Source organism: Zophobas morio, unplaced genomic scaffold (genome assembly GCF_036711695.1).
Source record: "Zophobas morio isolate AGI-343-1 ecotype UQ-CSIRO unplaced genomic scaffold, CSIRO_AGI_Zmor_V1 ptg000002l, whole genome shotgun sequence".
Classification (NCBI taxonomy): domain Eukaryota; kingdom Metazoa; phylum Arthropoda; class Insecta; order Coleoptera; family Tenebrionidae; genus Zophobas; species Zophobas morio.
Window position 1 is genome coordinate 24,847,234 of NW_026972107.1, and position 72,089 is coordinate 24,919,322.

At 33.3% G+C, this 72,089-nt stretch overlaps 7 protein-coding genes across 7 annotated transcripts; 4 read left to right on the forward strand and 3 right to left on the reverse strand.

Moving 5' to 3' along the window:
- Positions 1 to 3,458: 3,458 nt before the first annotated feature.
- On the reverse strand, positions 3,459 to 4,485 carry LOC135131344 (uncharacterized). Its single transcript, XM_064059024.1, has 2 exons — positions 4,396 to 4,485; positions 3,459 to 4,299 (listed from the first exon to the last, which is right to left on the reverse strand). Exons 1-2 carry the CDS (start codon positions 4,405 to 4,407, stop codon positions 3,550 to 3,552), a joined length of 762 nt encoding a protein of 253 aa, XP_063915094.1. The 5' UTR covers positions 4,408 to 4,485; the 3' UTR covers positions 3,459 to 3,549.
- Positions 4,486 to 30,745: 26,260 nt separating this feature from the next.
- LOC135131328 (uncharacterized) lies at positions 30,746 to 32,323 on the forward strand. Its single transcript, XM_064059005.1, has 2 exons — positions 30,746 to 30,851; positions 30,904 to 32,323. The coding sequence occupies exons 1-2, from the start codon at positions 30,837 to 30,839 to the stop codon at positions 32,167 to 32,169; spliced, it is 1,281 nt and encodes a 426-aa protein (XP_063915075.1). The 5' UTR covers positions 30,746 to 30,836; the 3' UTR covers positions 32,170 to 32,323.
- Positions 32,324 to 38,410: 6,087 nt separating this feature from the next.
- On the forward strand, positions 38,411 to 39,446 carry LOC135131335 (uncharacterized). Its single transcript, XM_064059013.1, has 2 exons — positions 38,411 to 38,460; positions 38,523 to 39,446. The coding sequence occupies exons 1-2, from the start codon at positions 38,446 to 38,448 to the stop codon at positions 39,378 to 39,380; spliced, it is 873 nt and encodes a 290-aa protein (XP_063915083.1). The 5' UTR covers positions 38,411 to 38,445; the 3' UTR covers positions 39,381 to 39,446.
- Positions 39,447 to 48,873: 9,427 nt separating this feature from the next.
- On the forward strand, positions 48,874 to 50,836 carry LOC135131320 (uncharacterized). Its single transcript, XM_064058992.1, has 2 exons — positions 48,874 to 48,923; positions 48,983 to 50,836. The coding sequence occupies exons 1-2, from the start codon at positions 48,909 to 48,911 to the stop codon at positions 50,690 to 50,692; spliced, it is 1,725 nt and encodes a 574-aa protein (XP_063915062.1). The 5' UTR covers positions 48,874 to 48,908; the 3' UTR covers positions 50,693 to 50,836.
- Positions 50,837 to 51,254: 418 nt separating this feature from the next.
- Positions 51,255 to 57,700, reverse strand: LOC135122767 (neprilysin-2-like). Its single transcript, XM_064047189.1, has 14 exons — positions 57,509 to 57,700; positions 57,345 to 57,408; positions 54,917 to 55,011; positions 54,062 to 54,370; positions 53,753 to 54,011; positions 53,129 to 53,701; positions 52,977 to 53,073; positions 52,754 to 52,930; positions 52,541 to 52,700; positions 52,440 to 52,488; positions 52,060 to 52,127; positions 51,864 to 51,994; positions 51,644 to 51,808; positions 51,255 to 51,596 (listed from the first exon to the last, which is right to left on the reverse strand). The coding sequence occupies exons 1-14, from the start codon at positions 57,561 to 57,563 to the stop codon at positions 51,417 to 51,419; spliced, it is 2,382 nt and encodes a 793-aa protein (XP_063903259.1). The 5' UTR covers positions 57,564 to 57,700; the 3' UTR covers positions 51,255 to 51,416.
- Positions 57,701 to 63,833: 6,133 nt separating this feature from the next.
- LOC135122776 (uncharacterized) lies at positions 63,834 to 66,949 on the forward strand. Its single transcript, XM_064047200.1, has 2 exons — positions 63,834 to 63,900; positions 64,026 to 66,949. Exon 2 carries the CDS (start codon positions 64,026 to 64,028, stop codon positions 66,804 to 66,806), a length of 2,781 nt encoding a protein of 926 aa, XP_063903270.1. The 5' UTR covers positions 63,834 to 63,900; the 3' UTR covers positions 66,807 to 66,949.
- Positions 66,950 to 70,358: 3,409 nt separating this feature from the next.
- LOC135122783 (uncharacterized) lies at positions 70,359 to 71,363 on the reverse strand. Its single transcript, XM_064047213.1, has 3 exons — positions 71,197 to 71,363; positions 70,902 to 71,150; positions 70,359 to 70,527 (listed from the first exon to the last, which is right to left on the reverse strand). Exons 1-3 carry the CDS (start codon positions 71,206 to 71,208, stop codon positions 70,453 to 70,455), a joined length of 336 nt encoding a protein of 111 aa, XP_063903283.1. The 5' UTR covers positions 71,209 to 71,363; the 3' UTR covers positions 70,359 to 70,452.
- Positions 71,364 to 72,089: the final 726 nt, after the last annotated feature.

Consider the following 72,089-nt stretch of genomic DNA (forward strand, 5'->3'; position numbering starts at 1 on the left):
ATTTTTCAAACACGCCGTATAACTAAATCTAAAAAATATTATGGCAGTGATAAATCACAAGTATAGACTCATCATTCTTTACACATTTAAGATAGCATCTTTTCAGCAAAATTTTGCGGCGGCGTCATCAAATTTTTAGGGGGATGAGCAAATACATTTTGATCAAAATTTTACCATGCTTATAAATTTAAAACGTCTCCAAGACTTCAAAGCATTCGGTTTTGCGGATCCTGATTAAGTCAATAAAATAAATTCACGCATTCATTAATTTTTTTGAGTCACCCTGTATCTGCAAATCCAGAAAATATGAATGGAATGATGAACCACAAGTACAAACTCATCATATTTTGTACATTTTAGACAGGATTTATTCGCTAACTTTTGAGCTGACGTCATCACTTTTTTGGAGGGGATAAGTAAATATATTTTGATTACAAATTTATCATGCTTATCATAACTATAAACTATCTGCTTCAAAGCGTTCGGTTTTGCAGATTGAAAATTAAATTGCAAAACTTGAATTGACGTTTTATTACTTCCCGAGCGTAAGCAAAGGAAGTATTGTAATCGAGTCCGTCAAGGAAATCTCCACAACACGTAGGATTCAAAAATCGATTCCAAGAAAAGTTTTTGACAGAATCTTTAGCAATTGTCAACGTAAGCATGTGCCTACTTGAGAAAAAAAATTCAAGGTGATTCATTTTTTATGACTGAGGCCGAGAATTTCTCAGACCATCCTCGTATATTAGGAATATCATGTAGATGGTAAAACGCTAACCAAAATTAGTGTAATAACTAATATGATGACGTCACTTCAAAATTGTACATAGTAATTGGGTTGTAAATTGTATCAAATTACATAGTCTTACACATGTAGTTTATGACTCCGAGTTAAGATTTTACCCTAAACGTCCAGATTTTTGGGAAAAAAATCAAAATTAGGAAACAACATTTTGACATTTAATTTAGAATCTACAAAACCGAATGCTTTGAAATCTTGCAGATGGTTTATAGTTATGATAAGCATGGTAAAATTTTAATCACAATATATTTAGTTATCCCCTCCAAAAAATTGATGACGTCACCCCAAAATTTTGCTGAATAAATCCTATCTTAAATGTGCTGAGTCTACACTTGCGATTTATGACTGCATTCATATTTTTTCGATTTACTTATGCAAAAAAAAAATAATGACTCAATTGCAAAACTGAATACTTTGAAATCTTGACGTTTTGAAGTTATTGTGAGCTGGGTAAATTTTTAATCAAAATGTCTGTGTTTATCAACCCCATAAAATTAATTACGTCATCTCAAAATTTTGCCGAATAAATTCTTTCGAAAATGTGTTAAATATGATCAGACTATACTTGTAACTTGTCACTGCATTCATATTTTTTAGATTTGCTTATACAGGGTGATTCAACAAAATTAATGAATCAGTCAATTTATTATTGATCAGATTAAGAACGAGCCACCACATTTTCTCGAAAATGTGAGATTACGCTGGTCTTTATATATAACAATAAAAGAATGATATGATAAGAATTATAATAATATAATTCCGAATATTTTGCTCAATTGAGGCTTATGAATAATTTTATTCATCTGTTTGAAGGCGATAAACTCATTCCAATCAAACAAATGTCTACGTGACATTCTTCCAATGTATAAACGTTAACATTTTTAATACTACGCATATTACTCAGTTTTACTCCCGTTGATAATGCGCTGTAAATATATGTTTTGCACTCACGACCTTTTTTGATGACTTTCGTACATTCACTAGGTGCTTTTTGTTTTTTGTTGTCATGGTAACCTTAAAATTGACGGAAACGTCAAATTGCTAAGTGTTTACGGGGCTGTCAACGTCGTTGTTTATATATAATATAATACGTTATTATTAGTAGGTATTACTACACCAACCGAAGTTGAAATGCGTGTTCTTGCAAAAATGATGATTAACCTCATCAGAAAATTTTGTAACGTAAAAACCTATTTGAAACATATGCATAGCATGCTGCTTTACATTTAATTTAGGATTACAGATTTGTATATGTTTATTTCAACTTTTAGGGGTTCTCATAAAATATAAAATTTGCAAAATCAAATTTTATAATTTTTAGAAAATGTAAATAAGCTATGCGTGTATTTCAAATAAGTTACTTTTACAAAATTATGCGATGATGTCATAACATTTTTACAAAGACATGTACATCAATTTGGATGGGTACAGCGTAATACTAATAATAACGGTGTTGTATTCCCAAATTATTGGGAAAATGGAGTGAGTCAATCCTGATTTAATCAATAAAATAAATTTACTCATTTTTTGAGAGACCGTATAAGCAATTCTAAAAATTATGATAATTCATAATATGATTGATAATTATCATATTTTGCACATTCTAGGTAGGATTTATTCAGTAAAATTTTGAGATGACGTCATCAATTTTTTTGAGGGGGATAAACAGATATATTTTGAAAAAGAATTTACTGTGCTTACGATAACTTTAAAACGTGTGCAACATTTCAAAACATTCAGTTTTCCAGTTCCTGATTTAAATTAAAGGAGCTAAGCTAGCAGTAATAGAATACTTTAACGACGGAAAGTGAAATATTAAATCAATAAAAAGATCAGAAACTGCTCATTCCTGGAAAATAACAAAGTACACATTAATAGCATACTACTACATAAAATGAAAATTTGCAGACGAGATAACGTCATCAATTTGTGGGTGTGGATGATCGGACCAATTTCGGTTCTCATTTTACCATCTACAATTCTGCTTACTAATACCCCTAGAATACTTTTAAAATCTCACAACAATATCAGTGGTTTCAGAGATTATTCGTCGAATAAAATCGCCAACGCAGGACAGATAGAAAGAGGCGACCTACTTTTTTATACTCTAAAACATACGAAAAGTGGAAAAACATGAAATTAGTTTTTTGCAAAATGGACCGATCCTACAGTACTTTCCAAAGATAATAATTTATAAAAAGGAAAGGTTCTCCTGTCGTCAGAACTGTTTATTAAAGTGGGCTAACCTTTTTGTTATATTAATTTGGAATCTAAGGTTCCTGTAATAGTACGACACATATCAACTTACTGTTATTAATGTTTAACATATCTGCGTGTTCTATATAAATTTTTAGTTTCAATATAATGTATGCATATGTAAATGACATTTTACCATTTTTAAAACGGTATGTTTTTGCAATCAACCGATCACTGACATTAACATCTAATTACTGATTTTCCCAATAATAAAAATTAAAATTTGTAATTTAGATTAAACGCTTCTAGCGTCTTTCAGATCAATATCCTAAGACCTGAAGTAATTGTCCACTTTCACGCAATGTCATTGATAACCTACTATTTCGATAAAAAATAAGACAAAAAACAAGAAATGCCTTTCTACTTTTCTCTCACTTAGCGAAGTTTCAGACTCCAATAATTATTATAAAAAAATTTATTAACAAAACTCAACAAACACAACACAACAAACAACAAAAAAAAACAAAAAATTTTTGGTTTATCACGACACCCTATTGTTGATGTTCTTCAATCTGCTGCGCTTCCCCAGCATCATGTATCATTTGAACAGGAACCCATCCATATTGCTCAGGTTGTACGTGCGATCCATAGGATTGAGATTGATCGGCGGAGGCGTAACTACCTCCATTGTCACCCCCTTCAAACCCTCCTCCATAACCACCGTCGGAACCACCGTCGGAACCACCTTCGTAACCACCTCCGTAACCGCCATCGTAACCGCCGCTATAGCCGCCTCCGTCTTGGCTTTCTTCATGAACTTCAGCGGCTTGCTGATGTCCGAACTGGTCGTGTCCAGAGAAACTGCCCCCGTACGAAGATACGGGCGCTTGTAAATGGGGTGCTTTGAACTCTTCGCTGGGTACGGGGAAGGGTTTGGGTACTTCGAAGGGTACTGGGATTTTCTTGATCACTTCGACTGGTACTGGGTGTGGCACTTTTATGATTTTCGTTTCGACGACGGGATATGGTTTAGCGACTTCAACTGGGTGAGGTACAGGAACTGGTACTTTGACGGGGTACGGTTTCGGTTCTTTAATGACGACCTTTTTGGTGATTTCTACAACTGCTGGTGGCAGGCTGCCCTTGATCTCACTACCCAATTCCAAGATATCATAGTGAGGGTAGGTCAATTTTCCGTAATGAGAGTCGTTGGGTACTCCTTCGAGCTGCGAGGTACCACCGTGACCATAAGTAGGTCGTGCTCGTGCACTTGCCAAACAGCAGATTGCAAAAATAACAGCCTGAAACAATGATAATTGATAATAGATAAGTCAGTAAATGATGTTTACATAACCGCTAGCTGCACGTTAAGCTTCAAAGCAAAAATTCCTACTTACAAAAGGATTCATAATAATACACCTGTCTTCAATGAATGTTATTAACTGGAAGAAACCGTCAAGTGTTACTATTTATATACGGAACAAAATTACGATATCCGGAGTCTCCTCAACTATTCTAAAATTCCTTCCATTTCACTTTCTTCGAAGTTCACGATCAGCGAATTAGTAAAAACGTCGAATTTGCTGTCTCATTTCAATTAACGGCCGCTGCGGTTTACAGAGTGAATGCGAAATTTTGTTACTCATTGAAAATTATACATTCGGCCTTTCTTTTTGCATGCTTAATACAACAAAGATTTACCTTCTCTACTGAAACACGTTCTGCTATCCTTGTTAAATGAACTTGAACCCAAGATGGCAGATAATGATGGAAACATGAACGTGAAAGTAATTATACACGGACAGTTACAGTACAATCTCTTAATAATCACTCAGTCTCTTGAACTTGCTTCACATTTCAGTCACGGGTTTGTAACAAAGAATTAGAAGGTCGTTGGATTTCTTGGGTGCAGGATATTATTTTATCAAAATAACGTGAAGGAAGATTATTTCGAAACGTTTTTTTGGTATCTTTTTACTTTCAAAGTGACTTTCACACAGTTTTATTGCAGGTATTGATTTTGGTGAGTGACAGTGCAATAGATGACGAAATTTGAGCATGTGCATCATTTTTAAACGTCGTTGGCCCCACTCAGAAACCAAAATCTAACGACTGTTTTATTATCGCCAAGTCTGGGGTCTAAAATTTTTGATCATTTATCTAGATATTTTTAAATTTTTGTTTAAGTTTTTATTCGTACAAAATTAAACAACATTTTTATTTATCATACACATTATTAATAACTGTTTAATTATTATTATTAAATTTATTACAGCGTTCTACTCACCAACACAAAAATATTCAGTATTTGTAACATTTTCGTTTGTTGTAACTTTGCAAAATCTTATTAATCGTCACAGTAAGCAAAACGTGTTTAAGCCACGTTTCCCTTAAAAATATAAGTATCATCCTGAAAGTGGTATTTTTTTTAATATTTCTCTCTGCTATACACTTGCAGCTCATGATCTGAAATAGTAGTACTGTAATAACAGGAACGCGTATGTTATATATACTTAGTTATGTTCTCTACAAGATGTACTTTTTATCAGAAGAAATTCCACGCATAGTTTTTGTGGTAAACTTTATTGCGTGATATCCGCGTTTATTTATGCACCAGTTTCACAAAGTTGCAGCTAAAAAATTAACAACCGTGACAAAACAAAAACGCGACTTCAGGATTCTAATGAGCCTTCATTATCAACAAACTTGCTACAGAGTGGTCATTATGTATAAATATTGACCAATATTTAGTTCTAGAAACAGTGATATTATTCTTTCCAAAAATTTAAACTTCCAAATTACGACATATTTTTGAATGTATTTTACGTGTACAAACAACATTTTTTCCTCTTTATGATATAAAAGTTTAGTTAAAAGTATGGCATATGGTACATAGACTAGAAAAATAAACAGTACTAACGACGCCAACTCCTTTTCATGCACACCCTTACATGGCTGTTTTCAAAGTAATAACTAGGAGAAATATTGTAATAATATAATTTCACCATTGCTTAATTTCATGTTTTTTTAGCGGCTCAAAATTCATGGAATATAAAAACTAGTCTAAAGTTATTTAGAGGCAACTTCCCTCACATTTGTGGCACAAATAAACAAGTCCACTGTTTTCGATAAATTATGAAAGCTGATTTTGCCATTTTTTTTTGTGATAACACCCAAACATGAAATAAATAATTTGGATGGATTAATTGTAACACATGTATAAATACATATTGTATAACTGCTGTAAACACAGGAATTACATTAGCAAATTTCAAGGTGATCAAAATTTTGGTTGAAGTGGCTAGACAAATTTTGGTTAAGTTAACCTTAAACATTAAAGCCTCTCAAAAATTTCAGAACACCTGGTTTTGCATTTTATAAAATATCATTTTGTTTTTTTTTTCCAAAAATCGAAATAACTCCTTGATTAAAAAAGAAAATGATGATAGGTTATTATCATTCACCCCTGAAGCACAAACAAATCCAGTATTTTCTAAAAAAAAAATTATATCAATCACAGTGTAAGAAAAAATAAAGTGCCTCATGTGAGGATAGAAGCCGCAGTTTGGTTGGACCCGTAACTATTGCTTCCCTCTTATATGTATGCATTAGTATGAAAATTTGTTATATATTAAAATTTTGACTTTTATTGTGAAAATCTGAAAGCCCAAGTTAAAAAGTCAATTCATAAAGCACAAATGCAAGGGTATGTTATTAATTAAATTAATTAAATGTTAAAATTTAAAGAAAATTTACTGTGTAAAATTTTGAAGTAACGCCATCAAATTTTTGGTGAGGATGATCACGCAAATTTTGGTTAGCGTTTTACTTTCATCAGTGCTATTGTCCAGAGATTTATTTTTTCATACTCTAGGAGGAATGAAAGATTGAGAAAACATGAGAATAGCCTATGGACGGATCTTATAATTGTGGCTTGGATAAAAAAAGTCAGATAAGCAAGACGCGGGGTGTACAAAATTTTTACCATATTATATTACTCAGAGATAGCAAATCAACAAAGATAAGAAAATCATTTTTTACACTGAATGGATTGGGAAATCAAAAGTTTCACCTATTATGATAATTAATATATTAAAATTACCAATCAGCTATGTTTTCTATTTAATTCAATGTATTAAAAAACCGACTTCAGCACCTACCTATCTTTCTTTACTTTCTTCGCGTTTGTAAGGAGTTTTAATTTTTTTTATTACAAAACAATACTCGTATTATGCGGGTTTTCATTGAAACCCATGCACATTTTAAAATAAAATGTTGATCTAAATAAGACCAGATTTAATTTAATTTGACGCTAAAGGAACTTCCCACTCAGAAATGTTTAGATAAAATGCATAGATATCAAAAATAGAATAACGTTTTTATAATTTTTTTTTTTTTATTGATTAACGTTACCCAACAGGCCGGAGGCCCAATTACAGGGTAACGGGGGACATACACAAGACCCAGAACAGGGCGGGAATCGAACCCACGACCCAAGGTGTGGCAGGCAGGCGCGATGCTACCTAACCCACCCGGGTCCTCTAATTTAAATATATTGCATAATATCAAGAAGTTTATCGTAAACAGCCAGAGGTGTCCATAATAAATAGCTTCATCCACTTAAACTAATGCAGCAGCGACTATAAAATAATCGTTTTATTCTTAGGTATTAAGTAAAATTGATTTCCCCACGTAACGCTTCCAATTTTTAGCAATTTAGTAAGAATTTTTGGTAAACTATAAAACAATTGATAAGAACATAACACCCTTCTTTCCTACTTACTTACAAAGTGAGAATTTTTCTTTTCTTAAATTTTATATAATAATGTTTTGATGATACTGAAAGTCAAACTTTGTATAAAAGTTTCAAAAATGTTCATCATTATAAACAGTTTAAAAATACATTATGATTTCCCCACAAAGCAACAGTTGACATCCGTTTCATTACTATATAAAACAGAATCTGTTCGTTAAAATTCTTGATTATCTGCAACAAATCTCGATAAATTCCAATCATTCTAATTTATCCAAAAAAATTAGTTTAATCGGTCACGTTGTGCAATAGAGGACCTCACAATCGACTTTGAACGGGACCGCAACAGTAGTTGATTGTCACATAAGGTATATTCTTCCTCGCTTGGTGCAAATTACACAAAGAGCGGTCCAGTCACTCAGTGAAGGGAATCAGAAACACTTTCGCTGTCTGATCTAAATAAAATAAATGTAAAATAAAATAAAAAAACTAATGTAGCTTGGTTTTAGTCTATTTCGCGATTTTACATGCGTTGCATGGTTAATTGATCTTGATAACATGATGCAGGAATTACTTCATGATTATAAAACCGTATGGAGAAGAAAATCTTCCTCTGGTGAAAATGAGAGAAAAAGCGACTACAGTACCGCATTCCGAACCTGGATAGTATTCTTATTTATAGGTTGAGATGATGTTCATTAAGTTTAATTGATTTGTTAATGACAGGCTATTGATATCAGGTGAGAGGAACTGGGCAGTGCAGTGGCAGTGGCGTAGCAACAACTTCATGTTTTAATTCTCGATGTGTTGGACAAGTACGCTTTTTTTAGCGAAAAGTCTGAAGTTGTAAACAAAAATTTCGCTGAAAGCTATATCTTTAAGGAAACTAGTTTTTTTTTTGCACTGCTAACCTTCAAATAAATTAGCGGTGACAAATATTAAAAAGTTGAGTTGAACTATTCTGTAAAAGTTATTTCAAAACTACCACAGTACAAAAAATATATTTTTTTGTAGAACATCATAAATTTAACGTAGTGTTTCATTTCTCTGAAATTAAAGATACTAATTTTCACTTTTTAAATCGTTCAGACCTCTATTTACTATTAAAAAAATATATTAATTACGTCATGCTACTGGAAAACATTTTCGTAAATTGCGGTTAGACAATTCTGAGAAATTTAATGTCATATTCATTTTTATTGTCGCTGAAAGATGTGTTAGTGAAGTTGACTAGACAAATTTTAGTTAGCGTTTTACCATCTGCACGATATTCCCATAATACATACAGGATCGACTCCGACGACAAGATAGACGGCAGACAACAAACGACAGACAGACGGAAACGAGTCATAAATCGTGGAGAAAACATGAAAGCAACCGTTCACCAAATAAACCTTATTACAAATACCTACTTCCTTAGCCTATGCTCTGGAAGGAAAATAAAATAATTGCCGCCTCAAATATAAGATAAAAAATCCGAGACGCTAGATAGACGGACAGACAGACGGACAGACAGACGGACAGACAGACGGACAGACAGACGGACAGACAGACGGACAGACAGACAGACAGACGGACAGAGAGGCGGAAACAGGAGACCTATTTCTTCGTACTCTAGGGGTCACTAAAGGTCGAGAAAACGTAAAAGTAGAGAACAACCGACGGACTCCATTACAATATTCCTTTGCTTACGCTCAGGAAGTAAAAATATTTCACATTTTCTGGCAAAATCAAAGTTGACAATTCTAAATATAAAAACTGGATTTTTAAAACAAACCTGTTGTAAATCTATGAACCTATTCATTACGTACACGCTTACAACTACAAACCAAGTAGTTATTATTTTTAAAGAAAAAATTGGTCTAAAGAGTTTAGACAGTACTTCCCTCGCTGTCGGAAACTTGACGACTCCATGGCTATTGTGTTTTTTTCTCATTACATTTTTGTAGTGGGAATTTAAAAAAAATTGCGATGACGTCATCAACATTTTTGCAAGGACACGTATATCAGTTGGGATAGATGTAGTGTAATACTAAGAATAAAATTATTGTATTCCCAATTTTTCGGAAAAATGAATTGGGTCGTTTTGAATATTGATTTTTTATAATCCATAAAATAACGAAACAATTTACTCACGTATACGGCAACTGAAAATCGTTTATGTATAAAGATTCTTAATTTAAGATGACAGGCGTAACGGCATACGTGAGAGTCAAACAGAGAAACTGTAAACAAAACGACCATCGGTTTTATTGCTTCGACTTCCGCTTATTATATAAAACATTGGGTTTTATTTTAATTCTTGACGGTGAAATTCACAATTGGTTGATTATAAACATGTCTATTTCACATTCGCGGAACCAAGTGAGCGCATAAAACACATGCAGGTCTGTAATGTTAAAGTCGATGTAAATAAGCGTGCTACCCTTATGTTTCAACCGAGTTTTTCCTTTAACAAATTTTGTGTCCACCAAATTGGGTTGGTTGGGGTGTAATACTAATAATAAGTGTTGCCTTTAATTTAATCAATAAAATAAATTGACTTCATTAATTTTTTTGAACCACCTCTTAAGAAAATCTAAAAGATATGAATGGAATGATAAATCACAAGTACAAACTCATCATATTTTTTGCATTTTAGATAGGATTTATTCAGCAAAATTTAAGGGTGACGTCATAAATTTTTTTAGGAGGGATGAACAAATACATTTTGAACAAAAGTTTACCATGCTTATAATAGCTTTAAAATATTCCCAAGATTTCAAAGCATTCGGTTTTGTAATTCCTGATTAAATCGATAAAATAAATTCACGCCTTCATTAATTTTTTTGAGTCACCCTGTATATGCAAATCGAAAAAATTTGAATGGAATGATAAATCACAAGAAGAGACTCACCATATTTTGTACATTTTAGATAGGATTTATTCAGCAAAATTTTGTGGTGACGTCATAAATTTTTTAGGGGGGACGACCAAATACATTTTGATCAAAAATTTACCATGCTTATGATAATTTTAAAATATCTTCAAGATTTCGAAGCATTCGGTATTTTAGTTCCTGAGTAAATCAGTAAAATAAATTTACGCTTTCATTTATTTTCTTGAATCACCCTGTATATGCAAATCCAAAAAATATGAATGGAGTGATAGATCACAAGTACAGACTGATCATATTTTGTACATTTTAGATATGATTTATTCGGCAAATTTTCGAGCTGACGTCATCAAGCTTTTGGAGGGGATAAGCAAATATATTTTGACTAAACATTTATTATGCTCTTTATAACCTTAAAACATCTGCAAGATGTCAGAGCATTCCGTTTTGTAGTTCCTGATTAAATCAATAAAATATATTTACGCATTCATTAATTTTTTTGAGTCACTCTGTATATGCAAATCCAAAAAATATGAATGGAGTGATAAATGACAAGTACAGACTCATCATATTTTGTACATTTTAGATATGATTTATTCGGGAAACTTTCGAGCTGACGTCATCAAGTTTTTGGAGGGGATAAGCAAATATATTTTGACTAAACATTTATTATGCTCTTTATGACCTTAAAACATCTGCAAGATTTCAGAGCATTCGGTTTTGTAGTTCCTGATTAAATCAATAAAATATATTTACGCATTCATTAATCTTTTTGAGTCACCCTGTATATGCAAATCCAAAAAATATGAATGGAGTGATAAATTACAAGTACAGACTCATCATATTTTGTACATTTTAGATATGATTTATTCCACAAACTTTTGAGCTGACGTCATCAAGTTTTTGGAGGGGATAAGCAAATATTTTTTGACTAAAGATTTATGATGCTCTATATAGACTTAAAACATCTGCAACATTTCAAAGCATTCTGGTTAGCAGATTAAAAATTAAATTTCAAAATGTTGTTTTATAATTTTGATTTTTTTTCCAAAAATCTGGACGTTTCGGGTGAAAAGTCGATTCAGAGTTGTAAACTACATGTGTAGGACTATGTTATTTTATACAATTGAAAACCCATTTACTATGTACAATTTTGAAGTGACGTCATCGCATTAGTGGTGGGGATGATTAGACAAATTTTGGTTAGCGTTTTACCATCTACATGATATTCTTAATATAAGTACAAAATTTCACAACAATCGGTCGAGTACTTTCGGAGATTATCTGTCTAATAAAAATCCGGGACGGCAGACGGACGGACAGACGGACGGACAGACGGACAGACGGACAGACGGACAGACGGACAGACGGACAGACGGACAGACAGACGGAAATGGGAGACCCATTTCTTCGTCTTCTAGGGGTCATGAAAGATCGAGAAAACGTAAAAGTAGAGAGTCGGCCGACGGACTCGATTACAATACTTCCTTTGCTTACGCTCGGGAAGTAATAAATATAATATTTTAACAGTACAGTTGTTTTATCTCAACTGATGTGCTTCTTCTGCCTCTGTCTAGACTAATTAAATTTAAAACACCGGTATTTAATCATAATTCTTTTTTTTTCGAAATAATGACAACTTTTTGGTATTAAAAAATATATAATGTTTTGAATATATGCAGTTTATTTCAGGTCATATACCAGAAAAATGAGTAAAGAGAATTTGAAATTCATTTTTAGGTGCCAAAATAATCACGCGCTAACTATATTTCTAAATAACAATAATTATTATTTTAGTTGTAGGTGCCGCACTATGGAATCAACATTATTTCCAAAATAATAATAATAATAATAAATTAGCTCCGTTGAAATACCGAAAGTTAAATAATTTTCCTAATACCAAAACTGCTACGGCTGGCTTAAGAAAAAACGGGACATTTGTCAGAAAAATTTCTGTCAGATTTTATTAAATTTTCATACTTTGAAACGGATTTTTAAAATTTAGGTTAAAAAACTGTTAGGAATGCAAATTACTTTTAACAAGTACTATTTTCAAATATACAAGAATTGACAAAAATTGACAAATTAAATTTTCAATTCACATTAGGTCAAATTTTTTCCTGTGATGACGTCACTTCAAAATTCTACATAGTAAATGGGTTTTAAATTGTATAAGATAACATAGTTCTACACATGTAGTTTATGACTCCGAAGTGAGTTTTTACCCGAAATGTCCAGATTTATTGAAAAAAAAATCAAAATTATAAAACAACATTTTGCAATTTAATTTGGAATCTCCAAAACCGAATGCTTCGAAATCTTGCAGATGAATTACAGTTATCATAAGCATGATAAATGTTTATTCAAAATATATTTACTTGTCCCCTCCAAAAAATTGATGACGTCACCTCAAAAGTCTGCCAAATAAATCCTATCTAAAACGTACAAAATATGATGAGTCTGTACTTGTAATTTATCATTTCATTCATATTTTTTGGATTTGCATATACAGGATGACTCAAAAAAATTATTGAACGGGTGAATTTATTTAATTGATTTAAACAGGCACTACAAAACCGAATGCGTTGAAATGTTGGAGATGTTTTACAGTTATCATAGACATGGTAAATTTTTAATCAAAATGTATTTACTCATCCCCTTAAAAATTAATCACACCCCAAAATTTTGCTGAATAGGTCCTATCTAAAATGTACAAAATATGATGAGTCCGTACTTATGATTTATCATTCCATTCAAATTTTTACTTCCCGAGCGTAAGCAAAGGAAGTATTGTAATCGAGTCCGTCGGCCGACTCTCTACTTTTACGTCTTCTCGATCTTTCATGACCCCTAGAAGACGAAGAAATAGGTCTCCCTTTTCCGTCTGTCTGTCCGTCCGTCCGTCTGTCCGTCTGTCCGTCAGTCCGTCTGTCTGCCGTCCCGGATTTTTATTAGACAGATAATCTCCGAAAGTACTGTACCGATTGTTGTGAAATTTTGTACTTATATTAGGAATATCATCTAGATGGTAAAACGCTAACCAAAATTTGTCTAATCATCCCCACCACTAATGCGATGACGTCACTTCAAAATTGTACATAGTAAATGGGTTTTAAATAGTATAAAATAACATAGTCCTACACTTGTAGTTTACGACTCCGAATTCAGTTTTTACCTGAAACGTCCAGATTTTTGGAAAAAAAATCAAAATTATAAAACAACATTTTGCAATTTAATTTTAAATCTGTTAACCCGAATGCTTTGAAATGTTGCAGATATTTTTAGGCTGTAAAGAGCATCATAAATCTTTAGTCAAAATATATTTGGTTATCCCCTCCAAAAACTTGATGACGTCAGCTCAAAAGTTTGCCGAATAAATCCTATCTAAAATGTACGAAATATGAAGAGTCTGTACTTGTAATTTATCACTCCATTCATATTTTTTGGATTTGCGTATACGGGGTGACTCGAAAAAATTAATAAATGCGTAAATTTATTTGATTGATTTACTCAGGAACTACAAAACCGAATGCTTTGAAATCTTGAAGATGTTTTAAAGTTACAATAAGCATGGTAAGTTTTTGATCAAAATGTATTTGCTCATCCCTCTAAAAAATTCATGACGTCACCACAAAATTTTGCTGAATAAATCCTATCTAAAATGTACAAAATATGATGAGTCTCTTCTTGTGATTTATCATTCCGTTCATAGTTTTTCGATTTACCTATACAGGGTGACCCAAAAAAAATAATGAATGCGTAAATGTATTTTATTGATTTAATCAGGAACTACAGAACCGAATGTTTTGAAATCTTGGAGATGTTTTAATGTTATAAAGAGCATAATAAATTTTTAGTCAAAATATATTCGATTATCTTCTCCAAAAAACTGATGACTTCAGCTCAAAAGTTTGCCGAATAAATCTTATCTAGAATGTACAAAATATTATGAGTCTACTTGTAATTTATCATCCCATTCATATTTTTTGAATTTGCATATACCGGGTGACTCAAAAAAATTAATGAATGCGTAAATTTATTTTATTGATTTACTCAGGAACTACAAAACCGAATACTTTGAAATCTTGAAGATGTTTTAAAGTTATCATAAGCATGGTAAGTTTTTGATCAAAAAGTATTTGCTCATCCCCCTAAAAAATTTATGACGTCACCACAAAATTTTGCTGAATAAATCCTATCTAAAATGTACAAAATATGATGACTCTGTACTTGTGATCTATTACTCCATTCATATTTTTTGGATTTGCATATACAGGTGACTCAAAAAAATTAATGAATGCGTAAATTTATTTTATTGATTTACTCAGGAACTACAAAACCGAATGCTTTGAAATCTACTGCGAAAAAAAAACATAATAGGTATGCAGTCGTCACGTTTCCGACAGCGAGAGAAGTACTGTCTAAACTCTTTAGACCCATTTTTTAGATTTGTTAACAGGTCGCTCAAAAAAATTAATGAATGAGTCAATTTATTTAACTGATTAAATCAGGAATAGTTCATTTCATTTTCCCGAAAATTTGGAGACACAACACTGTTATTATTAGTATTACATTGCACCAACCCAATTTGATAGACACAAAATTTTGTAGAGTAAAAACTCCTTTGAAACAGGCGTAGGACGCTTGTTTACATTTACTTCAACATTTTACAAACGTGTATGTGTTTTGTTGAGCTGACTAGGTTCCGTGAATGTGGTATAGACAAGTTATAATCAACCAATTGTGAATTACACCACCAAAAATTAAAATAAAATCCAAAGTTTTATATAATAAGCAATTAAAAACTCTGGGCGAACATCGGTAATGTTTGCAGTTTATCTGTTTGACTCTCACGTACACAATCTCAACAAGTGTTACCGCTTGTTGTCTTAAATTAAGAATGTTTATACATAAATGATTTTGAGTCGCCTGTGCTAATACACACGGCATAGGTGAGTAAACTGTTTCGTTACTTTATTGATTAATTATCAATCAATATTCAAGACAACCCAATTTATTTTCCCGAAAATTTGAAACAGTACTTTTATTTTTAGTATTACACTAAATCTATCCAAAATGATATACGTGTCCTTGCAAAAATGTTGATGACGTCATCCAAAATTATTTTAAATTGCCACGCTACAAAAATGTATTGAGAAAAAAACATAATAGGCATATAGTTGTCATGTTTCCGACAGCGAGGGAAGTACTGTCTAAACTGTTTAGACTATTTTTTTTTTGAAGCCAACAGTACTGCCCGTTTTAAGATGTTTCTAAATATTAAAAACGTTTTAAAATTTATTAAACTATTTACTAAAAAATTACCTTGTTTATTAACAGTCGCATACAAAAAGTGATTGATACATTTACTAAAAGTAATAATTGTTTAATAGAGAACTGATTTAATTAAAATGATAGAATAACAATTATTATTTTGCCACGATTGCTAGTGCGTTGCCATGGTTACTTACACGACCGGGAAATGAGCTTTCCCGGATGCTTTTGAATTATACAAACCGTCAAGATATTTCATTAGTCATTAGAGGAATCACTATAATACGTCAAATTGTCCATTGTAATTTGTGACTATTGATAGTGTCTCAGTAATTATGATAATCGATACGCTGCAGATGTAATGGTTAGATGTTTGCAGAAATGAGCACTCAAACTATATATTCACCTACTCCACTATAACCGCTACCACCATTACCAATTTCTTACATTAAAAAAATTTCTATCAGTGTCAGTTTGCAATACTAGTAATTATACATACCCTATACACAAAATATCTTAACGTTTTTAATTTGGTTGAAGAAACGCTTTGGGATTTTATTTTAACTATGTGGAAGTATGGAAACATGCAATACGTTAAAAATATGTATATTTAAAATAATACATCAGTTCTTTAAACGAGTGTATTACGCAATAGTATGCTTATTGATTTGAACTAACAGCCTGTAACATTCTTCAGCACAAGTTCTATAAGACTAGAAATTTATAAATAGGCTCTATTATCTTTTATTAAAATTAAATAGATGTTCCTTGCATGCACAAAGACATTAAAAGCACTGGTAATTTTATCTCTTACGAATATACTATGGTATTTATAGTTCCATATTCATCATTTAAAAGGTATGAATCGATAGCATGGAATGATTATTATACTACACAATAACTCATTATTGTAATTTTAGGATTGTTATTGGTAGGACTAGTATTTAATTATGTATTTCATACCAGACATTAAAGTTTCAGTGACAAAAAAAACATGTCCTTGACTTTTTGATAACTTTTTCTTACCGATCCATACATAAACAGCACAATGTACAGTATCATCATTCATCAACGTTTAATTTCACGTTTTTTCAACGTTTCACACTCCACAGAATTCATGTGAATATGCAGGTTTGCCGTTTACGTCTGTCTACTGGAGTTCTTTTGATCAAGCATCCTCCGAAATACCATATAAATATATTTCTTCAACATTTAAGATTACTTTAAGATTAACATAACATCAACAAAGCTATAATTAAAATTTTTATATTAGTATCTTGAAAAGAACTCGTGACATCTCAGACTTAAGAAAATGATACCTAAAATAATCAGCATGCTTTTTTACTATCCTCGCGTAGGATAAAGAAGTATTGTAATACTTCGACGTTTCATGACCACAAGAGTACGAAAAAGTAGGTCTCGCGTTTCCGTCTGTCTGTCGTCTGTCTATGTCGATGTTTGGTAATTAGATGTCCTCCGAAACTACCGGACCAATTGTTGTCGAATTGTGTATATATTTTAAGAACATCGTTCAGATGGTAAAATCGATAACCGGAATGTGTTTAATCATCCCCATCAACAATGTGATGACGTCATTTCAAAATCTTTAATAGTAAATGTTATTTAAATTGTATAAAATAACATACTCCAACAGCGGCGAACCTCAACTCCGATTCAAGTTATATCATTAAAATTTTACAAATTCGTACAAAAACCGAATCTTGTGAAATCTTACATACGTTTTAAGCTTTTGGTAAGCATGATAAATTGTTAATCAAAATTTATTCCTTTATTTCCCCCAACAATTTTACCTAATCTTACCAAACATATGCAAAATATTATGAGTGAATACTTGTTGTTTATCACTGCATTCATATTTCTTAGAATTACTTATACAGGACGACGCAAAAAAATGTGAAAGAGGCAATTTACTTTATTGATCAAATCCACGACTCAACCCATTTTGCAGAAAATTTAGAAATGCGGTACTGATATTATTAGTATTATACTACACGTACCCAAATTGATGTGTCCTTACTAAAATATTGATAACATCATTACATATTTTTTTATGGAAAAACTCACTTGAAATATAGGCATAAAATGTTTCTTTACTTTTACTATACAACTACATACATACAATTTCTTTATTTTAACAAAGGGGTTATCAAAAAAATCCCAAAATCAAGTTTTATAATTTTTCTAAAAAGCTGGACAAATTTTTCCATTATATATCTTAGACACTATACACAGTGGATTTTTGGTAGGACACTCTAAGGTGTTTTTTTTTTTAATAATTGTGCACTATTAAAGCCAGTAGAAAAATGTTTTAACATACTTATTTAATATCATCCTGAAAAGTACAGCCTATGCTCCACGATGTAGAAGAGAAGTTATAAGTTTCACACGTAACCATCATTAAACAATAGAGAAGATAAAATTCCTTACAATATAATTGTTACTCCAAAAATTTGGTGTGTCGTAAATCGATAGGTCTTAACTTAATATGAAATAAACAATATATCTCTTAACTATAATAACACTTTGTGCGACTGTGAAGACATGTTGGTTAAAAATAACATACAAAACGAACCATAATATAAACATGTATATAATCATTTGTGCAATATGGAAGGATACCACGAAAAAATATAATTTTATACCGAATTAGTTCATTGTTAGAATTCAGTTGCTCAAAAAATGTACGATGTACTGAAACTTTATTATCGTACTCCATATTTCACGCACTAGTTAGACAAAACTATTATACTATAGTTTAGAACGAATTTATTTTTATCTATGAAATTTATAATTCCAACGACGGTTAAAATAATTGTTACATTCATCAAGCTTTGTTTATTATCCATACATACATGATTTACTCTTGGCCAACTTGATGGATTCATTAATAACGAATAAGAATAAAATGTAACTGTCTAGTAGGAAATACCACTTTGTTGATCCTTTAGAAAACTATAAAATCTTAAACTATTTGAAAATTAAACATATTACAAAATACAGTCTTCAGTCAACAAAGTAAAAATGTTGGATGGCAGTTGTACATTCTGTAAGTCATGTCGAGTTTTCAGGTTATTTGGAAACTGACACTTTTCATAAATAAAATACCTAAAATCAAAAAAAAAAGAAAAAAATCTCAATAACTTATGGCAATAATTGACAAAGAAGTGGAATATTTCCTATAGGACAGTAATTTTATTGTTCGCGCTACAAAGTACCTAGATAATTAAAATCACCACATTCGTAAATGGTACTCACTATAAATTAATGTAATGCACACTCGATAACTATTTACTCCACAAAAAAGACGAAATTAGTATTATCACGATTGCCATAATATAGAGTATTTAGGTACCAGGCGGAGGAACACTCCTAACAGTGTCACTCATAAAACATGATTATGCTTCACAAACATACTCAACTGGTATTTACTTGTAAGAACGAAGAATGACAATTCGCCAGATGCAAATATATCCCTAAACACTGAAAACCTTTTTTCCGTGAAATTGTACGTCTTGATTCGCAAATCTTTAAATGTCTATTAGAAATCTAAAAATTTGTTATGCAAATATTTACAAATCTGACATGATTTATCGTGCACTTGGCCTGTTTTAACAAAAAGCTATCTTAACTGTTTGAAATTTGTCATTTATTTGACTTCTTTTGCGATGCCGACATATCTTTCTCACTTTTATACTTTTTATTCAACAATAATGAAATTTAATGTGCTTGGATACGCTAATGAACTGGCACAAGTTGATGACCACACCTTATTATTAGTGAACGTCTTAAAACCATCTAATTCTTGTTGTGCTTAATAAGAACTATAGACAACTAAATAAGTCATCAATTTACTTATCGGCACTTCCTATTCAATGAAGAGTAAATTCCCGACAGGTTGTTGCCTTAAAATCTACCTCCTGGCTGGAACTAATTGTTTCGCTCTGATGAAATTTTACATTTTGCAAATTATTTTCAATAGCAAACGTGCACATTTAAAAGCACCAAGCCAAGCGTACGACACATTAAACTTATTATAATAATTGCTGCAGAAACACTCTGTCGATCTTAAAAAATCCGTGTGAAAGTAAAACATCGTTCCATTCAACCCCCATCAAACGCATCATTTTCACGTTGGACACTGTTATGAAAGTTGAAATATATTGCAACAGGAAATTGACCTTCTAATGGACAGTTCCGGGAGGCTTTTAAGTCTTGCTGTTCAATTGTACATTTTTTCGTTATGTAATGCCGAAAGAAGCGGGCGGTTTGATTGATTGTATTATTATCCTGCCACACCTCGACAATTACTTACGCATGTATTAATTTGGCGTTTCTTAATGGAAATTGCGCTACTGATTAAACTGTAGATTAAATTATACAGAGAATTGTCTTTTTTGAGGTAGTTGTCAACGTGCGAACTCTGGAGACTTTCTCTGAAAGTCGTTTAGACAAATTTAGATCAAAGCTCCATCTCTTGAAACGCCTGTACACTAAACACTCTCAACAGTGGAAAGAAACAAAAACGAATATTTCAAATGATTCTACTTCCTAAATAACACTAGAAGATCATTATACAATTTCATTCTCGATATGTTTAAAAAATTTAATCGTAATTCCGTAACAGGTGGCACACAACTTCCTCTTTCAGGTCTGTTATTAATCTATTAATCTGTATCTGTACTTCAAAGAACGTTATTTCTTAGTATTACCTACCGGTACACTCCTCACGGCTAAATACCCGCAATTATAACAAATAGCTATTTATTTACAGCTCTGGCAAAACCGCTTTTCCGTGCCATCAACAAAAACAAAAAACTAAACCTTGCGATTCTATAACACATTTCCTTTGGTTGCGTAATTATGTCAATTATAGGATGTGCTTAAGGACAATACCAAAAACACCAGGACACACCCAACTTTCGCTAAGATGCAATAGTTCAGTAGTTCTTGTGCATCAACACCGATATACATATTGAGGAAGAAATGTAGCCAGAGGCTGGGATTTTGCGTTCACTTTTTTTTACATTGACCACTGGTACAAGGAAGAATAATCGAACGATAGAACACATAATAACTTTTTGAAACTTTCTTATTATGAGTTCGCGCATCAAATAAAAAATAAATTGGTTCACTGGGAACCGCCTAATGTATTTTGGAGGAAAAAATTAAATGTCAAGTTAAAGGAGGGTACTGTTACTGCCTGAAGCGTGGGCAAAATCTTTATGTAACAAATTCGCACTTAATTAATTTCCAAGCGGCATTCTATACAATTTAGAACAATAATTAACACATAAATTTTGTAATAGAAGTTGCCGCAAAAGTGTAAGAATTTAATTTAATAGATTTTGCTATTAAAAAAAAAAGACATACAAATTTTCATCAATCTTATTTTGTTGACAGGTGTTGTATTTTTGGTTGCCTATTTTTCAGTGATTTAAACTTATACATATTAACAATCTTCAACTAGACTAGGTACTAAAATTCGGTGCTTGAACATTTTCCATTTTGACATAAATACTACACATTCCTAAAATAATATGTGAATTGGCTCAAATATCCTGCTAAATATTTGTGGTTTACGATTTAATAAATCAAGTATTACAAAAAGTGATTCGCTAAAATAAGCCCCGATTTTATTCTCTGTTACCAAATGTGACAGATTTTTATTGTTGCATTAACCTCGTTAGAGTAATTTAGTTTCTAACTGGTCGTGCTGCATTTAAATTAGGAAAGCAAAAAGAACAACAAATCGTTGGCAAACTTCCGCTACATCGTAAATTGTAATTAAAACATTTCGTATTAATCAATCATTTTTAAACGACATACAAAGGTGTTAAAAATGTTAATGGTTTGTTTGATATTTACTGTTCAACATATCTTATTACATTTGTGTTGGTGCTTTGATATGTTTGTAATCAGCATATCAGAATTATGTTGTTTTGTGATTCCAGTTTTCTACCGCCAACAGTTTCACATTAAATCTATAAAATAGATAGTTTATATTTTGAAGCTGACGTTATGTAAAATATTGTTTCTATTAGAGAAAAGAACAGTGAATTTTCAACACTTTCAACAAACAAATTGATAATTCCAACAGATATTTAGTAGACAACATGTCCAAACTGGGTTTAATTTTAATCGAAGTAGTAAATTGAAACGTATTAAGAGATTAAGCTGATACTACCTATTAGTTAGTTGAATGCCTATTACCTTTTTTTTTTTTTAAGAATGACTTTCATAAATTACTAATTGAGCATGCAAATCGAATTTTAAACAAGATAATTTACAAAATAATAAGCAATATATCTAAATTGGAAATTTAACAAAAATTTGAAACATGTTTTAGTAGGATCTTACTAAATAAATTAATGATAACAATGCAGAGTCATCGGAAATCAGATAAAATTCCTTAATGTTTAAGTAGATCTACAATAACATAAAAATGAACTTTCTTTCTTAGTTTTTGTTAATTTCTTTGTTTATGATGTAAGACAGATCTCGTTAATTATGCAATCTCCATATCTTTCAAATTAGTTCTTTAGTAATATCATTAAACTAATTACGTTAGTATTAATCACATGGAAATAGGCAATGATCATTGCCATACATACCTTTAGCCTTTTAAATTCGACCTAGTAGTTCTAAATAGATAATAATTTTGAACTATCTTTATAAATAAAAAATTGGTCGAAGGTTATTTCGACAGAACTTCCAACTATAGTCCGAAAAATGTCGTTTATTTTTTAAATTATTAAATTTGATTTTGCGATTTTCGTTTTGTGATAACCACGATAAACTAATGGGGTCACTAACACCCCCATAGCCCTTACGCCGCAGGGTTACAAATTCCAAAGAGGACGATCCGCATATTGAATAAATTTAAAGCAGATAACCAACCGAAAGAAATGTGGATATTCTCAATTTCTCAGTACATGCTTAACTTCGTCTGTTTATATTTATACTTCGAAAGAAATTTCAAAGTTAATTGTAAAATATTGATTTTTTTTTCCAACAATTTGGATGTCTATGGTAAAAACTCATCACCGATTCAGAAACCACATTTACAGGAGTATTCTATTTTACAAAATTTAAATAACACTTACTAATATAAATTGTGGAGATGAGGATGACGTCATGCTATTGTTAGCGGGATGAATGACCAAGATTTGGTTAGCGTTTTACGATCTACACGATATTCCTAATATATGTATACAATATCACAATCGATCCAGTAGTTTCGGAGAATATCTGTGTAATAAAAATCCGGACACACGATAGAACGATAGACAAACAGACAGACGGAAACGGGAGACCCATTTTTTCGTACTCTGGGGGTCATGAAACGCCGAGAAAATGTGAAAGTAGCCAGTCGTCCGATGGACTTCCTCTCAGGAAGTAAAAAACAAAAAGAAGTTGCAAAACACATTGAAGAACCATCCTAAGCGTACCAACGAAATGCAAGATAAACATATTAAAATTTTTACTATTTAATAAGATAATACTGATTTTGGCAAATCAAATACTATTCAAGAAAACAGAGGGCGGGTGGGTGGGGCTAGTACTTGCTAAGATAAGACTGATTTTGGTAAATGACAAACCTTCCAAGAAAATAGGGGGCGAGTGGGTGGGGCTACTATTTGGTAAGATAAGAGTGATTTAGGCAAATGACATATCCTCTAAGGAAATAGAGGGTGGGTGGGTAGTACTACTATTTGATAAGATAAGACTGATTTTGGCAGATAACATAGCTCTGTATAAAAATTTCGTAGGAAGTTATTATTGATTTTCAACCATTTTTCCGGAACCGCCGAAAACTTCGAAAATTTCCATTATTTTTTAGAAATTAGCAAAATTTAATATTATAATGTTTAGAATTTTTTAAAACTTGACTTTGGAAAGGAATAGGTTAAGATCTTCATCTTTTTCGAATTACCTTCTCAAAAGCTGCTGCATTCCACAATTTTTACTTAATTTTTAGGCAACTTTTCTAAAAGCTCAATTTTTTTAAATCAAATTTATGAAAATTTTGTGTTTCTTCGAGCACCGTCGAATATTATCTAAAAAGATTTTTCACAGATTTGGATCTCTAGATTTTCTTTTTGGTTTCATTTGTAAGGAAGTTCGTACCACTTGTTCGGAAATTGCCAAATGAAATATAGTAATTTTTTAATGTTTTCGAAATATGAACTTAAACACCAATACCTCGAAAGACTAACTCCGGGATCATTAACGTGTTATATTTTTCGAATTATCTCGTCGAGATCTATATTCCATAATTTTTGGTTGATTTTTATGAAATTTTTTCAAAAATTTTTCAATATGAAGTTTATTGAATTTTTGACTTTTTTCGAGGACCATCGAAACTTATCTAAAAAATCTTTTACTGTTTTCAGTTTCATCACCGAAAATTACTACCGTTTCCCAGATTGTGAAATTCAAAAATTGCTTCTCGTCTTCGCAGATTATTACCTCTGGGGTCCCACAAGGGTCAATTCTCGGGCCTTTGCTCTTTTCAATTTATATAAATAATGTGTCTAATATACTCAAATGTAATTTTAGCCTGTTGATTTAAAAATATTTAAAACTATTAGGTATAGTAACGATATGTTTTCACTGCAAAGTAACTTAGATTCTCTCTCATTGTGGTGTTAGGATAACCTAATGAAATTAAATTATAGCAAATGTCAAGTAATATGTTTTAGACGTAAAATTCTGGCATCAATTCCGGGTTATGCTATTGACAATAATTATTTAAAAGTTGTTTCTTCCGTAAAAGACCTTGGTATCATTTTAGACAGCAAATTTTCCTTTGTCCTGCATTGCGAATATGTTGTTTCAAAAGCTAATAAAGTATTAGGGTGTATCAAGAGATACTGTCATGATTTTAATGATATTCGTACTTCTCTAGTATTATATTCATCATTGGTCCCGTTCAGTTTTGGAATATGGGTATATACTATCCCGATTTTGCAACAAATAGGAATTTCGTGCAATAAATAATATAATAATTTGTACCTATAGGTAAGGTCATTTCGTGCATATCAATAGCGCCGAGTGGGGTCAGGATTTTCGACTTTTTACCTCTGCATTAAAATTAATAAAAAATATCCAAAACGTCTTCTACACATTTTCATGAAACCGTGGGTGTTTTTTCCACCTCTATTTCAAAGTATAATTTTCAGTGTATGTAAAATAATAATTTAACGTATCAAATAATATTTTCTAAAAAATTATAAATATATTAGATTAGGCTCTTAATAATTTCTTCTTTTAGTTATATGATCAATCAGTCGTCTGTTGTTAATGTATTAGGCAAATGATCCAAATGAAAATTATTTTAGAATTTTGATGTGCCTAAATGATATATAAAGATGATTGAAATCTAACCAAAATTTATCTGCTCATCTCACTAACAAAATAATGGCGTCATTTCACAGTTTATAAACAGTTTATAACCTGGGACTACACCTTTGCTCGAGGTAAATACATTTGATTTGTAACTACTACATTCTATAAATTAATACTGCGTCGACACAGAATTATGTAATGGTCCAAAATTAGCCAGTTGAGACAGTTGTGATCTACAGCGTTAGAGATAAATGACGACAAGTTCTTATTATCAAATGCCGTTGATACAATTTTTATAATGGCATTACGCTAATAGGTTAAAAAGCTATACCCTTTTAGTCACTAATTAAAGGATCTAATGTTGCGATTATACATATAACGCTTTATGGCAGTTCCCTGTGCAGAGTCAAGTAAGGAAAAAACTGTCGGGATCTTCTATTGTACTCAAAAATTAATGGCATTTAATAATGAATAAAATATATATACAGTATGTCCCATAAAAAATGGGACATCGTTATGCTACATATTTTCTGTCACACGAGAAATATGACAATAAGGTTAAGGTTGTTTAATTAATTATTAAATTTTCCAGGTAATGGCTTCTTGAAAAGCAATTATTGTTACCCGTATCTACATTTATAAGCATACAACAGTGAGTCAAATCTAACGATGCAACTAATGCACATTCACTGTCAAAATTATTATCAGCTGACTATTAAATAACGTCAGAACGCTGAAAAACACATGCGTGAAATGAATACTATTATTGAAAGAACAGAATTTAATAGTGACTATAAAAAATATGAAAGGTATTAAGGAACTTAATTATAATTTTCTGCCATCGTTTAATTTTAGGGCAAGAAATTTACTAAAATCTGGTAATGACGTGGAATTAACGATACATAAGATTCCATTTCGTTTCTATGGAGACTCTTTTAACATTTTTATATAGAAAAACTCACTGGAAACACGTGCGTAATTGCATATGATACTTCTTATACTTTAACAGTCCATGCATTTATTAATTTTAGCTCATAGGGGTCATGTTATTAATGGATCGTGTCAATTATTGAAAAAACATAAAGATATCACTTACACGGGTGAAGACACAAGGTGTTTAATATTTTAACGTTCAAACTACTACACTGAAAGAAAAAATTAAACCAAATTTAAATGTAATTCGCGACGATAAGCCAATACACGAGCGGTATCCCACTTTTTACGAGACATCCTGTATAACATAATGGGACACTTGAATATTAAATACAGTCCTTGAAGATCTAGAAGTGATCCGTCGTCTTCGTGTTACCTCTACCAAATTGAACTAAATTGTACTAATTGATCAAAAGTTTGAATAAAAGGCTTAAATATTTCCTAAAAAAAAAATTGCTTATGATAAAAAACAACTAACATTTCGCGTTATACATTAACGAAAGAACCGTTTATCACAATAAAAAAAGTCTAACTGTTAGTCACAATTGCCTACTTACATAAAAAATTGGTCGATGGTTATTTCGGCAAAACCTCCTTCGCCCCTAAAGTACAGTCGAACACAAACAGTTTTGAAAAATTATGAAATTTAACTTTGAGAATTTTATTTTTTTAGATGACCCCTACGAGCTAAAATGAATAAATGTGTGAATTGTTAAAGTGGAGGTAAAGAAGTATCGTATGCATATTTCCAGTGAGTTTTTCTCTATAAAAATTTTTGATAACGTCATCAATATTTTAACAAGGACACGTGTGGTCACCTACACGTTACTCCTGCTATACATACAAAATTTCAGAAAAATAGGTCGGGTAGCTTTAGAGATTACCTGTCTAACAAAAATCTATACAGTAGGACAGACGGCAGACGGCAGACGAAGGACAGCAAACTGACATGGAAATGAGAAACCCATTTTTTTGTACTCTATGAACTTAATTAGAATACTTCCTTAGCTTACGCATTTTTTTTAAGTTAAAATAAAGATATGTCTAGATTATTAAAGTAAAAAGTGCAGATGAAGACTAATTAATTAATTAATTAAGCCACAAATTCGATGTGTAACTATTATTGTGAGAATTTTATTATTATTTAATATAGTCGACCTCGACGTTACTGTATCTATCATTGTCGGGGTGAACCATTCTTAATCTGATCAATAAAAAAAAATCTACCCGTGGGTCGAACTTTATATTTATTATATAGCTGAAGTACAAGAAAAACTAAACAATAAAGATAAATTAATAATAATAACCAAAGATAAAATGGATATTTTATAAAATTTAAATATATACATATACTTTAGTGCGCAAAATGTTGAGCTGACGTGATTAAATTTTGCTGAGAAAGATTAGACAAATTTTATTTAGCGTTTGCAATCTACATGATATTCTTCATATACATACAAAATTTGGCAACAATCGGTTTGGTAGTTTCGGATATTATCTGTTCAATAAAAATCAACCAAAACGACAGACAGACCGACAAAAACGGGGGCCTATTCTTTCATACACTAACAAAAGGGCAATAGAATGTCGAGAAAACATGAAAGCAGACATTCGCCGGATGGATCCTATTAACTCACGCTCTGGAAGTATAAAACAGAGTTCCTTCCATAAACCACGGTTTCAGTACTTTAAAACAAGCATCCTTAACTACACAATCAAAATATTAACCCTAACCATCGACAACTTTGTGTGTAAGGAATATAAGGAATTTATAAGATTCCAGTCCTCACTTGAAGAAAATAAATAAGGAATAGTACTCAAATTTCTCGTTAAAATTATTCCACTTATGCCTGCAGAAACTAAAAGTGAAAACAAGCAGTGCAGCTGACACAAAGCTCCCAAATATTTTCTTTCAATTTCGTATTAAACCAAAAAAAAACTATAAAACATGCATCCGACTTTCCAATGTTCTTTTACATCTCCATACAATATCAGCAGGACACCGACGCACTTTTACATATTGTATAACACAATTTATATACCAGAATAAAATTTATGGTGACATATAACAAGTACCCTTGTTGAATTATTGTCGAATATTGGAAATTCTTATTAAACGTGCGATTATCGCTGATTGCACGGCTTCCACTTTATAATTCCGGTATATCAAAACATGTAATTATTGTTCACGTCTGTTACCTTATGCAAATTTCACGCAAATAGACTGCCGCGCCGCTATTATTTGGTTTACAAATACACCTCATTATTCAGAATATTAGTGCAACCGCTTTGAGCCTCAAATGTGAACCAAAAATTGCAACGACCGTGTTATTATTCCACAAAATGAATGTGAAAACCGAAACGTTTATTCTTATATAGCAAAGACTTATAGCAAAGCCGTCACGCATGGTAGGTTTTGCCATTCGTGCCCGTACCATTAACGCAAAACAAAAATTTCCAAGACCCATTAAAATCAGGCCAGCTGCCAGACTACCCAGTTAGGTAATTTTGCTCTACTCCGGATTCCATTTGAATAACGTACGACTTTCTCGACATCCTTTGTCGATTGTGGACGTTTGACGTTTGGTTTGGTCATTTCAAAATTTTATTCTCGGTCAGTTTATCTGCACAGAACCCAAGTTTATCGAACCGTAGTGTTTCGCATTTCCTGCTGTAAGCAGGAGTTTATCGGACAGTTAAAAATAAGAGCGATCGGAGGCTTAATCACACTGCATTGATTTTACCTTCGAGCATATTCTGTGCAATACTTTGAATATTTTTTCTTACGCAACCATTATTATTTCAGAACTGGGGCACTTACAACGTACAATGGAAGCGGAAGTTACAGTTTTACAAAAAATAACAAGGCACGACATGTTCTTTGCGACAATTAAGCAACTGGACGTGCTCGAGTGTGGTTTTCACATAATTAGAAATTACGAGCAATTCTTAATTAAGCGTTTTTTCTGAAAAAATTTCCGGACGCTACCGTTACAGAAAATATGATAAGGAAACCCAGATTTCTTCGCGGTACTTTCTATTGAAAATGTGCATATCACTTGATCAATTAACCAACAAAAATGATTTACGTTCAGAGCAGCAGTACGCAGATGGCAACATTCTATCGAAACCATAACTGTGGGAACTATTTTCATTAATCTTATTTTCCGTGATTATCATAATTGCCTCTCTTAAGGATTGCATTGCGGACTTAGTTTACGTAAAACTGCCTCTATCACTGCACCACTTTCTTTGCTTCAATTAACACTTTAATTATCGCAAATTGTTGGTCAGTGCCGAAGCACCGCTAAGGAAGAGGCGTGTGTGAGACTTCCTAAACGATCATAATTTACAATCTGAACGGGTTAGTACCGGTGGAGTCCTCTATGGAGTCGAGACGAAACTCGTTCTTTTCCTGGTTAACATACATTCATTAGAGCAATCGCGAGAGATCTCGGTTAAAAAACTTGGATCAATTATTTGCGCTAATATTTTTTAAAAGTTTCCTTCCAATTCGCTCATCAGATAACAATGCAATTAAACTTAACAGACGGGCACGTTTCCTCACTTTAGACTAATTACGACCAAATTGATTATGAAAGTATGCCAAAATTAGGGTGAGAGACCTCTTTCATTGCCCGCCACTAATTTTTTGGTTTAATTGCTAATTATTGATTTCGTACTGTTTTACGTCTTTGTTAGAGAATGATGAAAGTATCCGATTCTTTGTTCGATAATTGCACTGTCGATATAGTTCGTGTATCCTAAGTGGCCGCTATTGTATGATGACTTTCAAATTTCCATTCATAATTTATTGTTTTTTTCTTTGTTGTCGGAAACTTCGGATATGTGAAAAAATCTTTGTGGTTTTTACTTTATGAGATGCTTTACGCAATAGCTTTAAGTTACTCTAATATTTTGTAAAGTAAAACCGAATATAAGAAAGCACAGTTCGTGAATAATCATGCAAAACTGGTAACCTTAGGTCCTTGTCCTATTTCTAAAGCGCTAATTAAATAGCCGAATGAGGTATTGTAATATTTTTTACATACGAATGGGATCAAAGCTCTGGGAATAAAATCGTGAATCGAAGAGCAACCTTCTGATTTAATTATTAGGATAAAATTAACTTACGTAAGATTTGTTTATTAAATTATACTTAATTAAAATTAATAATACAAGTCTACATGAACTCAATTTCAAATTCATTGTTACGTTTCGAGAATAATGGCAAATTTCTCAAAAATTACATAGGAAGTCTGTTTTTATTAAGTGTTATTTTTAAATTGTTCGGAATGTTGCATGCCGGTGTAGGTCCACGTTTAATCTCTTTAGCGATTCTTCTGAATGATTTTCTTATGGTTTATGAGCAATTTGTGAAGCATGCGTCTGTTATTAAATAGTTCGCTGCTTCTGCGGCACTTAACCAAGAGTATTATGGCATTGCATGCTCAGCGATGCGTCCAGAGTTGTGAATGTATGGGTAGTATGGGTATATCGTCGCAGATTCACCCAGTGAAAGTACGTCTCGTTGTGGGTACATTGGGGAGGAACCCTTTCCACTCGTATCCATATATAAAGCCACCTCTCTAAGGGTAAGGCATCACTTGTCAGTTTCTTCTTCTACACACAACATGAAGCCTCTTGTGGTAAGTTCGCGGTACTCGCCAAAAACCGCTAATAACAATCCCTAAAAAACAGGTAGCTTCATTGCTCTTAGCAGTCGCCAGCATTGCCCAATGCGGTGAGGCTAAAGTGGATGAAAAGAAAACTGAGAAGCGTGGCATCTTCAGCAGCAGCATCGGCAGCGGTTTCGGGGGTGGCCACGGAGGTGGCATCAGCGGCGGTAGCATCGGGGGCGGCAGCTTAGGAGGACATGGAGGCGGACTCGGCGGCGGGCTCGGCGGTGGCTACAGCGGTGGCTACAGCGGTGGCTACAGCGGCGGCTACAGCGGAGGCTCCGGCGGAGGCTACGGCGGAGGACTCGGTGGAGGACTCGGCGGCGGCCTCGGAGGTGGATTTGGCGGCGGCCTTGGCGGCGGCTTCGGCGGCGGCTTAGGAGGTGGATTCGGAGGCGGAGCCGGAGGCGGCGGTGGCGGCGGTGGTGCTACCGTCAGCACTGTCACACAAACCGTCGGAGTTCCGGTTGCTCAACCCGTCCCCGTTACTGTCACCCGCCCTGTACCAGTCCCAGTGCCACAACCCGTTCCCGTGGAAGTACCTCGCCCCGTTCCCGTTCAAGTGCCCGTTGCCAGACCCGTCGTCGTTCCCAGACCAGTTCCCGTTACTGTAACTCGCCCAGTTCCTGTCACTATCCCAGTACGCGTACCAGTACCAGTGCCCCAGGCTGTTCCCGTCGAAGTTCCTCAACCAGTTCCTGTCACCGTTGCTCAACCTGTACCAGTTAGAGTACCTCAAACCATCGTAGTACCTGTTCCCGTCGCTGTCGGAGGAGGCGGCGGTGGCGCCGGTGGTGGAGCCGGTGGCTTCGGAGGTGGAATCGGAGGTGGTTTCGGAGGCGGAATCGGCGGCGGCATCGGAGGTGGATACGGCGGCGGCATCGGAGGTGGATACGGCGGCGGTATCGGAGGTGGATTAGGAGGTGGTCATGGTGGTTCCATCAGCCTTGGAAGCAGCTACGGTGGCGGATATGGAGGTGGATTAGGAGGTGGTCATGGTGGTTCCATCAGCCTTGGAAGCAGCTACGGTGGCGGATATGGAGGTGGATTAGGAGGTGGTCATGGTGGTTCCATCAGCCTTGGAAGCAGCTACGGCGGCGGATATGGAGGCGGATTGGGAGGTGGCCATGGCAGTTCCATCAGCCTTGGAAGCGGCGGATATGGAGGTGGACTTGGAGGTGGCCATTCGATCTCTTTGGGATCTGGAAGTTTAGGAGGTGGATCTTCGGGAGGACATGGTGGTGCCACAAGCTATTCCAGTATTTCTATTGGAGGAGGCAAATACTAAGCAAAGACTTAAACTCACCTCATTTCATCATCTTTCAAATTTCATGTCGAATCATCTTATTGTGATACCATAAGTATTTTTGTTGTTTTTGATGGTATTGCCATCTGTGTATATATTTTACGTGCACTTACAATAAAGTTCTATTTTACTACAACTGTCTTACGTCAATAAACTAAATCACATTGTGATTAAAAAGATGGATAATAATGTGAATAAAATAGTTGCTGTAAAAATTAACCCAAGTATTATAACTTATTTTTAAGAGTACCTATAGCACAAAACTGTTTAACTTGCATTACCCATATTAGAAGTGGGTAATTAAGTGTCGATAAAAAGTTATTAACAAAATTTCCAATTCTGCAAAAAAAATTCTGAGGCAGACAGTAATCTAATATCAAAAGACGAAGAAATACTCTCGCATTTAACTTTTAATTAAACGTTTTTGTCATAACACATATTCGTAAAATTTTGAAATTAACTATCGTTACTCTCGATTGAACGTTACTGTACTTGTTTTATAAATTTCGAACGGTTAACAAATAGTCTGAGCAAATACACAAATTAGTGTTATTCCATGTTTACAGTTCTAAAAAATTGACAATATTATTACAGATTTTTTTTAGAATTGATCGTATATTCTTTCTTAAATAGGTAACTAAAAAAATTGCAAGAATGTTCTCAAGTACTGTCAGAAAAACTGAATACTGTTAAACTAATTAAACAATACTTACATACCAAGACATTTTTTAACTCTGAACATTATGAAAGTAAGTATTGGCTGAATCCCTGTGTTCTATTTTAAAAAACACACATCATGCCTTGGAAGTATGCGACCAATGTTTCGTCCAAAATTCTTACTTGATTTTGTAGGACAAGAAATTCCAAAGTAGTTAGAACGAAGTTAGTGAAAACATTGTTTTTTTTGCGTAGCATAAGATATTTAACTTCTTTTTACTTCCTGACCGTAAGCTAGGGAATGACCTCTAGAGTGCGAAACAAGTAGTTTCCGTCTGTCTGTCTATCTGTATGTCTGTCTGTCTGTCTGGCGTCTGTATTCATTTGTATTAGACATACAAACTACTACTGAATCGATTGTTGTCAAATTTTGTATGTACGTATATTGGGAATATCATGCAGATGGTTAACCGCTAAACCGCTAACCAAATTTAGTTAACCATCGTCACCAAAAATTTGATGACGTCATTTCAAAGAATTCTCTTTGAGTTCCGATTTGAGTTTTTTCCCTAAAAGACCAAATGTTCACAAAAAAATAACAGTAAAATAGAATGTCACAACTAACTCATTATATAAGCGGCATGCGGACCAGAAGTTGCAAGTTCTATCTACATATGTATGTTTACGACTTCATAATAATTTTTTTGTTAATCAAATTAAGAACGAGTCACCCCATTTTCTCGAAAAGGTGAGAATGCGCAAGTCTGTATTTAATAAGAATTATACTAATAATAATATCCAGAACATTCTGTTCGACTGTTGCTTAGTTAATAACTTTAGTTCTGTTTTGAGGTGACAAACTCAGTCAAATCAAATAAATTTCTACGTGAGGCATACTTCCCACATATAAACAAACACTTCAAGCTAAAACTTATTATTGGTGAAAGGCCATTTTTCCCGTTGGTTATCTGTTTTAAATATACTTATGTTGTCCGTACTTGTGCAATTTGCGCAATCCCTTGCAATTTGCGTCCCTACGGCACAAGGGCTCCGGGGATGTTATTTATGCCGAGGGTTTTTACTGTATAAAGTTTATCACTAAACAAAAAATAATAAAACTGTTGTCCTTCTTCTAATTTTATAGGTAATGCATATGAACCTAATAAGCACAAGGTTCTTTTTTTAATTTTATTAGAAATAAATTATCAAATTTCTAGGCATATGTATGTGATTCTGTGTGTAATGTAAAATTATTAGTGAGTCTAAAGACAAAAAAGTTAATAATGTTTCAAAATATTATTTTGAAAAGTTTTACAACCAAAGAAAAAATTGGTCGAAGATTATTTCAACAGAACTTTCCTCGCCCATAAACTTCAGTACAATGAATCTAGCTTTTTTGTTGCTTCGACTTCCCCTCATTAAATAAAACACTGCATTTTATTTCGATTTTCGATATTTTAATTCACATTTGGTTAATTATAATTTGTCTAGGTTTAGGGGAAGCAAAATTTCTCTAGGGAAGGCTCATTATCCCCTGGGTTAGAGGGATAAAATAAATTTAGTATAAAATTAATCATTCTCTAATTTTTTATTGCTCAAATTAAGGACGAGTCACCTCATTTTCCCGACAATTAAGAATACGCACGTCTCTATTTAATAGTGACAAAGTAAGAATTATAATAATAATATTCAGAACATTTTGTGCGATTGTATAGTTTAATTAATAATTTTAATCATCTGTTTTGAGGCGACAAACTAATTCAAATTGAACTAAATTGTACGTGACATTCTTCCGATGTACAAACCGATGTACAATGTGCAAAATTTGACAGCAATTGATTCAGTAGTTTCGGAGATCTGTATAATAAAAATCCGCACAGACGGCAGACAAACAGACAAACAGAGAGAGGGAGAGAGCGCAAAACGGACAGCCAGACAGAAACGGGAGACCAATTTCTTCATACTCTAGAGGTCATTAAAGGTCGAGGAAACATAAGAGGAGGGAGTCGGTCAATGAACTCGATTCCAATACTTCCTTAGTTTACGCACGGGAAGTAAAAATAATTTTATATGAAAATCTCTATGAAATCTAAATCCCTTGCTGGCAGCTACCTAAACCATCAACCTGATAAAATCATAATACCTACGAATAAATAACTTCTAAAATGAATAAGCAACAACTTTACTAGTTTTAATCATCTTTAGGATGTTACTCGCCTTACAATAATCATGAAATTGTTTGGATTCAACAGCTATCTTCTAAATTCTTAAATGACCCCATATATGTATACTTGTGTCGTCTGCAAAGCCTACTATTTCACTATTTAACAGAATAAATAAAATAGTGACCCTTGAAGAACCTATACTTTTATAGATCTGTTTCTTGATGTACAGCTTCCATTAGTTACGGTTTATGGGCGATTTTTAAGATATGACCAAGAATAATCCAAGAATGCGCGACTCCTCTTACTCCCATTCCCCAAATTTTCTCTAATAGCAGAATATGATCAACCGGATCAAACGCACCATTTAAATCAAACATAAGTGTGTAACAATCACATTCCTCCCATAAAGTGTGTCATAAAAAAAATCACAGGAAGTCCAGTAGGTACAGGTCGTTTTATTTTTCGTGAATCCATTTTAATGACATATTTCATAAAAAAAACTGCTTTTCGAAAAATGTCAATCTTCCTAAAAAAGCTGCCTCTAGAATTTTACCAATCTAACTTAGTATACATACGTTTTAGTCTATAATCTGATTGATTGTATTTAGAACCCATTATTTTGGTGTATCCCAAGAACATTTCAAGCTGTTGGGAAAAACTCCTTTCTCAAACTTCACTTATGAAGAGACATAACAGTTCAGCCAAAACAGTAGCTACGCGGCCAACAATATTATCAGTTGCAGGAATGGACTTTTTTTGTGGTCTTTAAGATTAATGATGTTATCTCAGTAGGTGTAGAGGGCTGTAAGAAAGTTGTTTTTTTTTCACTATTCAGACCATTCACTACAGTACCTCTAACTACTATAAACATGTAAAAAAAATCTGAGAAACATTCCCATATTTCTTTAGCGTCATTATACAATATACTCTTGAGTCGCTGTCAACTATCTTCGTTTTTTATTCTCTACAGTCATTTACTATTGGTCAACTTTCTTTCATTTTATTGTCTACACCCAATATCGTCATCTACATTAATTGAATACTGCGAAATTAGTTGCCTATAAGTGGATGCTAAGAACCTGTTGTGATAATAATCATGATTTATTTACTTATCTATAGCTGACATTTTACAAAGTAATTTATGGATATCTTTTATATATCGGGGTAAATTAAAATTTCTCTTCTTAATAATCTCAATTCTAGTGACAGGAAATGCTAAGTCATATTAATACCAGACAGTTTGTTAAAATAAATCAATGTTATCCCAAAAATGATTCCCAGTATTTCCCAACCTACAGTGTACATAAACACCCATAAAATAGCCTAACATTACTTGGACTTATAATTGTCCTACTAGAGACATAATAAGGTTCAGACAAAACAGTATTATCAACTAATGTATTCGCAACATCGAGTCAGAAAAAATATTGTTAGTACAGATCTGACAATTTTAGATATCAGAGCTGGAAGAGGTCTACAAAAATCTGCTAATACTTGTCATTATATTATTATTTGTTAACATCTCCACTTATTATATCTGAAATAATTGAATATAAATGAAATAATTCATCAAATTGGCAAAAATATTAGATATATTAGTTCTAAGAAAAATATAAAATCAACAATATTTTTTGTTTTTGTAACCAGTCATAAAAAGTAAAACTATTTCATTCAAATACATAGTAAGACCTTACTTCACAACATATTTATTTTTAACAAATTATTATTGCTTACTTAATGTTTTTTTCAGATGTTGTCATCAGTTGTTTGGAAAAAAGACAAAAATAAAATTTTGTCACTGTTCTGAAATCACCGTTGCAATATGATTTAGTGTGATATCAAAAATATATACAAATCCAGTAGCAGTAACTCCTTTATTCGGACATAAAGAGGAAAAAATAAATGTAATATCTTGCATAAACTGAATCATTAGATGGAAGTATGTGATGAATATGTGTAATTTTATATTTTAATTATAATTTTTAGAAATTTTGTATTACTTTAGTTTGTGTTTGTTTGTCATTAATAAACATGAAACCAGTTTTACTATTAATAAGAAAAATCAAACCCTGTGCTAGAGAGTACGCACTAAATTTATAAATTGTGTACCTAACTAATTTTTCTTTTTACTTTTTAAGAAATTATTTATACCATCTTCTGAAAAACTATTAGTTCCTGCTATTAATTTAATTTTGTTTCATATGTTTTCAAAGCTATTTTCAGAGAACAGTACTGTCAATATAATCTGTGTAAGATTGACTAACATTACGCAAATATATGACTCCACAGATGTGATGGGCTTTAAGGAATCTTAGTACACCTACAATTTCACAATAATCAGTCCAGAAGTTTCCGAAATTATTTGTGTAATAAATTCGTTCACGGACAAGCAGAAACGGGAAATCGACATTTTCGTATTCTAAAACATTGAGAAAACATGCATTAAACATTGGTTAAAATAACTACTTCTCCAGTTCTTGCTCTTTGCTCTGAAAGATTAATAAATACATTGTGTTTACATCCTCAAAACTGCACGGGATAAAAAAATCTCCAGTAATTTATAATGTTAAATTAAGTATCTGCCGTTTTTGTAGTAAGTACCTTATTTTCTTTTTTATTCGTCACTGCTAAAGCTAAAAAATCTCTACTATTTGGCAGTTGACGAATGTCCAACCCTGACTAATAGTCCGTACTCAAACCATAAATCATGTCTAGAACATTATCAACAATAAAATTTCGTATCATATTTACATTAAATTTGGGACACCGTGAATATAAACATCAGTTTTCACGCATTTGAAAGGTAGAGTACTACTTTCATATCACTTCTGGTCACTAGATGGTGTTAATCTTCATATCTCTAAATAAATTAATAATAATAATTATTTTAAAACGATAATTAAATACATAATTCGTCGCCAGAATTTCGATTAATTTTTGCCTTTTCCCATATATCAATTGATTTTATGAATAGGTACTTGCTTTTTAAAAAGTGTTTTAATTGTTGATTATTTATAGGTAATAATTCTGTCACTTTGAAATTAAAATAACCACTAGATATGTGATTTTACATTCTAATCAATTTTGTTGCAATAACTCCAACAACTATAATTTATGAAATTCTTATTACAGATAGTACCAAAATTTGCAAGAACATATATTTTGAAATACTACATTGTTTCAAAATTTTAATAAACACAAATTTAATCAACCAATTATCATACTAGTTAATTCTGTTAAAAAGCATAATTGAGTAATAAACATTTTAATAATTTAAAATTTTTTGAATTTATTTGTTCATCCATGTATCACTAATGAATGCAAAACCAACAAGTCTACGTTTTAAAATTAAAACCCCTCCACACTTTTTTAATATAAAAAGAATCTTCACCACCCAGAAAGCATCATTTTGTGTTGGTTTCCATCGCTTACCATCATGAAATCCTTTTCGGTAAGTACTTTTTTAATTGTTTTTATTAGGTACATTATGCTTAAAAATCATTCTTGCAACAGGTAGCCGTCTTCTTGTTGGCAGTTGCTTGTCTTTACCAAGGCAGCAAGGCCGACTCAGCCGAAGCCAAGACCGTTGAGAAGCGTGGAGTCATTACTGGTCTCTACAAATCCATTGGCAGCTACGGCTACGGAGGCGGCTATGGATCAGGATCCAGCGGAATTGGACTCGGATCGGGTGGACTCGGAGGCGGCGCTGGGATTGGACTTGGCGGCGGTATTGGAGCTGGAGGCGCCGGAATTGGAATCGGAGGCGGCGGAATTGGTGGTGGATTTGGCGGAGCGGGAGGAGCTGGCGGTGCTGGTGGTGGCGCCACCGTTTCCACTGTCACCCAGACAGTACCAGTACCTGTAGCTCAGCCATACCCCGTTACCGTCACTAGACCAGTACCAGTTCCAGTACCACAGCCCTACGCCGTGGCTGTACCTCGCGCAGTGCCAGTACCAGTGCCAGTCCCCAACCCAGTCGTCGTCCCTAGACCAGTACCATACACAGTGACTCGCCAAGTACCAGTACCAGTCACCGTACCCATTCAAGTCCCAGTACCACAGCCCGTCGGAGTACCAGTTCCCCAACCTTACCCAGTCACCATCCCACAGCCCGTGCCAGTCAGAGTACCACAAACCCTCGTCGTCCCAGTGCCTCAGCCTGTTGTAGTTGGAGGAGCCGGCGGTGGATTGGGCGGCTTTGGAGGCATCGGGGGCGGCATCGGCGGCATCGGAGCCGGCATCGGCGGCATCGGAGCCGGCATTGGCGGCATCGGTGGTGGTTTCGGCGGCATCGGCGGCATTGGCGGTGGATTCGGAGGACTGGGTGGAGGTTATGGGCATGGAGCCAGCATATATGGTCACAAATATTAGTTAGTTCCGAAATCTTACAACCAGTTTAAATGCGATGGATATTTCAATAAATCAATATTATTATAATCTTTGTATTATTTAAATCAGAGTACTGAAAAAACCGATTATGCTAAGCCTAGATCCGCTAATAATTCTTCCACAGCATTGCATAATTTATTCCAAGACGGTGAGCCACATTCCGCATATGTAAACAGACGTTCCGCTAAGTCGCCTAAGCGTAAGATAATAATTAAGCACTTTTTAGAGAAGGGAAATGGCCCACAAAAATTAAACTAAAACTACAGTAAATGGAAAAATAATCATATTTACTATGAAGCCTTTCGACTCAACACGTTAATTAAAAAATAGTTTTCTGGAAAAACATCCGTAAATGTCTCCGAGTATTAAATGAGATCGAAAAACTTCGCACCACATTTAAAAAATAAATCCAAGTAAATAAACAGCCTGTCATTTTACTTTCAGATTTCTTAACAGTCTATGCATTTATTTTCATATTAGCTCTAAATAATTCATATTCGAATTACAAACAGCATTGTCTCCGTTTTTAAATAATTACATAATAATGCTTCAGTAACGAGATGATAGTAAATAGTATATTATGTAACACGGAATGTAAGTGCTACTTTTGTGGTCGAGAAATGAAATTTGGGAAATCGAGGGCCGCAGGGCCCGAGATTTTCTAAACATTTCGAGACCACAGAATACACTAACATTCCACGGTGCATACAGAATTTTTCGCCATATCTGAAGCAGGTAATTTTAAATAATATTTGACAAATCCTTCAAGAATAATTGCGCGATTGAACGAAAATAAGATTAAAATCAACAGAAATTTTGAAAATTTTCCATATTGTGCACCATACCATCGTCGACAATGGATATGGAAATAGCGGCGAATCTTGTTTGTACTTCGGTTATTCCGGAGAAATCAAAAAAGCAGGATATAATGGCTTACAAGACATTCAAGGAATAGTGTAACAACGGGGACATTTCAAGTACCGAAACAGATCTCCTGGCGTATTTTCTGCATTTAACAAAAAAAAATATCAGTGCCCAGCAAGTCTATGGTGCGAATATTCCATGCTACGATCAACTACCTTATTTGCTTAAATAAAGATATCGATATTTCTAATTATCCAAAATTAAAAGCATTCATAAAAAGTAAAAATACAGGATATCGTCCAAAGAAAAGTGAGGTGTTTACCAAAGCAGAAATTGTGGCATTCTTGACTGAAGTATCTGACCATACTTACCTGATGAAAAAGGTAGCTAATTAGAAACAATACGCTTTTGGTAGCTAATTAGAAACAATACGCTTTTTCTCGTATAATTATTTCTTTATTTTTGAATGTGGTCGCAATAGTGGGAATAGCGGCTGCATGCCGTAAATATGAATTGTGCAAAATGACGATAGATAATGTTAAAGACCAAAAAAACTTCTTACTTGTGAAAATACCGTATTCAAAAAACGAAGCTTTACAATTGTTAACAATGGCAATGAAAATTTCAGTTATCTAGATTTATTGAGAAAAAACATTAATCTTTCACCAAAAAACTGTGCAATTACAAGATTCTTTCTGCGATATCAAAATGGAAAATGTGTAAATCAACCTGTTGGTTAGAACATTTTTGCAATAATTCCTTCGGAGATAGCAAAATATATAGAACCTCAGCTACTCCTCTGGCTGACACAGGAGTGAACGTTCTTGAGTTACAAAGACACGGAGGGTGGCAGTCCACATCAGTTGCCGAATCATATGTAGCAGAATCCTTGGTGAATAAGATGGACATAGCCAGTAAAATTTTATACCACAAAACTCAAGACGTCAGTTTAGCTCATATATACATCAGAAAATTTTCCTAACGACATTGTGGAAAAAGAATTGGAAATAACAGGCATCAAGGATCTGAATAATAAAAACATTCCTTCAGTTTTAAATGTTAACCACATGTGGAATTGTACGTTCCATATTCCCATAAATAAAATGCTGTAAAATTTCAAAATTTTTATTGCTAGGTCTTCAAACCTTATTCACTTACAGTCCATTACTTACAAGCTTGTGGGCGTGTAAGTAATATTACAGCCCCGATGTAACCATAGAAACGGCACATTATTTGTAAACCCGACTTACTGTTTTTAAATTTCGGTTTAAAAAGGCCACTTACGTGAAAGGTATGGCGAAAAAATCATCAACACATTTGCCAATATAACATATTTCTTTATCCTATTTCCAGCCTGCCAGATTTTACGTCAGTTGCAGCAAATTTAGAAACGTTTTTTAAAATATAGGAAATTAATTCATCACAAAATAGTCGTCCTGATCTTCTACACAGATTATGTTTTCTTTGGTACCAAGACGACAGTCTCGTTCGTAAGATTTTATAGGAGGCTTAGCAAAACCAGGTTACAAACGGAAAACCGTTTAATAAGACTCTTCACTAGAATTCGTATTTTTCTTCTCGAAAATATTGTTACTTCTACACAGTGTTATACGAATTTAAAAACTGTGACGTGTTCGTATGAGTGATGTCGAATACAAAATCTTCCACACCTGATACAAGTTGAAGCACTCAACCGACGCAGTCTGTAACTATGGCTTTCTGCTATATCAAAGTACAACTAAATTAATACGGGATATATTTTTATAAACGATTATAGGGTCAAAGTAGGTCACGAAAACGTGCCGTCTCTCAGTTTTAAACTTTACTAAATGCCTAAGGACGCCCGACCAACACCACACGCATCTATGTAACTGGTTGCCTAAATACTTCATTTCTGATTAAAAAATAAAACTAATTCCTTATAATACAAAGAAACAAATTTAATGCGGTTAAACATCACAGTACAGGTTGAAAATATTAACCATTTTGTTCAAGGCACATGTTCACTCTCTTTTTAATTTCAAAAATGTTCTGTAATCCTTTCGTCAATACCCATTGTTCAATTTCATGTTGCAATAGGAGCTTCTGACTGTTGAGGAAATTTTGTCAAAGATGTTTGCGGATTCTGCTCAAGTCGTCTCAAATCGTCAACAATTTCCTATGATACTGAAAGTCTTCCAGGAGATTTCTTGAAATCACGGTATTTGACCAGTGTCTTGTTCCACAGAATAAACCATTTTCACGGTCTTAGTTTCCTAGCACAAAGACTATATTTTCGTACGCAAGCCCCCAAGAGTTATGAAAACGATTATTTTCTTGTTTTGAGCTTGGATCAAGGAGTATAACACGCGATAATAATTTACACGCGAAAAAAGTTAAATCAATAAAAACGATGACTTTAAATGACAGGTTGCAAATGATATTAATGACAAATGATGACTGTCATAATGAGGCATAATTTCAGTGAAGCGGGATTTTTGAAATCCATAGCCAACTACTCCTTTAGAATCACTTGTAAAAACCCTGTATAAATACATATAAAGAAAGGAAAATTGGAGAATACCAAAAAATGTTCATAACTATATTCCAAAAGACAAGAAAAATTTAGCCCGACTGACAAGTTTGGTGAAAATAAAATAGATAGAAATCTAATTAATCCTTGTAATACCGAAGAAAAAAAAAAAAACTGAGAAGAAAAGTGAAAAATGACAACATATATCTACGTTGAAAAGTCAATAAAATTTCAAATACATTTTTTGGAAGACAATTGGTATTGTAAAAATAATCATCTACACTTTTAAATTATTATTTAGAATTTTCTAAATACTTACTTGTATTGTCACAGTGACCGGCAGAAAAATCCGAGCACCCTGAAATAATTGCACTGTTTGTTACTTTCTTAAATTAAATTAAATTGTATATTTATTTGTCTCTTTTTTTAGCTAATTTGCATATCCTGTGTCAACAAAGAATGGTTCTTTAATAAAATAACAATCAATAGTCAAATTAATTTTTTTTGGAGTAGTTTTGACAAATATTTCTGTTACGAAAAACGTAAAACGTAGTTTCAACCGTACTCTGCTCTTAGAGAGTCTACATTTTCAAAACTATGTTATTTTTGACTAAAAGAAAAAGAGAAAAGTTTTTTTTGTTCAAAGCTACAGCTTAGTAAAAAGATTTATACTTACAACTAAATCGGTTAAGATGTTTTTCATTCCCAGAGCTATCGTGCATTTTTTGTTTGTTCTAATTTCATTAATAAGTTCAGATTTAAAAGGAAAAACATTTATTACTAATTCAAATTAAATTAACATTATTTCCAAATTTAACTAGTATTCAAAATGAAGCTCTTTTATTTATTACTGCTAATAGAGACAATTAATTAAGAAATTAATTAACCCATAATTAATATTCACTGATTTTGCCTTATCAAAACTTAATGATTTAAAAAAGGAAAAAAACAAATTATGAACTATTTTTAGTTGTGTTACGTGTTGAAGAAATAAGTAAAAATATAAACATTTTTATTCTCATTTAATATCAAACATTAAAAATCTGTACTATCAAAAATATATCACACTACAATTATTCAATAAATGCATTCCCATTAAGTTTTATTTCCCTACATTATAAAACTGTTGTTGTTGAAAGCCACAAATGATTTTCTTTCATAATTGTTTTAATTCGAGAAATATTTTGGAAACTCATTCGTTTATGTCATTTGCTACTAGTTTTACAAGCTAAGATTATGAAAACTTATAAAAAAATTGAAAAATGAAAACACTAACAGACACGTTAATTAAGAGAATAAGTAAATGCTTTTTACTTCCCGAGCGTAAGCAAAGGAAGTATTGTAATCGAGTCCGTCGGCCGACTCTCTACTTTTACGTTTTCTCGATCTTTCATGACCCCTAGAAGACGAAGAAATAGGTCTCCCATTTCCGTCTGTCTGTCCGTCTGTCCGTCCGTCTGTCCGTCTGTCCGTCTGTTGTCCCGGATTTTATTAGACAGATAATCTCCGAAAGTACTCGACCGATTGTTGTGAAATTTTGTACTTATATTAAGAATATCATGTAGATGGTAAAACGCTAACCAAAATTTGTCTAATCATCCCCACCACTAATGCGATGACGTCACTTCAAAATTGTACATAGTAAATGGGTTTTCAATTGTATAAAATAACATAGTCCTACACATGTAGTTTACAACTCTGAATCGACTTTTCACCCGAAACGTCCAGATTTTTGGAAAAAAAATCAAAATTATAAAACAACATTTTGAAATTTAATTTTTAATCTGCTAACCAGAATGCTTTGAAATGTTGCAGATGTTTTAAGGCTATAAAGAGCATCATAAATCTTTAGTCAAAAAATATTTGCTTATCCCCTCCAAAAACTTGATGACGTAAGCTCAAAAGTTTGTGGAATAAATCATATCTAAAATGTACAAAATATGATGAGTCTGTACTTGTGATCTATCACTCCATTCATATTTTTTGGATTTGCATATACAGGGTGACTCAAAAAAATTAATGAATGCGTAAATATATTTTATTGATTTAATCAGGAACTACAAAACCGAATGCTCTGAAATCTTGCAGATGTTTTAAGGTCATAAAGAGCATAATAAATGTTTAGTCAAAATATATTTGCTTATCCCCTCCAAAAACTTGATGACATCAGCTCAAAAGTTTGTGGAATAAATCATATCTAAAATGTACAAAATATGATGAGCCTGTACTTGTGATCTATCACTCCATTCATATTTTTTGGATTTGCATATACAGGGTGACTCAAAAAAATTAATGAATGCGTAAATATATTTTATTGATTTAATCAGGAACTACAAAACCGAATGCTCTGAAATCTTGCAGATGTTTTAAGATCATAAAGAGCATAATAAATGTTTAGTCAAAATATATTTGCTTATCCCCTCCAAAAACTTGATGACGTCAGCTCGAAAGTTTGCCGAATAAATCATATCTAAAATGTAGAAAATATGTTGGGCCTGTACTTGTCATTTATCACTCCATTCATATTTTTTGGATTTGCATATACAGAGTGACTCAAAAAAATTAATGAATGCGTAAATATATTTTATTGATTTAATCAGGAACTACAAAACGGAATGCTCTGACATCTTGCAGATGTTTTAAGGTTATAAAGAGCATAATAAATGTTTAGTCAAAATATATTTGCTTATCCCCTCCAAAAACTTGATGACGTCAACTCAAAAATTTGCCGAATAAATCGTATCTAAAATGTACAAAATATGATGAGTCTGTACTTGTGATCTATCACTCCATTCATATTTTTTGGATCTGAATGTACAGGGTGACTCAAAAAAATTAATGAATGCGTAAATTTATTTTATTGATTTACTCAGGAACTACAAAACCGAATTCTTTGAAATCCACTGCGAAAAAAAAACATAATAGGCATACAGTCGTCACGTTTCCGACAGCGAGGGAAGTGCTGTCTAAACTCTGTAGACCAATTTTTTTTCGAATATTATTATACAATCAAAAACGGTATATGATACAATATTTGAAAAAGTTGTACTATTTTGTGGCTAACGAAACACTTTTTTTAATATTTTTTATTTTTTAAATATATTTGTTGTTAACTTTATATTTAGTGACAAAGAATTGAGCCATACCGACATTTGAAATGTACGTCGTGAACATCCAAATACATTACAAAGTTCAGCACATATTAATTTTTTCTAAATTTGAAAATATTGATTGTTTAGTTTAGCTTATTTCTTTCAGGTGTAAAAATCCACATAAAGTAAGTTATACCAAACACAAGATCTATTAAAATTGCAGTTTAACTATCCTTATCATTTAAACAAACAACAAAGTATGAAGAAAATTATCGTGATATGCTTGATTTATACCTACGTATAACGTGGAAGCGGTGATGACGTTATTACAGTTGTTCCAGAAATCAAAAAGAAATTATAAAGAATAATCGAAAAAATGAAACATTCCTGACATTTTTACTTCCCGAGCGTAAGCGAAGTCCGTCGGCCGACTCTCTACTTTTACATTTTCTCGATCTTTCATGACCCCTAGACGACGAAGAAATAGGTCTCCCGTTCCGTCCGTTTGTCCGTCTGTCCGTCTGTCTGCCGTCCCGGATTTTTATTAGACACATAATCTCCGAAAGTACTGGACCGATTGTTGCGAAATTTTGTACTTATGTTAGGAATATCATGTAGATGATAAAACGCTAACCAAAATTTGTCTAATCATCCCCACCACTGATGCGATGACGTCACTTCAAAATTGTACATATCAAATAGGTTTTAAATTTTATAAAATAACATAGTCCTACACATGTAGTTTATGACTCCGAATTGAGTTTTTACTCGAAACGTCCAGATTTTTTGAAAAAAAATCAAAATTATAAAACAACATTTTCCAATTTAATTTTGAATCTGCTAAATCGAATTCTTTGAAATCTTGCAGATGTTTTAAGGTTATAAAGTGCATAATAAATTTTTAGTCAAAATATGTTTGCTTATCCCCTCCAAAAAATTGATGACGTCAAGTCAAAAGATTGCCGAATAAATTATATCTAAAATGTACAAAATATGATGAGTCTGTACTTGTAATTTATCATTCCATTCACATTTTTTGGATTTGCATATACAGGGTGAGTCAAAAAAAATATCATTGCATATCAGGAGCGAGGGAAGTTCTGTCGAAACAACTTTAGACCAATTTTTTGTTGTTAATTAAGTGATTTTAAAAATAAAATAACTGTGACTGAAGTACGTACAAGAAATACAACAGCTCAAAGTATCAGCTAAAATTGGTTCAATATTTTGCGAATATAAATAAACCATTTCCGCAACAATCAATAAATTAAATTCCTCCATACATTTTAGATTTTCTTTTTTAGTCACTGTAAAACAAAAAACACAAAATACTTTTCAGAGTACCCGGCATGTGTCAAGTTAATAGAGAATACGTGAATAATTGAAGCGCATGTAATATAATACTTTTTGAAAGAAACGGCCACACAGATATACTTAGCCTTTTATCAAGTTTCCAGAGTAACCACTTCCATAGTTTCGGAGATTATATGTACAATAAAATTAGTGACAAAGAGAAGGGAATACAAAATCTGCACAAGACATCATTAAAACAAAATAATTTAATAAAAAAACTTCTGTTTTTGGTAACTTAATGCAATTACACAACAAAATATATAAAACAACTCTGAAAATTCACCCTTCTTGCCGTTTGAGACAGCACAATGAAAAAACAAAATACCGATTCATCATCCTGTAATTGAATGTTTATTGTCAAGATTACGTTAACCAAATTCTCAATTTTCTTCGTAGATAAAAATGTAATTATGTACGTAAAAATCTCTTCACAATCACATTTTCTCCCATCTAAACCTTTTATGGCCATTTTTGTTGTGTCTGTGAAGTTGGAGCTTTTTTTTGCTTAAAATTTTTGCGCGAACTTATGAAAAATCTCTATTTTCTTTGTGGTGTGTTAGATACAATAGTAGAGCATGTCCAGTTCACCTGATTATTAAGTCGAATAGCGCACAAAAGATGACATTTTGTTATTAAGTATAATTATATAATGTAATTAACATTTTTGTTAAATGAATCATGTGTTCAAAATACTGTACTATTTTTATTATCAACTCTCAAAGTATGCACTAGATATTTATTAGTTTTAGTAAAAATTACGAGTATGTTACGTAAACTCATACCAATATATTTTCTAAACGAGTACGTTGATATTTTTTACTATTCAAAAACAAACAAATCCTCATGTTGTCGACTTTTGAATTGTTATCTAAGAATACACAAAAAGAGGTTATAGGAATGATTTGTTATTGAGTAACAAGGCTTCCCTCGCCAGTATTACTAAAAAAAAAGCAATTGACATAATGTGGGCTCAATAGAAAAGATCGACCTAAAATTGTAACACTTCCGCGAATAATAATTAACAATCTGACAAACAGTGCTTATCACTTTTTGCATGCATTAATTAAAAAATTAAATGCTTGCTCCAATAAACAGTTTTGGAAAAACCCACATTCAAATGTTTAATTGTTCATAATCTAAATTTCTTATGAGATGTAAGTAAAATGTGCTGCACGTGGATAAACAAGTAATTGGCGGTACAATTAATTATGGCTGAAATAATTACGTTAAACCGTCTGTTTTTTTTTTAACAATCAGCAAAATTGTACTGGCGTTCATTACCTTGGTCAACCAAAATTAACGTTGTGCCACATAATTACAGAAAATTAATCCAAACAACGATTAATTATGCGTTATAACAAGATCATTTTTACGCGTCTCATCGTTGTCCTATTTTCTCAGTTCTGGTGAATCTGTTATTAAGACAAATTTAATATTATGCCCCTTAATAAAATTACAGTAATAACCAAGCCTGAAATTAAACGTAGTAAGTTATCATGTCCGAACGATTCAATCTACTAACACTTCGTATGTTCGTGAATGTATAGAGTAGATTCCCCCAGTGAAAGTAATTTTGGCAAATGGATGGCATCGCCATAGGCCCTCTCTACCACAAGAGCTATAAAAAGACTGCATCGAAAGGGTAAGGCATCACTTTTCACTTGCTTCTTGAACACAACTAAACATACAATGAAGCACATTATTGTAAGTAAAACAATTAAAAATGAATTAACGAACACAATGACATTGAATTTATTCTTCAGGTGGCATCACTGTTATTAGCAGTCGCTTGCATTGTTCAAGGAGGCGAGGCTGATAAGAAAACGAATGCAAAAAGAACAATCAGCAGCGGAATTAGTGGTGGGGGATCTGAAAAAACCGTGGGCGCCAGCATTTCCATTGGTGGAGGCCATCAGTCTGGGGGCGGCAATGCCCTTGGAGGAGGTCAGCAATTAGCAAGCAACGGTATTGGAGGCGGTCACCAGTTAGGAGGTAGCAGCATTTCGTATGGAGGAAATCAACAAATTAAAGGTGGTAGCATTTCTCAACTGGGAGGAAGTGATATTTCCATCGGGCATGGGTTACAAGCCGGTGGTAGTTCCCTTGGAGGAAGTCAACAACAATTCAAAGGTGGCAGCATTTCTCAACTGGGAGGTCATCAGTTTAGCAGCAGCATTCAGCTAGAAGGAGGGTTCCAACCCATTATCAGTGGTCACCAATCTGGCGGAAGTGTTGCTTTGGGAGGAGGGTACGGTGGAAGTCAGGACATTGGTAGTCAATATGGTTACGGAGGAGGAATCGGCGGTGGCTCAGGAGGCGGTTTCGAAGGTGGCATCGGAGGCGGCTTCGGAGGCGGCATCGGAGGCGGCATTGGAGGAGGTATTGGAGGAGGCATTGGAGGAGGTATTGGAGGAGGCATTGGAGGAGGCATTGGAGCAGGCATTGGAGGTGGTGCTACCGTCAGCACCGTAACCCGAACCGTTCAAGTTCCCGTACCACAACCTTACCCAGTCACATTCACACGACAAGTGCCTGTACCTGTTGCACAACCTGTAGCTGTCCCAGTACCACGCCCAGTTCAGGTACCCGTACCAGTACCAAGACCTGTCGTTGTGCCAAGGCCTGTACCCGTAACAGTTACACGTCGAGTACCATACCCAGTTCAAGTCCCAGTTCAAGTACCATTTCCACAGCCCGTGGGTGTACCTGTTCCACAACCAGTTCCAGTTACTGTGCCACAACCTGTTCCAGTTCCAGTGCGTCAAACTATTGTGGTTCCTGTACCACAGTATGTCTCAGCCGGGGGTGGTAATGGAGGAGCTGGAGCCGGTCTAGGCGGAGATGGCAGCGGAATTTCCGGCTTAGCTTTTGGCGGTGGAAATGCTTACGGAGGTTCTCTTAGTTTGGGAGGAGGTTCCGGACATGGGTCGATCACCTTACAACCAATTTCGGGTGCACAGTACGGTTCCATAAGTAGTGGAGGAAAATCTATCGACCTGTCTGGAGGACAATTAGGTTCATATGGATCTCTACAATCTAGTGGTGTAGAAGGAAAATCAATTGATCTATCTCGAATTTCGTCAGGAGGTTACGGCAGTTCAGAAGGTTACGGTAATTCATTGCCTTTATCTTCTGGAAGTGGTGGTAGTAAATATATTTCCCTGTATGGAGACGTAAGCTCCTCGTCATCTGGCCTAGAAAATGGTGGCGGCAAATTAATTCAACTCTCGGGCATTTCATCGGGTGGATATGGAGGTTATTCGTCTTTAGGTTTGGAAGGCGCTGGAGGAAAGTCAATTCAGTATTCTAGTCTTTCATCTGGATCATCTGGTTTGGAAAATGGAGGAGGAAAATCATTCCAACTTGGTATTTCATCCGGTGGATACGAAAGTGCGTCCGTAGGTCTGCAAAGTGGCCCAGCTAAATCTATCGATCTGAGCGGAATTTCCTCTGGAGCAAGTTCAAAATACTAAACAACAAAAATACTACCTGCTTGTCATAACGTCATCGTCACCCACTCACAAATTTAAGCTGTGATAACTCATTTTAACTTTGTTAACGCTACCTTCTTTATACTTGTAAAAAATAACACAAATATATTTTATATAAAAATTAAATGGTATTTAATTTAAATTTAATTTTTTTTTATTAATTCACAGAACAAAATTACTGATATGCTTCAATAACCCTGGATCCAGTAAAATTTGAATTTAATTAGAACAATTGTTTCACGATGGAGAGAGTAAAATTACTTTCACAGAAAGAATCATTTAAATTATAAACAACAAAAACTGCGTGTAAACATGAAAGAATAAATAAGTAAGAAGACATTAAATTTACTTTCGTATGAAATCATGCAGTCACATTTCTTTGGGTGAACTCAACAAGTTTGTGAGAACACCGAACTGGACGCTTGTAGAGATTGCAATCATTTTGTCCAGATTAGTCCACAATGAAGAAAATTACCTCAGATACTCTCTAATGATAAATGTACATCGTCCGCGAAAGTCTTCAGTATTACATTTCAACTAAAAATTCAAGGCGATTGATTCACTTTATTTGAAAATAATAAATACATTTTTATAAATAATTATTACTATTTAATATCACACAAAAGGCACACTTTTCAAACCTTAGTCTATCTTAACAATTTAAAATATTTGAAATCTATTATCACACATTGTTAAATTTTCTAAATTACCACACTTTACACTTCGTCCCGCCAGGATTCATTTTACTTCCGGCAGGACATCGGAATGCTTTCGCAAATTCCCGAGAATTTTGTAACGTTCCAATCACTCTTATTTTCTGAGGTGAGTGCACGTCAGTCTCGATGTCCTTCTCTATTTCGTCGAGAGTGATAGTTTGACACCAAATCTGCACGCAAGTTTTAAAACACAAAAACCAGATCATCTAATACTTACACTTCCAAAGGCCACAAAAAATAATTGATCATTTGTAAAATTTTGGAATCCTGGTAGCTTTGGTTCAGAGCCGTGTATTTTCAAATAACGGTGATAGGCCCTATATGCATGATTAACCCCACCGTTATCAGCCAAATTTTCTCCTAACGTTTTCTCTCCTTGTACCTAAAATTGTATCAATTAGTAGACAAAAATTAAAATTCAATCCACAAAAGATTACGTGATTGCTGATGCCTGCGAAAGTATAATTATCATACTGTTTAATAAAACATTTGGTTTTTTCCTCGAATGTTTCTATGGTTGAGTTAGTCCACCATTTTTTATAGTTTCCAAATTTATCGTACTTTCTTCCTAAAAACAAAATTATATTAGTATTTTTTCGTGTTTATTTTCATGTTTTGATTTTTTTAACCCACCGGTATTGTCAAAGCCATGAGTCAGTTCATGTCCGAGAATAGATCCTATAGCACCATAATTCAAAACCCTACAAGATTAAAATTTGATCGTGTCTTAAACAACAGCTTAAACTATACAAAGAAAAATACCTAAATGTGAACTCCCCATACACAGTAAAAAACAAGAAAAGAAAAATAAAAGTATCATTATTATCATTATTTTAAAAATAGCCAAATAATAACCAATGTGATATAGAAAAATTAAAGAATATATAAAGCAAGATATAAAGCAATAATACGTAAAATAAAGTAACACACATTATTATTAGTAAGATCCACAGTATTCTAGCACAAATTGAATTTAAAATAATACGAAAAGAAAACTACAAATAAAAACTCACTCTAATCCCAAGTTATACGCCGGAAATGACAGTATTGCCATTGGAACATCTAAAACAGAAATTGTTACAATGATGATATCAAAAAAACGATTTCCATTTACTAATGCTATTATCTGGAAAGGAATTGTAAGCATTTACATCTGTGGGGTCAGTACTCCAATTCCTTTCATTTATTTTTCTCAGTTCTTCGAGTTTGCTTGGAACAAAAATCTTCACAAAACTCATCATGTTTTCTAAATATGTATCATTATATATGACGATCTGAAAGTTAAATTGCTAGCATAAATTTCTAATAAGCATGACTCATAACTTACACCTTGATAATAGATATCAAGAGCACCTTTGTCAAATAACCATTCAGGATAGCCTATAAAACTAATCATTTCTTTACTTTTTTCCAAAGTTGCTTGCTTCGTATCTCTATCCATCCAAGTTAAAGTGTTGACATGTGCGACAAAAGAATCTTTGATATTCGACAGCATTTCCTCCACCTGACAAAGAAACCATTAACGAATGTTAGAATGACTTGGAACATACCTTAGGCTTTGTTTTGTTGGAAAAAGTTTTATCAGCCAATCCATAACTAACCGCCATTCCCATAAATGTATTCACAAGAATACAACAATCTAACGATCTAAAATTAAAGATTTGATAAGAATAACAATATTAATTGACTAAAGTCATTTTACCTAGATCTTAAGACATTAGAGCCTACATAAAAGGGTGCAGTTTGTTTTAAAATATACTCCGCAATGTCTGAAGAAGTATTAAGTATCATGGCAAACACAGTAACCCACCACATATACAATTCGACATAAACATCCGACGTCGTCATGATATAGCTTATGACTTTTGGTAAGTAATCCTCATCCATTTCAGCTAAATATAAAAGATCTTTATCAAAATCAATTGTTACATTAACACCCTCAAATAAATAAGTTATGTACTTTTCCCATATTTGTGGATAAGTTTTCTTTGTATTGTCATTCAAAATCTCACTAATTTTATTTTGATGTTCTTTAATGTTTTCAAAATGCACTGTTTCATAGATATCAGTGTAGTTATTGATTAGTTCATCCATATGCAGGGTCATATTAATTAACACTTCTGTTGCTTGCTCAAGAACCTCTTCCTTCGGTTCTTCAGAGGTAACATTTTTAAAAAATGTGGTTAACACGAATTTGATAATGTTGGTATTTACTGTTTTTCTAAGTTCTGCATAATCAACTTCATTCTTTTTTCTTTTATCGGTTTTAAAAGGACTGCGATCAATATTACCATTAAAAATGAAAGGAAATTAACTAGACACTTACCTTGGAAGTGGACACGGCGTCACAGGAACTCCAATATACATCACATTTTCTGATCGATTATACATATTGGGCTGTACAAAGAAACCAATCAAAACATCCATGGCAAATGTTTTTTTTATTGTAGCTTCCGACTTTAACCAATCGAACTGAAAATCTTCTAATTCTTGATCTGTTTTTGTAAAAAGACTCGGGATGGTTGGTAAATCTACTTCTTTCAAATATTTATAAACAACCGATAATCCTAAATTATCCACAGATTCTGTAATAATAATACTAGATTGGGAGTTAACAATAGCGCTAGTGCACAACCTGTATCCATGCACGACTTATAAAAATTTCTAGCTTGTTTTACTGAAAATGGTTCATTATTGTCATCATCGTTTTCGGAATCTAAAAAATCTTCTGTAGCGATGAGAACCTCCTCCATAATAGTGGAGAAAGCTGAAAATGACGGAAACCATCCATGATTTGGGTGCTCTTTTGACCAACGCCCACAAGTATACTGGTAGAAATCATCACATGGATCTACACTAAAATCCATAGATAGGCGGAGATTTGCCGCAGAACGAAGACACTCTTCTGAAGTGCATAATCCGTTTTTACGGAACTTTGTGCAATCTAAAAGTTGTAAATATGAGAACTAAATCAGATCATATTAAATATTGACGGGAAAATCTTGATGGAAGTTTGATTACTCTAACGACATCTAATGGAAGCATTCAAATTATTGACGTTTCTGCAAATAATAGTGTAGTAAGTGAATACTTCAGTAAACACAGTAATTTTTCCTGTTATTTCTAACAAACGCTTTCCATAAAATAGAGAGATATTAATCTGTCTGTCACTGAATAACAAAAGTAAAAAGTTCTCGGTAAAATATTGATTAAAATTGATTATTATAACACTCAACTGGGAACGAAAATTTAATTTTTGGAATAATTTGATTTGTTTTGATGAAGTAACTTTCTAAAGATAGTTACAATGCGCTAATTAACCTTTATATTTTTAGTTATAATAATTAATATATTGTATTCACGTTGTCTTCGAAACTTTCATACTTTCAGGGATTCTAAGAACAGACAATGTCAAGGTTAACGATACGTCCAAATTCCATCAAAATTACCCCTTCGACTATTAAAAACCGTTGATTTTTTTACTACTTACACAATACTGCCAAAACAATAACGATGATCAAAAGCAGCAAAACCAGAATGGTTAGTATTGCCGTGAGTCTTTTGTAGAATTTTGTGGTCTTGAAACTGAAATTGCATTTCGAATAATCATACTATAACCAATAAGAAAGTGGTTCTTGCTATGATTTTCGTTGATGAAATTCAAATTTTTTTTATTAAAGATTAATTACAGTGATCTGATTTGATTTGTGGTATCAACCGAATATATGGTCTTAAAAACGATGTTTTCATTGCAGCATAAATTAACAAATATACGATATGCATGTGTATCAGTGCCTCTATAGGATTATCTTTATTTAATAGAAAACTAGCACAAAACAGTTATTTGTGTATCAAGGCCATAAAAGAGAACTCTTTCGGCCGATTTGAAATTTGAGGCCGAGGAGTAAACAAGGCCTACAAATCAGATGAGACCGAAAAAGCTCCTTTTGGCTGAGATACACACAAAAAAATAGTTGGTTATGCAAATGGTTTTAAGGTTAGAAAATCTTTGTTCGTTAGACGAAAAGTTCTGCCCATTTGATAAAAACCAAAGTGCTATTTTGCTTTTCTACTAAGAAAAAAAATTTGTACCATCATGTAACGATATTCAACAAAGGTGGCGCCTTTGGCTTTTCTGTTTAAAATAATGTTGGATATAAATGCAATCGAAGGACGCAAAAATAAGCTTTCAACATTTGAATACAAAAAATTGGGGGCAGTTTATTTCGGCAGAACTTTCCTCACTCCTAAAGTACAAGTCCAACCAATCGCGCTTCTTTGAAAAATTATAAAATTAGATTTTGCCAGTGAGTATAGAGTATAAATATATAGTCACTGATTTTGCGGTGTTTGTTAACCCCTATAATGTAAAATCCGGCAGCATAAATGACACTCCCGCAGCCCCTGCGCCATGGAGGCGCAAACTGCAATGGATTGTGCAAATTGCACAAGTACGAACAATGTAAAATATTTTTACAGCAGATAACTAACTGGAAAAAAGGTCTCCCAGTAATAATAACAAACTTTAACTTCAAGTGTTTGGCGGCAGAACGTCACGTAGAAATTTGTTTTATTATTATTAGTACTATTATTCTTATTAAATAAAGATGAGTGTATTCGCACCTTTTGGAGAAAATGGGGTGATTCGTTCTTAATTTTTTAATTTGATCAATAAAAAAATTGTTATGACGTCATTAATGTAGATAATACACAGCATGAGAGAAAAATATAGAAAATAAACGGCCAGGTTTGGCATCAAAAGACAACAAATCATCAACAATTTGTTTACCTAATTTTCTCAAAATTCTGCTAATTTATTAGTACTACACTATAATTCTAATTACCAAAACGGTGATAGGTACATATATTATCCCCATTAACATATTTAGTCCCATCATCCGAAAATTTTATTAAGAAAATCTTACTAACTACATTCATCATCGCATGATGCGTCTTATTTTTAACAAAAATTTCTCGTCGAAGAAATCTGTATGACAAAAAACCCTGACATACATTGGTCACGCTCCTGTGAACGAAGGAGATACCGATTAAACTCTTAGTCCAGTTGATGATTATGGATATTAGGGGTCTTTTGCTTTCTTTAGTACACTATGTGCGGTTTAAATTTATTATTTTCGACCTATATTAACTTCCACTAAATAATGAAATACAGTGAGAAACCACAGCACTGCAATTATTGAATCCATATATAACCTCAAACTAACGTTACCATAACTGTTTTAACAACGAAGGCTGAATATGACGTAAATTTCCTGCTGTTTCTTAGACCCAGTGCGTAAGCAGTACGAAAAAACAGTATACAAAAATATCCAAAAAACATAGTGGATTGATTTCATAAATTATTATTAAATTAGTTTTTGATTGATCAGTTGTGACCAAATGTAATATAAACAGAAAAAATATTTATAATTGAAATAAAATTTTAATTTTTTGATCTATATTTTAATTCACGACAGTAAGTAGTAGTAACCTACATTAATAAAAGTTGTATTAACAATGTATGGTTTTGTGTTATTTTTAGTTCGAAGGGGATAAGTAAAGTCATGGTATAAATATAAAGATCTAATCAAAATCACTAATTAGTGGTAATTTTCCTCAACGAAAATCCATTACTAAAAAATTCAAACTGTTACCATTACAACAAACTATCTGAATCAAATAATTGTTCTTCATTAATATTAATATAAAAGTAAGGCAACAACCGTAATTTCCGACATTGCAGGAAGTAATATTTTATCAAAAAGCGGTAATCTTTTTACTATATTTAGAAAATGGAACTAATGTATTACATCGTAAAATGGTAGTTTGTAGAACAGTAACAATTCAAATTTTTAAAAAAGTGCATCATAGGTAACTAGTGGTCTATAATTACATCGATTTCATCACAATTTACTTACAACTTAGATCTGGAATTTACCTCAACCAGATAATCATTATTTTGCCTTGACACGGACGGGTATCCTAGAAAAAGCAAAACATGAGCAAAGTGCAGTGCAAATAAACTTTTTGACTTCACATTTGGCGCCCAATTTGAAATTATTTATAATTCGGAACAACTTACTTGTTATAGCAAAAGGTTTGCCATTATCATCCGGTTGATATGCATAGTTATCCATGTCTGTTGTCCACAAAACTACTAAGGGTGGTTTTACTTGCCGCAACAAAGTGTGTCATGTTGTGCGCGAGAACTTTACTAGTAAACTACTCACCAGTTACTGTACCACCAATAGAGCAAATCGATGCTCTCTGAATATCGATTAAAAAACTTTTTAAACAATATAAATTATTTATAAAGTTATTGCTTCCTTTCTGCTACGCGTACACATTTATGCGAACGACAATGTTTTTAATTGCCGGCGTACAGGTGATTACCGTGATACATGACACATCAATCGTAAACTTATCGGCACGCAAATGAAGTTGTACTGTTTCAATGAAAAAAATAAAATCGTTACAAGTAGGCACTTATTTTTTAATTCTAGACAATATAATTACATAACCCAAGCAATTTCGTTGAGAGTGAAGATCTAAAATTAGGAAGGGATACATCATAATTAACTTTATCTATAAATAGTTCTACCTATATTCTCCATTACTAAATCAATACATGTAACTATCCTAACTGAAGGTAAAAAAGCACTCACGCGGTTGAAGAATACAAACAATTTCTGTCAACTTTATTGATCATTTTTTTATCAACCGACATGTATGTAAACAATTTAACCTCGTTACAAGCTATTTTCTTAAATAATTAAACGAAAGTTAAGTGAATTATTCAAAAAGTAGTGCCATCAGACCGGAAGTAGCGTAAAAATATTGAATAAACTGAATATTTTCTATGGAAATACGGACATCTTCTAGATAATCATATTATAAACGCGATATAGCGTGACAGAACTTCCACGATACGGTCACATTCAGTATGCACAATCAGTAGTTTAAACTGGAAAGGATTACCATTAATAAATAACGTGTGACCGATCTAATGCTGTCATAAACATTATCGACATGTCATAAAGTGAAGGTAACTTTTTATTGAATTTAACAATGAAAAGAACTAATAGTTACGAATAAAAATTGCGGTTGTTGCCCTTAATAGGAGAGACCGAAATTTTCCAAAGTGTCATACTTCTAACGATAGACAAGAGAAAAATACTTATAGATGGTAAAACGATAATCAAAGTTTGCAAAGAATATTCAGCTCGAAAAATAAAAAAAAACAACAAAATATTACAATTTAACTTAGAAATTACAAAACCAATTGGTGTGAAATTCTGTAGACGTTTTAGTGTTATCGTGAACTTCACTTTTGAAATTTATAGTGTGGCTTCCTTTATTATTTATGGTTCAAACTGTATCCAAAAATGTCTTTACTATTGCGCATACAAATGTAGGAAAAAATGTATAAATGTAGTACATAGTTTATTCCATTATTTTCCCGAAATTTTTATTTAGCTTACCCTTATTTTTATTTCAATCCATAGAGGTTATCACAAACAAAGAAAATTTTTAGAATGGATGGAATTTATCTAAAAAATAGGACTTGTTTTTGCTTCAGGGACGGAAAATTCAATCTAAAAACTTATAGACCAGTTGTTTAGCATAAAAAGCATGCGCGATATCTGAAAATTTCGCTGTAGAGAAGTTTCGGTCTTCAATGAGTTACGGTACACAGTTTGAACAAGTTGTTCGGGGAAAATTTCGGACATATTGTTGGCCCAAGTGACATTAATAGGATATAAAATTTTATTAGTATAGTGTGCGAAAAATAATACTTACGACGATGTACGAGTATCTTATAAAATAAATTTAATATGTTCTCTCAACAATCATTTTTTTGTAAAAATAATTTACAACTAACTTTAACTGGAAATTCTTGTAAATTCTGACACAAAAATATTAAATATGTTCAAGGCGCATTCACGGTGGTGCTTTTTTTTTCTCATTAGCGTGGACTCGAAAATTTGAAGATGTAAAGTATGCTACGTTGTACCGATAATTTATTTTTATTAACATTTTGAGATGGTAAAAGAAAACCCCCATTTTTTAAAACATAAGTAACTTTTTGGAATCGATTAATTATATAAAATTAATAATATTTTTGTTTATTTTTGAATTTTCTGCCGTTACAAAATTTAAAAATGGATGAAAATTACAACGTCATTTATGTTAATTTACTGGAAGGTTTTTAACAAAATGCAGCTATTATACCTATGGCTACATGAAAATAAACATTCTTTGCGTTAACAGTACCATAGAACCAACTATCGTTTATTCCACCGCTAATTTTATATTAGCAAAGTTTTAACCTAAAAACTAAACTCACCAAAACCATTAATTTCCGCTGTTATATCAACGAGTAATAAATTTCGTAGCCTATACCGAAGGCCAAGATCTCTGTTGGATGTATGATTGTTACTCATACATACGTACCGAAAAAGATTGATATAAAATGAAACACAAACATGTGCTGTGTAACACTGTATTTACTTGTTGTTGACAGTTCGGAGTCTATGTACAAAGTTGTTAAAATCGGAAGCGATACATTGCAGGTAGAAGAGAAAGTTGGGGACGCTTGTTGACAAGGGTTGCGGTTGGTAGGTAAAACCGAAACCCGAACATGGTCCGGCGCCTTGAAAGAACTAACTTTCAACATGACAAAGTATAACAATTGCAAATATGAAATACATAATATGTGTCTACATGACAGGTGCATACATTGACAATGAAATAGAGTACAGAACACATAGAAAAAAGGGGTAAATTTAGACACTGCACATTTGTTTATGTCGGAAGCACACACAGCTTAGTCACTTGCAGGTTAATCACATCATGCGCGGTTCTCACTGTCACTACGCGAATGGGGCCATGTAGACCGGGATGAACAGTAATAACGCGTCCCAGTGGTCCATATAAGCGGGGGTGTGTAGTCTTCCTTAACGACCACCAAATCGTCCACCTTATGCTGTTGCGGCTGGCCTTGGTCCATTTTGGGCGATGATGAAGTTGACCCATATGTTCTGCTGTCCACCGTTTCCAAAATTGCTGCTGAGTGCGACTGAATTGTTGCCACCTGGAGAGCCGGTTCGTTGAGACCGTGGTGACGTTATCCTCTGGAATAACAGTTAGAGGGGTTCCAACGAGGAAGTGACCGGGAATTAAAGGAGTCAGGTCATTTGGATCTTTGGACATGGCGGTTAACGGGTACGAGTTCAAACACGTTTCGACTTGTATTTGCAACGTCTGCATTTCTTGCAAATTAAATAAAAATATACCAGTAACGCGCTTCAACTGACTTTTCGCAGATTTGACCATTGCTTCCCCGATAGTCCCCATATGTGGTGCGGAAGACGGAATGAAATGAAAATTGATGTGGTTAGTTGTCAAATCATTCAGCAAATTTGTATTCGAAACCCGTTTGGCTAAAGTGACATATGCTTGGTAAAGCACGGGATCATCCCACCACAAAGTTTTTTCGTATCGTCTGTCTTCGGGTTGAAATAAAATTTGATGATACATGTTACAAATGTCCGCAGTAAAAGCGACCTCATGCGTCGTAGATCGTATTATTGCATCGGAAATGTCGTTTTGTACTTTTGACCCTGTACTGAGACAAGCATTTATGCTTTTTCCGACTAATGGTTTGACTGACCCATCAAACACTACGCAAATCTTTTCAGTGACCCCGTCAGTTTTGGAAACCGCATGATGAGGCAAAAAATGATGGGGTTTACTTTCGATTTTTTGCTCTGTCAATGAACCTAGTAAACGCATATGACCCAAATTAATGTATTCTTTCATAAAATCGTGATAATTTATTTTTAACATGACATTTTTTGCGAACTTTCGTTCCAATGTGTTGAACCGTTTGAGCGCGATTTCTGTCGGATTCCCCAAGTTTGGTAAAAATTCGTTAAATGTTAATCTGACTTGAAATCGTCCGTTGGATAATTGAGTGGCATTGTTAATAAAATAGTTCTCATGTTGTATTTCAAGAGCTGTGAGCGGCTTATCATCGTTTGAATAACTTTCAAGTTTCCAGAACTTTTCAACCTGGTTTTCTAAATTGACATTATTGACCGCGCAATGTAGATTTTGACGAGTGTTACTGGTGGGGCATCCATGCAATGGCCTTCCTACAATCCAACCTAATAAAGTTTTTTGTAATATTAAGCCATGTCCTATCGTTTGAATTTGACCTACACATAACAGTTTCCAAAATAATCCAGCTCCGATTAACAGATCGATTGGCTGTGACAAATTGAAATTAGGATCGGCAAGTTTTACCGCTTCAGGTATGTCCAGCTCATCTTTAGAAAAGGTACGGACAGGTATGTTCTTCAAAATTTTTGGGATTACCAAACAATTTAAAGCTGTTGTAAATGAGTAATGCAACGACTCGATCTGTACCTGAACCTTTTGTCTAGCGGTCGTATTTGAACATTGAATACCTGCTACGACCACATTTGCATTTTCTGTACTTAAACCCAATTTGTTAGTGGCGGCTTCAGTAATAAAATGCGATTCTGAACCCACGTCTAACAAAGCCCGGAATTTTTGAAATTTGTTTTTACAATCCTTTATTAGAATTATTGCTGTAGACAAAACGGCTTGTGGAAAAAGGGCGGATGAGCAATAAACTCCACTGGTACTAGGCTGGTTTTCGTTTGAATGGGAGGGTTGGTCACTATGTAAAAGTGTATTATGTTTCAATTGGCATAATTTACATGACATAGATTTACAGCTATCGGACGTATGCGATGGTTTGAGACAATTTTGACATAATTTCAACCTATCTACCTGAGACCTTCTTTCCGAAACACTGAGTTTTGAAAAGGTAACACAGTTGTAAATTAAATGAGATTTTTTACAAAAATAACAAGTGGATTGTGTACTATTGCGATTTACTGCCGCTGTAAATGTAGACACCTTTTGTGTTTTAAATGTATTATAAAAAGGTAGCCATTCAGTATAAATTCCGCTAAACGGTTTAATAACATTCGGGAGCAACTGCACCGATGGTGACGGTGTGCTCGTAGGTGCGTTACCTTGCGGTGCAGGTGAAGATGTGTTAACGCGTTTTTGTTCAATAGCATCTTCGACATCTGCACATAAATCGTAATACGCGTTTTCAAAATAAAGTCTTGTGGTAGCTTGTTCTAAATCGGGGGTGGCGTCATCAAGAGCTTCAATCTGAGAATGGATTTTGTCAAACTGAGCCTTAATACGTACAAAATCGCGCAATCTTACTCTTAGTCGAGAAGCGGATGTACTTAGATTGTTTGTTTCAAACCACAACTTGAAACGCGATATTTCGTCGTGAATGCGATTTCTTTTTAAGAATAAAATTTGTAAATTTCCTGCATCCTCTGGTGTAGGATTTGAGTCCGAAAATGTTTCGGCATTGTCGTCACCTTCCGCGCCTGCCATGTGTGGAGTATCGAAAGTTTGCGAACGCGTCATAACCATTTGAAAAACCGCTTAGTTGAAATACGTAAAACTGGTACAGTTCGGGCAAGGTAAATGGTACTTGCCAATGAAATTCAAATAAAATGACGTGCAATTACGGTCGAATGCGTGCTTGACCGGAAATAGATAAAGAAAAGGAATAGTTGGAACCCACTCACCGCAATAAGGCCCTCTGGCACCTGGGACGGCTAGACTGATTCGCTGCTCTCCTGTCCGGTTGGGAATTTCCAATGGCTGGATCCCGTCTCCCGATGCAGGCGTCGAAAATTGCCAAAACCGTAATAAGATCCCCTGGAGCCTGGGTGAGTTGACTGGATGGGCTGAATTCGCTGCTCTCCTGCTCGGTAGGGAACTCCGATGGCCGGTAGGTCACGTCTCCCGATACAGGCGTCGAAAATTACCAAAAACGTGATAAGATCACTTGGAACCTTGGATGAAACGACTGGATGGGCTGGATTCGCTGCTCTCCTGTCCGGTAGGGAACTCCGATGGCCGGTAGATCACGTCTCCCGATACAGGCGTCGAAAAATGGCACCACCGCGTTTTATTGTTGAATTCACAGCACTGGATCACACATGTGGAGAGATCCGGCCCGAAGGACCAATGTTGGATGTATGATTGTTACTCATACATACGTACCGAAAAAGATTGATATAAAATGAAACACAAACATGTGCTGTGTAACACTGTATTTACTTGTTGTTGACAGTTCGGAGTCTATGTACAAAGTTGTTAAAATCGGAAGCGATACATTGCAGGTAGAAGAGAAAGTTGGGGACGCTTGTTGACAAGGGTTGCGGTTGGTAGGTAAAACCGAAACCCGAACAATCTCCAATATTATCAATGCCTTCTAAACTTACAAGCCATGATGTTGAAAATCGGCAACACTGTAAGGTAGTCCGATGTCATCCAATTCACGTGAACAGTTTGTGTTTGAATTTTTTTACTTTTGAGACGGTTTCTGTTATTTAAAACCACCCTACGGTAAGCTTTAACTTTACTTTAAACCCAGTTGTAAGTCTATTACAATTGTTGTTGCTGTCAAGTCAAGAAATCCATTATTAATTAACAGATTAATGTACCTAACCTCAAAACTTGATTTTCTGCAGATGCCTCGTAGGTGTTACGTTCCAGCCTGCAAATCTAATTATGACAGTGAAATTAAAAAAACCAACACTACTGTGACAACATTTTCCTTTCCGAAAGATCCTGCCCGGAAAAATGTGTGGATACGAGCAATACCACGTAAAGATTGGACCCCTTCTGCTACTTCAGCAGTTTGTATTAATCATTTTAACGATCGACATGTTGTTAAATATCAAGTTTGTGTGAAGCCAAATGGGGAAAGGCAGCAAGTCTTGTTGAAATATCCAAAACTTACAAAGGATGCTGTACCCCAAATCTTCAAAAATTTACCAGGATATCTCTCAGTGGATTTAGTGCCAGAGCGAAAAGATCCAGAACAAAGAAGAATTCAGTTGGAGAAACAGCATGCTGCAAAAATTGAACAATTTTTGTTAAGTGACAATATCAATGGCTACGATAATTTTGTAAATAACTTTAAAAATCATCTACAAAATCTATCAGAGTGGAGTTTTAAAGTGGTAGAAGATGGTGTGTGGTGTTATGTGCTGAACATTGATCATCAAACTGACTGTGAAATTCAAGAACTTACAGTCGTTTGTAGTGTTAATATAAGGAACGATTTAGGAGTAAAAGTGTTTGTAAAAGGTAATGAGATATCTTATAATGACTTGCGGTGGCTGTTTACTGGTACTCTAAAATTAACCAAATGGTCACAATTTGAAAATTTATTGTTGCGGTACAAAAATGTACCACATAGAGAAGATACTGTTCCTGAACATTATATAAATAAAGCATATATTTTTTTAGAAAAAGCACATGCATTGTTGAATGATGATCATGAATATAAATATAAGAAGTATTTGGACAGTATTCTGCAGCAGCTTAAAATGTTATGTCAGAAGAAGAGCAAATACAGTTCATCAGTATTATTATTTGCATTTATGATATATTCACAATCTGTGCCTGCATACAATATTTTGAGAGACTACTTTTTTCTGCCACATAAACGATATTTGCAGCAATTGTCTTCAGGTTTCAATGTTTCAACAAATGATTCTACCAGTACAACACATTATATTGAACATTTAGCTAGCCATTTAACTGAAAGAGAAAAATATGTGGCCCTATTGATTGATGAGATTTATGTTCATAGTCATATAAGTTTCAAAAATAATAACATTGTCGGTATGGCAGAAAACCATCCTACACAGGCGGCAAAAACTGTTGTAACATTCATGATCACTGCAGTTTTTGGAAATTTTAAAGAAGTGGTTCGTCTGTATCCTGTAAATAATCTCACTGGGGAAGAATTAAAACATGCTGCATTGGAAACAATCAATGTGGTTCAGAAATGTGACTTTAAAGTAATACTTATTATTACAGATAACAATCGATTGAACCAAAATTTTTTTAAAAATTTGGTATCAGGTGATACATTTTGTAATCCGTTACACAGTAATATGCCTATATTTTTAACGTATGATTTTGTGCATTTATTCAAAAATATTTATAATAATTGGTTAAATAGAAAAGATAATTTGAAAACATTCACTTACCCAGATTTTAATAATTTCGAACATGTTAAGCAGGCACGTTTAGAACATATTAGGATATTTTATAATCAAGAGAAAGAATTAATGGTTAAGAAAGCTTTCAAATTGAATAGGAAAACCTTATATCCCAATAACTTTGAGAGGCAGAATGTTAAGTTGTCGGATAATGTATTTCACGACACCACTATCGCAGCATTAAAAACAATTCCAGCCTATCATGAAACTGCTGATTTTTTGCAAATAATCAGAAATTGGTGGGATATTGTAAACACCAAGAATATTGTAAAAGGAATTGCTAAACGCAACAGATTTTCAGGACCTATTCACAGCATGGACGATGAAAAAATTCAGTTTTTAAAAAAATTTTTGCTCTGGTTAGAAAAGTGGTCAACCTTAAATAAAGACGGATTATCGAAGGATACGGCTTCAGCATTATTTCGAAGTACTTCCATTTTGTTAAAGTTTGCCGAATATTCTCTAACGACTTTGAAAGTAAATTATATTTTACCAGGAAAATGCGAAACAGACAATCTGGAAGAACGGTTTGGGCTGTATCGCAGATTATCTGGGAGCAATTACCATGTTTCTGTCCGACAGATTCTAGAGTCTGAAAAAAAGTGTAGACTAAGAAGACTCTTTCAGTCAGTAGGTGCTGGTACAATTTCTTTGAAGGACGCATTAAATTACGATGTATCTGAAGTTAGCGACGAAGATATTTCTGATTTTGCCGTTATTTTAGAGGACAGTTTTCATCTAGAGGAAGTTGTACCTGATGAAGCTGTTCAGAATTATATTTGCGGATATGTTTCACATTCAGTATTAAAATCCCTGTCATGCTCTTTATGTGAACAATTATTGAGAGTAGGAAAAGGTTGTGGTACTGGAGATGTATATTTTGATCACCTACAGAGAGGAGGGCTGTCTGTTCCTTCACACGAAATCAAATATGTTTTTAATCAAATGGCCAGCATTTTTCAATTTATCATTACATCAGAAGATTATGAAAAAAAATTCTTTCAATATTCCAACCACAAAAACATTATTACTAAATTAACCATGCGTCGATTACAGGAGAATGATTTTTTTTTAAATGTTGACGATGGTTGTGCTTGTGGGACAAATCTTCAAGATATTTTCAAAAAAGTATGTTCTATAATGGCCAATATTGTATTAAACAATTATTCTAAAATTTGTAACGATTTTGTGTATTCCAGTAAGAATAAAAGGAAGTTGGATACTCTGCAAAAATAAGTCTTAATATTATGGTCTTAATTAAGTTTCATTTATACATATTATAACTATTATAGATATGTAGGCGTTATGTGTTACCGACCAATATTATGTATTTGTGTACTGAATATCATTTATTTTGTTTAATATAAACTGATTATTAATTTTTTTATATTTTTTTCAAGCCCTTCAATGTGCGATCCGATCTCGGGTCGAATTTTTAAAAGCTTTTGAATTAAGAGCCCAATTTAAGCATTTTCGGTTTTCAGTAGTGGAACAATTAACTCTTGTCACGGTCTTGAATTGTCTTATTTAAAAATATCGTAAGTACCTACATATATGAAATCACACTCTTTTGAAAAACCATTCACATTATTTTTTTGCGGTATTTAATTTCATTGTTGTGTCGTAAAATTAACATTCACAAACAATATTACAGCAAAGGCATTTTAAAGATATCAACCGTCAGTTGAAATTATTATTTTTTGATTTTTTTATCCGTTGTAATATTTTTATTGCTTTAAACTTTTTCGGCATTGGAGATTAAATATTGAACGATTATGCGCACACTGCAGATACACGCGACCAAGCGACATTTAGCGCGTAGGACTACCTAAACAGCCTACTGCAGCGTTGCCAAATGTAACATCGTGGCTTGTAAGTTTAGAAGGCATTGATATTATCCAAAACCCGTAGCACCAAATGCTCACTATTTAAATTTGTGCACGATTGGTTGAGCAATAATAATTCAAAAAACTGGTAGAAAGTTGTTTCGAGAGAACTTCCCTCGCTCCTTTAATCAATAAAATAGGTTGACTCATTCATTAATTTTTTTGAGCCACCTGTTTAAGCAAAACTCAAAATTTTAATGCAATGATAAATCACAACTAAAAACTCATCACATTTTGCACATTTTGAGTAGAATTTATTCGACAAAATTTTGAGATGACGTCATCAATTTTTTGAAGGGGATAAGCAATTGTATTCTGATTAAAAATTGATAATGCTTATCATAGTTTTAAAACATTTGCAAGATTTTGAAGCATTCGGTTTTGCAGATTCAAAATTAAATTGCAAAATGTTGTTTTATAATTTTAATTTGTTTTCCAAAAATCTGGACGTGTCGGGTAAAAACTCAACACGAAGTCTTAAACTATATGTGTAAAACTATGTTATTTTACACAATTTAAAACTCACTTACTATATATAATTTTGAAGTGACGTCATCACATTATTGGTGGGGATGATTAGACGAATTTTGGTAAGCGTTTTACCATCTACATGATATTCCTAATATAAATACAAAATTTGACAATAATCGGCCCAGTGCTTTCAGAGATTATCCAATAAAAATCCGGGACGGCAGACAGACGGACAGACAGACCAACAGATATACAGACTATAGTTATGGAACGTCGAGAAAACATAAAAGTAAACCAGTTACTGAAGATTTTACTGAATGTGCCGTAATTCGTAAAAAACGTAATCTGTTAAAGTACAGTCGATGTTGTCATTCACTTAGTTATTAATATTATGTTAGGCACATTGTTTCATAAATACGTTCTTAAACCCAACAGAATATCATCTGAACTGAGTACACATTTTTACTTATAAATTGATTATATGGGCGTGGTTAGGGTACATAACCATTCCGCATAAACAAACATCTTTTGATCGCTTGTCACATGAAAGTATAGCGTAATTTCAATTACAGGTAATCATCAGAATCAAGAACATCGTATTATAAATAATAATAATCGGTAACACAAAAACTAAAATTTGATCAAACCACTATAAATATAAGGCAACGGAAAACAAATGGATTACATAAAGCGACATAATTTTTTCGATATTTATACATATATTATATATGTACCTCCGAAATTAACCTAATAAAGTAATAAGTATTGTAATAGCGTCCTTTGGCGAATGTGTAATTTTATTTTTTTCACCGTCTCAAAACTTCTAGAATACAGTTTCCGTCCCCATGTCTCTAAATGCCTGTTTATGCAATTTTTTTAGACATAAAAATTGGTCAAAATGTTACCTCGACAGAACTTCCCTTGCGCTTGAAGTACAGTCCAACAAATTCCGCTTCTTTGAAAAGTTATAAAAAAATGTTGTTTTATAATAACCTTTATATAGTAAAAACCAGTGGTATAAATGACACCTGGAACCCCCTGCGCCGCCGCGGGAGCAAGTAGTTCCAAGAAGGTGCCACAGACATGCGGATAATATGAAATATATTCAGAGCAAATAACCAACGGAAAACAGTGTATTATTATCAGTGCACATGGTTAACTTCGATTGTTTATATTCATACATTGAAAGAATGTCACGTAGAATATTGTTAAATTTGAATAAGTTGTCTCTTCAAAACAGAGGACTAAAATTATTTATCAAGCCACAATGGAACAAAATGTTTTAAATATGATTATTATTATTCTTATTTGATCATAATTAAATAAAGGCGTGGGTATTCTCACATTTTCTATAAAATGACGTTCTTAATTTGATCTCCTCCTGCACCGTGGAAACGCAAATTCTTGGAATTTGTTTGGATTTATGTTTATACATCGAAACAATGTAGACCAACGTAGAAATTAGTTTGATTTAAATGAGTTTGTCTTCTCAAAACAGAAGACTAAAATTTTTAATTAAATGACAATCAAACAAAATGTTATAAATATTATAATTCTTATTTTATCTATATATTTATCTATATATATTCTCGAGAAAATAGCGTGATTCGTTCTTAATTTGACCAATAAAAAATTTCTGATAACGTCATCAACAGGGATAATAATAGTCACATCACAAAATAAAAGCAGTCACAGCGTATTACCAATGCAAGAAAAAAATAAGTGAAGGTAATATAACGTTATTATACCTTGCAAATATTTTTGCGAAAATTTGAACGTTTATCAAAAAAACTGAGAGCAGATTCAGATTATTTTAAAATACAATTCATTGAAATGACGTCATCAAATTGTTGGTGGGGATGATTAGCCAGCAGTTTCGGAGATTACGTATCTAATAAAAATGGATAGAGACACCAACGGACGGACGGATAGACAGACGGAAACGGGAGACTACTTTTTCGTTCTGAAGGGGTCATGAAACGTCGACAAAAAATAAAAGTGGCCATTCGTGCGTTGAACTCGATTACTATACTTCCTTAGCTTACGCTCGGGAAGTAAAAATTAAAAGTATAAATTTTTCATTAAATTCTTTTTCGGTTTTTATTGGCGACCATTGATTAAATTCCTAATTGTCCAAAATACGAACATAGTTATTTTTTTCAACGCTAACCTCTTCAAATATCGATCTAATTTTTGGAAGCACATGCAGAATGTGCCTGGAAGATAAGACTCCTGAGTATATTCTGTGTTCCTGTTCAGCACTTGCTGGAATTAGAAATGAACGTCGTATCCCTTGTTATCAAATACAATTTCTTAGTGAAATTATAAAAGTTTCGTTTTTTTATATAATATATAAGTAATGACGTCTAATTTATCTATTAAACTTAAAAATAGTATGTACATAACATATCAAAAATATTAAAATCACAAATTCTGTCTATGCAAACATTTATTGCCAAAATTATCTACATACTACAGTCACATACAACAAATTATATACACAAAAAAAAACAAGTTGGATTATTTCAATGATAAGCATGGCCAAGTGTCAAAGGAGCAGAATAATAACTCTTCAGTATTGGTTGTGGCGCAAGGATAGTCTAAAATACAAAAAAATTATGATTTTATCATTACACCTATTATATGGTAAAAATTTCAAAATATGTTATACAATTTTAGTAATGTACTAAATATCTTCTGTTGTTAAAAAGTATTACAGACCAGGTCGTAAATTTATTAAAGAACAATTGTAACGTGATCGCATAAGAGAAATTTATTGCCGCTTTTAATATATATTACAACAAAACTAATAATAATTAATTCAGTACTTCCCACATAAAAAATTCAGTCCCACTTCTGTCATAGTAACTTGCTTACCGAACTAGGTACCGCAAAAACGCGTTTGTTTAAAAAAAATTACGTTTTACCAATTTATTTTCCAAGCAATTATTTTTTAGTAAGAAATTATTCGTACCTTTACAATTGGTGCAGGATGACCGATGTGGACCTTCGTAATTGTAGCGTAACTAGTAGCTGCAGGAGCTATAGTTTTAATAATAGGAGCTGGTGCAATAGTTTTAATAATTGGTGCTGAGGCCAAAATTGGAGCTGGAGCAATCACAGGTGCTGAAATTATAGGAGGAACCGCCGCTATTGCACCCAATCCATGGAAATCATATCCTGGATGTGCTTGTATTGATGATACCAACAAACTTAGAAAAATCTAAAACGAAACAATAAAAAAGTTGTTTTTTAAAACACACTCTTACCAGTTTGATCATTTTTGTCGTTTAAGTAAGTACTTCCAACTGAGAGGAATTCTTCCTTCGTTGCTTTTATATAAATGAAACAAATACGGCATTGTCAAGTAGGGACGATTGGCTAATGCATCTTGATGTAATTTAACGTGCGACATGTGCTATAAAGTAGTCGGTATAAATTCCGCTTGATAAAGTACCGTAGTTGAGCAACGAGAGGTGATTACTTCTCATTGAACATTGATCGGAAATACCGCTAAACTTAATAATAGCAACATGAAAGGTCATTTAAAAAGTAATCAAAAATTTAAATATACTAATTTTAGTCCGCTCAGATAGTTCTCTCCAACTCGGAAACCACATACTACTCATTCCAGTTTCCTAAAAGAGCAAGCAGGAGAAATGTTTTTTCCGTTTAGATAGAAACAGTGATTTCATTTAGCATTATGTAATTTTTGAAGAAAAACTTTTATAATATAGTCTAATTTTAATGTGTTTGGCTGAAGGCTACGCAAAAGTGCAATAGATAGTGTTGTGACGGGTACGACTTCCTTTCACCTTTACATTGGATGTATTTCTAAAGGTTTTGTCGACGGTCACAATCTAGATCATTTGGTGACGGTACGTGAGTTGCAATACTGTTTAAGAATGTATTTATCTGCAAACTGCAATAAAAGTAATATCAGTGATGATTGAATACAAATTTGTCACTTGTACCTTATACTTTTATTGTTATATATAATGTTTTTTGGTCTATTTAAGTAACTGATTACTTGTAAGTAAAATTTTAATAATTTACCGATAATATCTAAGGTAAAACGAAAAATTGCATCCTTTCAAAATGAAATGCATCAATGCATCTCGCATCGACTTTTACATGCTTTCATTCCGATAGTGATAAGTAG

Coding starts and splice junctions, on each gene's coding strand:
- LOC135122776 (XM_064047200.1), top strand. CDS start 64,026: ATGCCTCGTAGGTGTTACGTTCCAGCCTGCAAATCTAATTATGACAGT.
- LOC135122767 (XM_064047189.1), bottom strand. CDS start 57,563: ATGGATAACTATGCATATCAACCGGATGATAATGGCAAACCTTTTGCT. Junction 51,995..52,059: donor TCATGGCTTTGACAATACCG/GTGGGTTAAAAA, acceptor TTTTGTTTTTAG/GAAGAAAGTACGATAAATTT. Junction 51,809..51,863: donor TCGCAGGCATCAGCAATCAC/GTAATCTTTTGT, acceptor ATACAATTTTAG/GTACAAGGAGAGAAAACGTT.
- LOC135122783 (XM_064047213.1), bottom strand. Junction 70,528..70,901: donor ATCCTGCACCAATTGTAAAG/GTACGAATAATT, acceptor TTTGTATTTTAG/ACTATCCTTGCGCCACAACC.